Genomic DNA, 72,089 nt, shown 5'->3' on the forward strand with positions numbered 1-72,089 from the left:
TCTATACTTAGTTTTCCTACGTGTATAGACTAGCTGAAGTCTTCCTGAAACCAAACCCCGAGAAATTTTTGTGTCCGAACTTGTCTTATAAAGGTGTTCTCAAATTTCACGATAAGGTTTCGGTATAGAGGTTTGTTGGCAGGACGAAATATGACATATGTTGTTTTTGAGGCGTTTAATCTTAACTTGTTTCTTCTTAACGAGTCTGAAAGTTGAATAAAGCAGTAATTTACAGAAGGTTCTAGTGTCAGTAGGTTCTGCGAAAAGAAGAGGACATTGGAATCATCAGCATACGTTATAGTTTGAGCAGTACTATCTATTTCGACAATGTCACTGATATTGCCACACTACTAACTCCTCTAGGGGCGCCATACAGCGGCTAAACTGCATTTCCTGGCAGTTGGCAAGCCTTGAGCCATCTCGGGGCTAGATGTTTTGTAGTCTTCTTGTCTCGTGCTGCCTGATGCCTTGAGCGTCCCAACACCGTCTTGCTCATATAAGTAACGGAAGTAAACCAGCCCTGCTTACGTCAACCGTTTCTCGGTGAAATATTTGGTGGAAGTGCTAGGTAACGGCCCATATACGCTGACCTCGAGGACACCTTTGACGTCAGTTCTGAACGCGTGGCTACAACACCAGTCCACAAGGCGGGCCGCCGCCTGCGAGGCCTACAACCCGAGTACGGCCAACTCACAACATTGCAAGGGCCATGACGTCCACTACGGCCAGCCAGGCAAGTCAGCATTCCGGGAATGCCCCGCCGTTCGTCCTCGACACATCTCGGTCGTCCCCATCGTTCCACGGTGAGAGGTTTGAGGACGTCGAAGACTGGTCGGCAAGCTTTGACCGTGTGGCAGGTTTCAACGAGTGGGGCGGTGAGCGCAAATCACGGGATGTCTACTTTGCACTAAAGGACTCGGCCAAGACGTGGTATGAGAACCATGAAGCTTCCTTCACTAATTGGGAGGTTATTCCCCGAGAGCTCTTAGCCACGTTCAACACTAGCGAAAGAAAGGAGAAGGCTGAAATCGCCTTGCTGTCGATGTCGCAGCAGCCGAACGAGAGCGTCGCCATGTTCATCGAGGACATGGCGCGACTTTTCAATCGCGCCGTCCCTGGTATGCCCGAGGCCAAGAAGGTACGCCACTTAATGCACGGCGTAAAAGAGCAATTGTTTGCCGGACTGGTACGTGACCCGCCAAGAACTGTGGCCGAATTTGCCAAGGAGGCAACAAGCATGCAGCGTTCTCTGCAGGAACGTGGCGCGCACTACGGTCGTCAGGCGAGTGTAGCAGCCGCTCATCACTGTACGCCTAATTCGCTATCCACTGAGGAGCTTCGAGAGCTTGTGAAGAGCCTGGTACGCGAAGAACTCGAGAAACTTCGCTTCGAAGCTCCACGGGCCAGCGTAGCAGCCGTACCGGATGTGGTCTGGGATGAAGTCCGGCGAGTTGTTCAGGCGCCACAAGCTCCGCAGCCGGTGCCCTACGTAATGACATACAGTGAAGCACTACAAAGCCGTCCTGGCCCGGGCCAGCGGTGCAAGCCTTTTCCCCCGTCACTCCTGTGCCCTCACTACGGTATCTAATTGCACCTGTACCCGCCGTACCGCAGGAGCCCCGGTCCACCACGAGAAAAGCGCATCTTTGGTGTACGGCAACTAATAGGCCACTCTGCTACCACTACGGGGAACCCGGCCACATCCTCCGTCACTGCTTCTACCGCAGAATGGGCTTGCGGGGGTTTCCCCCTGACGCACCACGACCGCGCTACGGAGAACAGCTTCGGGATATCGACCAATATCTGTCCGATAATGTGCAGCCATCGACTTCGCTGCGGCACCAGTACCGCACCTCACGACCTCAAAGACGGCACGCTGTGGCCGACTGGTTTCTGCCGAAATCGACGATTCTCTGATACGATCCAACCGACGACCTCACTCGACGCCCTCAACGACAACGACATGCTGTGACCGACTGGTATCTACCAAAATCCTAGTAACCGCTGATAACCGCGATTTGACCGCACTTGTGGATACCGGCGCTGATTTTTCTGTAATGAGCAGTCGGTTAGCTACGGCCCTGAAAAAGGTTTTGACCCCTTGGTCTGGACCCCAGATCCGCACCACCGGCGGCCATGTGGTCACGCCGATTGGCGTCTGCGCGTCACGAATACAGATCCGCGGTGCTACTTTCCCTGGTTGCTTTGCTGTGCTTCCCGAGTGCTCCAAAGACTTGATACTCGGTTTGGATTTCCTTAGGGAGTACGGTGCCGTCATCAACCTTAAGAAGCTGGTCGTGTCATTTTCCAGTCAACCCCCTGTTGACGGTGATCCCGAGCCACGCAAGACTAAGTTACGCGTCTTTGACGACCACGTATTAATCCCGTCGAGAGCTAGCATGTTTGTTACCGTAAATTGCGATAACAGCACCGGAATTCGTGGAATCGCTGAAACCAACAGGTCGCTGCTCCTTGGTCGGCAAGTCTGTGTTGCTCGAGGAATTGTTGAACTGAACAATGACCGAACCGAACTCTTGGTGGCCAATTTTGGCTTTGAGCCTCAGTGTTTGCCTGGCAGAACAGCTATTGCGTATTTCGAGGAACACAGCGAATTCGCGGGACAGCACGCTTTGTCCGGAGCTCCGGCATCAGTGGAGGAACCGACCACTTCAATAAAAACTGACGTGAACCCAAACCTCCCATCTAATCCGAAACGCTGCCTGGAAAGTGTTATCCCGTCTTTCTGCGACTGCTTTGCCTCGACCTCCAAGGTTATGCAGACACCGCTCACCAAGCACCGAGTTATAGTTGCGCCAACCAGCGGCCGTTATGTCAGCCACCTTACCGGATCTCTTCGAAGAAGCGTGGGCAGTAACCAATTTCGCCCGTACCTATGTGGCCGCCCTTTCAGGGTCGTCAGTGACCACCTCTCGATATGTTGGCTGGCGAACCTCAAAGATTCCTCGGGGTGGTTTGCTCGCTGGAGCCTTCGACATCAGGAATTCAATGTCACATCTTCTATAAGTCTGGTAGGAAGCACAGTGATGCCGACTGTTTGCCTCGTGCTCCTATCGAGGACGACCGAGCTGACCCCGACGACGATTCTGTTTCTCTTGGCGCCATCTCCTTGTCCATCCTCACTCAACACCAAAGAGACGGCAGTGACCTGCGCCCCCCATTGAGTATCTAGAAGGAAGCGCTCAGTCTCCCCCGCGAATCTTTTCGCGCGGGCTATCGTCATTCTGTTTACGTGACGGCGTCCTGCATAAGAAAAACTACAGTCCAACAGAAGCTGCCTATCCACCAGTCGTGCCTACGGCCCTTCGCAACGAAGTCCTGCAGGCGAGCTAAGATGACCCATCCTCTGGTCACCTGGGTTTTTGTCTAACTTTGGCTCGAATACGGCAAAAATACTACTGGCCCAGGGTTGCTGCAGTTGTGATGCGTTACGTAAGAACTTTCCGCGAGTGCCAGCGTCGCAAGACGCCGCCGACTTAGACAGCCGGCCTATTCCAGCCTATTGATCCACCTAAGGTCCTCCTCCACCAATTCGGCATGGACATACCCCATTTCCGGAGTCCTCGCTGGGTAACCGCTACATCGTGGTCGCCACCGACTACCTCAGCCGATACTGTAAGACTAAACCTCTTCCCCGTGGTACTGCTGACGAAATTGCGAACTTTTTCATTCAAAACATTGTGCTTCGTCACGATGCACCCACCGTCGTTTTAACTGACAGGGGAACAGGGTTCCCCTCGGATGCTACGCAGGAGGTTATGCGCCTCAGCGGCACCAGTCACGGAAAAACAACCGCTTATTACCCTCAAACGAACAGCCTCACCGAATGGCTCAACAAGACGATGGCAGACATGATTTCCGTGTATGTCGACGCGGTCCACCGGAACTGGGACGCTATACTCCGTTACGTCACCTTTGCTTATATTACTGCGGTCCAGGAAACGACACGCTTCACTTCATTTCGTTTAGTACATGGTCGCGAAGCCACAACCATGCTGGATGCAGTGCTGCTTCCAGCTAGCGCTACCCCCTTTGTTATGGGTGCTGCCCAATTTATTCGTTACGCTGAGGCCGCCCGCCAACTCGCTCGATAGCGCATCTGGCCCCAGCAAGTTCACGACGCTCGGCGCTATAACCTCCGCCACCGAAATGTGCGTTACCTGCCCGGTGAACAAGTCTGAGTGTGGAGCCCAATCCGCATGCGAGAACGCTCTGAGAAGCTTCTACGCAGATACGTTGGCCCCCTACGAGGTGCTCCGCCAGCTCAGTCAAGTTACCTACGAAGTTGTCCCCCAGGGAACAGTTCGCTTTTCTAGACGGCCGACCTCCGAAGTTGTCCACGTTGCCCAAATGAAGCCGTACCACGCCCGCTAGCCCTCGAGCGTGTCTGCACCACACGCCAGACACGTATTACCCTTGTGGTCCTGCCTCCCATTGCTACCACACCGAGTCGGTGTCTTTCAGAGAGGGGGAGCAATGCCACACTACTAACTCCTCTAGTGACGCCATACAACGGCTAAACAGCATTTCCTGGCAGTTGGCAAGCCTTGAGACATCTCGGGGCTAGATGCTTTGACGTCTTCATCTCTCGTACTGCCTGTTGCCTTGCGCGTCCCAACAACGCCTCGCGCGTATGAGAAACGCAAGTAAATCAGCGCCGCTTACGTCGACCGTTTCTCGGTAACAATATAGACAAGAAATAGCAATGGGCCTAATATAGATCCCTGTATTACTCTTTGTTTTAGCTTCGCTAGTGTTTATACCGCATCAGTAATTTTCATTAACTGATTATGATCATTGCGATACCTATTTAGAAGATCTGGTATAATACCTCGGACTCCGTATCTTGATAATTTGTTGAGTAAGAATTCGAACTGTTCGAAATCAAAAGATTTCTGAATGTTTAAGAACAAACGTAGAGTATATTTTCTACATTCCACGTTTTCAGTTAGCCTGTCTTTGATGTGTACTAGAGCGTGTTCAGTCGACCGATGCTTGCCATACTGACATTGGGTTATCACCTGATGCTTTTTAAAAAAATGAAACTAGTCTCTCATGAATGATGCGTTCAAATATTTTAAATATTGGACGAAATACTGAAAGAGGTCAGTAGTTAGATAAATATTTGTATCACCTCTAGATCCGCTTCGCTAGCCACTGCGCGAGAGCGCTATTTAATAGACGCAGCAGACCACGCCCCATGTTAAACTGAACACACTATCGCGCTTCTTCTTCTCCTCAAGTAATATGGCATTCAACATCGTCGTCTTCATCAACCAATACTGCTCTCGAATTGATGTACACACTCGCGCTCTGCATTGAACATCGTCGTCTTCAACAGCTAATACTAGCGTCGAACTAATATCGCCAGACGTGCCGGTGACCGAGAAAAGCAAAAGCATGAGCCAGTCAGGCTAACCACATGCTGTCGAACATCCACTTTGTTTAACTACGGTAAAACCCTACCATTTTTTTCAATTCCAGTAACAAGAGTGTCTAAGTTTTTTATTGTTGTAAGAGGCACTGAAGACATCACCTCTAAGTTAGGGATACATGTCAGCCACGGCTGAGTGCATCGTACGCGTTCGCCGGCAGGGACACCGTCCAGTCAGTCAGTCAGTCAGTCAGTCAGTCAGTCAGTCAGTCAGTCAGTCAGTCAGTCAGTCAGTCAGTCAGTCAGTCAGTCAGTCAGTCACAGTCAGTCAGTCAGTCAGTCAGTCAGTCAGTCAGTCAGTCAGTCAGTCAGTCAGTCAGTCAGTCAGTCAGTCAGTCAGTCAGTCAGTCAGTCAGTCAGTCAGTCAGTCAGTCAGTCAGTCAGTCAGTCAGTCAGTTTTATTTGCAGGAAAATCACATCATCCAGCGGGTGGCAGAGACTAAAGGCATGGTTGCCTGACGAGGCCTCTGCCCCTGTAAAAAAAGGAGCAGCCTACAGCAGTACAGCAGAGAGCTGGTACCAAAAAAAGAGAAGCTTCGTTACAGATAGTACACGCATACATCATATACAACATGGTTGTACTTAAACACTATGGACAGTTTTTTTAAAAATCACATTGAAGATTCGCTCAAATATCACAAAAATACGTAAAAAGAAGTCAACATTGAAAAGAAAATTTACATTTATCATTGTTACTTAACAATCTCAACGGAAAACAAAATTGCCCCCAGTTCACGTTTGAACGTTTTACAGGGTAGGTAGAAATCTAAAATAGAAGAAGAGTTATTTAAAATGTCTATTGCCTGGTATTCCAGATCTTGTTTTTCAAAATTTGTTCTGACTTCTGCGTTTGGGGTTACGAATATCATATTGAGCAAAACAGGTGTGTAAATACTGTGGAGTTTCTTTTTATATATTCGCTGTGCCAGTCTCCATAAAAAGACTTTACTTGCTGATAAAACATCAAATCTCGGAAAGAGTGGTTGCGTCGACAACAATCTAATAGGGCCGTCGTGGCTCACAGAAATTCGGAGGACACGTTTTTGCAGCAGTTTTAGCCTGTCGTTGTTCCCCAGACCAGAATGCCATACAAAAGTTTAGGACAGAACAGGGAGTAATATAATGATTGCTTTAGCCAAAGAGGTAGACGAGAAGCTATTTCTCTAATACTTGCAACAGACTTCGCGAGTTCGGAGATCAGCTGATTAACATGAGGGGCCCGAGACAACTATTCACTAAACTATACCCCAAGGAACTTTGATATAGGTCCCGTAGAGAGCAGAAAACACTCAGGCGTCATTTGTCTAGGTGAAATTGCTCAAAGACAGCAGACCGCCAAGATGAGTGCGCTTAATCGAGGCACCTTAACGGCTTGCTCCGACTTGCTTCAGCTTGCGCAGTACTACTTATCTCTCACAATTCAGTGGTCACTCGATGAGGCCCCGGTCGCAAGCCGACTGTGACTGCCTACTTTGTCTCGAAAGCACACACATAAGAAACAGAGTGACAGCCGACCTAGTTCACCGCCGACGTCAAAGCTAACACGGCTTATCAAGCTGCACTCGGGCTTCAGCACTAGAAATATAAAGGAAGGTATGTATGTATCATCGCGAAAAAGATGCGCTCATTGTAGATCCAGTGTACACACCGGATGTCATGCCCGAACACGCTTTGCGACTCATCCCTAGCAGATTACTCTCCATCCTTGACAATAATCCAGCTCCCAAAACACGAACCCCGAACAGCACGCGAGTACCGGGGTTCAAACCCGACCGTGGCGGCCGCGTTTGCAGGCGAGGGGGATGCTCTACGCATCCGCCTCATGTGGCTATGGGCAAGGACACATACCATACGAGTGTCCATTATCCCCTTTCGTTCCCTCACCGCTTGGCAAAACGCTCTGGTGGACGTTCGGCCGAGCGGACAGTTGAAGTAGGTGGACTAGGCCCGAAGGAAGGCGGCAGCGAGAGGCCTCTTGGAATGAACAGCCAGTTCCACTTTGTAGTAATAAAGTTTATTCCTCCTTCTTCTTCCCCTTACACTTCCTGCCTCGCCTTTTAAGGTTTTCATTTTGGTATCAGTGACGTTTGCCGCTGAGAAAAGAAATCAAGAAGGGGCAGAAGATGAAGCAGTACACGAGGGTACGATTGCTATTCCCGCCTATACAGGGATGACTTGCTTGGTTTCTACGGCAGGAACCGCTGTCGCAGCAGAAAATGCCAAAAATTAATTTGGGGCATGAATACTGCAGCAACTGGCGGATTCTTGTTTCTCGAATAACTGACTTCGTTGGTCGAGACACGTGCCAAATAAATGCAAATGAAAAGGCACTCACTGCTGTAGAAGAGATTTGTTCTGAAAACTTACTTTTACTACCAAATAAACGTCTGATATGACCCCATCACCTACACGTAAAAACGCTATTACTAGCCCTAGTAATGCCTTAGCCTACCACCCCACCCATATTGCCTTCTGGAGGCGTGGCTACCACCGCCAGCCGATGGCGCCGAAAGAGGCAAGACCGACCTTTGTTAAACGCGCAATGACCGTCTTAAGGTCCACTCAGAGCACCTACGAAGATAGGGGCTAACAGCCGCAGAGACCATCGCACAATAGGCGGAAACGATGGCTTATTTAGCAAATCCGTTGTGTTTGTGGGCATGATTTATTCAACCGCTCATGGAAGCGGTGTCTAACACTCAGTCAAATGCGGTGCAATAATTTATAGGTCATCTGCGTGCCACAGGCGAAATGCATGTAAAATAATTCGCATAAAACAAGCATCGAGACAAGTCTGCGGTTTTTAAAACTATAAACATTTCGGCTTTTGGGGAGCCAGGATGAGCCTATATTACTTCATCACAAAAAATTACGCTGCACGATCTGTTCCTGGGTCTCCAGCATTTCTCACATCGTCGCCTATCAAAGTTTCATTTATGGCTGTTGAACATTGAAGAAGTGGTTCATTTTTCGCCACTGCAGTGGCCACATTCTGAAATGAAGGCAAGCTCAAGTGAATCCAAAAATTCGTTGGAGGCACTTAGATATCTCTTAAGCGCGGGAAAGTGAAAGCCGTTTGCAATTTTTGCCCAAATTATAGATCGTTCAGTGATCTTAAAGTCACGTGACATCACATAGTCATGTGATGTAGGATTTAACAGACGGACGGTAACAGCGAGTATGAGCCCTTAAAGGCTGTCGCCTTAAAAGAATTCACTCGGTGACGCATACAGAGGCATGTTTGGGACTCTGACCGGGCAACCCTTCTATTCCAGAACACCGTGTACATGCAAACATGGCATTTCCTTTCACGGCGCTTTTCTGCGTGCACCGAGGCACGATGCAATGGTTCAGTATATAATAACACCACATCTACTCCTTGCAAGAGTGGCAGATCGGGCTAGTTGGTAATTCATTATGCGATACAGCGCGAACAGAGACAAGTACGAAGAAAGACAGCTCTGTGGTGTCGTGTCTTTCTTCGTCCTTGTTTCTGTTCGCGCTGTGTCACATAATATACTCCTTTCTCCTCTTTTCTTGCGCTGCAAGTTTGTATCTAGGAATTCATTTCTGCCTGTCTTGTATGGCCTCGTTTTGGCATAAATTTCATATGTGAATGTAAAGTAAGTAGACAATACAGTCAGGAGCTGACTAAATACCACAAATATTGAGCAGCCTTGATTAGTTTTCGGCTGCACAAATTGGTGACACGCACAGAGCTTGCCCTGTACACGTGTGTCCGTCTGTAATGAAGAAACTTCCTTAAGTGCATGTACACGAACAGGAATGAGGCGCACCACCAAAACATAAGCTTTGGTTAAAAATTTAGCCTTGCAGCAACAGTTGACAAAGGGCAAAAATGGCATTCGCACATGCGCGGTCGTTGGGCGTAATAAGGTCGTTTGTCGCGAAGGCGCCGAGGTGCGTTTCTTTTTTATGTAAGAGAAATAATAGGGAGTAGATGACATTGAGAATACTCACCAGATCATTATCTGAAATGAAACCCTTGTTTACCCAGGTTTTCAAAAACCAGTTGCTAGTCAGGTGCAGGTTTTTCTTGTAGTTCTTTGAACCATCTGTAAAGAAACAAAAGGTCTGCCGTTAAAACAACTCCTTCGGAGATTTTTCGTGTTAAAAATTTTTCTTTGGGAACATTGCCAATTTTTATGTATTGACGCAGTCCAAAGAAGACTTTATTGTTTGTTAAATAGCTAATACTGTTAATCTAAGCACGGCTGTGCAGGGTGAGCAAAACGGAGTGAAGTATTTTTGGGCAATTTGTTTGGTTAAGAATTACAGCTGATATGCGGTTGTTAAAATACTGTCTTCTACTGCTTAATGTCTGAATTTATTTTTCTAAACGTCACCTGGTCAAAACGTACGGCGTATTACTCGGCTCTCAGGATGCTATGCTTCTCAAATATATTTTCCTTTCAAGAATGTCCACCAAGGAGGCCATGTGCGCAAAGGCGTCATCAGCTCAGCTTAGGCACACAATGCTCACCGTCTCGAGACTGCCGCTGTAAAATTACAGGGATTTATGCAGAAGCAATTTGCCTCATTAAAAAGCATACTTAGGGCACACACTGTCTGACAGCAGAAACTTACCTGTAAGCAGGCTGAGAATGACACCGATAAGAATTGTGACGTTTGTACACAAAAAGTTGCTCCAGTAGGAAGAAATGAGAAATATGGGTTGCTTGCTGCGCCTAGAGAAAGGAGGATGTTTTGCTCTACATCATCAGCACTTTATATTGCGGCAGCACTATTATAAAAAGTTATTACACAATCTATCGTGGGAATAACAAAAGCGGACGATAACGCCTAAATTTGTAACACTTTCCCTATGCCGTGCATACTGACTTTCTATCACCGAAATGTCGCTGCTTAGTGCAAGCAACGTAATGAAATTGTAGTTGGCTGCTATATACATGCAGACTTAAAACAAATCAGAGCTTTGTTAAGTGTATATCGCAAAAACTGCAATGATGTGTCTCGTTGTAAGACACACCCAATATTTTACAGGGTTTATGAAATGTGCAGCAGAACACAACAATGACGCTTGCTGCTATCTGGCGTTGATAGTGCAGTGATTTAGCGCATGGTTAAAACCGCTTTCTGCTCAAGCTTCGTTTACTAGAGATCTTAAACTTCCCTTTTAAAGGTGCCTTCAGGTTCACACACAAGAACTTCCCACCATCACGCAGTCATGTGCTTACTGTGAATAGTGTTTCTACCATTCTTTGAGGTATTCACAGCGACGATATGCCGAATGTAACTTTCCTTGAGCAGAATCATCAGTCTGTTTCATAAAATGCCGTACACCTTAAAGTTTTACAATGCTTTCTTCCCGCTTTCTCAAACGGCGAATCACTCGCGAGAAATTCTAATTCAAAACTGCGCCCTTTGGCACTATGTAAAGTGGGATGATGAGTAACACACCTTTCACCTTTAACAGAAACATCTAGGAATTATACGGTCGAGGCAACGTTGTTTCTGTCATTGAAACGCAGTATCCTGCACTCCATTATCGGAAAGCTTAACTTATTTGCCTAAACGTCACCCACCACAAATTACAAGTCTATGATCAACAAGCTGAGAAAATTTCCGCCACATGAAATAATTGATGTCGTTTGCGTGGTAAATCCAACCTGCACATTGCGACACATTACGCATTAGAGACTTGCCAATTAATTTCTATTACATTAGGTTGTATAGTGTGCACCAAACATTCAATACGGAGCATTGTCTGTAGATCATTCCTCAAAGATTGTCCTAGTACGATAGAGAAAACTAATAGGGTACAGAAAATGTGCAGGAGAATAGTTTTCAATTAAGGTGTTACTTAAGTGAGCGCCGTGAGAGAAATCGTTACTCCGGAGCTAAACTTCGATATAATAGCAGGTTTAGTAAATCACAAGCCATAAAGTTGAAAACTTCTGGAATAAAATTCGAATACAGATGATAAATGTACGCCTGCAGGGATTTTCTGAAATACCTGTAGCTGAAGGAAGAACGTTAATTGAAACAGTTTTAGATCACAGAAAAATAAAAGGCGCATGTATTTCTTCCTTGCAGTATTCAATAGAAACTGCACTGTTGGAGAGTTTTCTTTGCTTGGAAAAAAATTCGATTTCCGCTTCCGCAAACATCATGTTGCAGCAGTTAACATTTTTCCGTTTTCAGAACGTCATACTTACGAATGTGCAAGCGACATGGAAAAGGTCTCGGGCGTTTTAACAAACACAGTCTCATTCAGATCGCAACCGTCCGTAGCAGCTGGCATTCGAGGAGGTGAAACCCCATACGTCATGTCGAGCCCGGTATATGAAGCTTGCCAGACGCATCCCAACAGGGCTGCCATTACCGCCGCCTAGGGTGAAAAAGGTACATGCAAAATATGTGCGAATGAAGACGATATATATATATATATATATATATATATATATATATATATATATATATATATATATATATATATATATATATATATATATATATTCGGAGGTCGTGGGATCAGCTCTCGTCGGCGCCATGTTGTTTTTTCTCCGGCTTTTCTAACCAATTGTCTTTAAGCAATAAACTATTCACTGATATTCTCCATTCATCAAAGCCACGATTAATGAAAAAAATTGTCGTGTGCTCCTTGGCTTCTCTGGCGGCTTGCTTCTGTCTTGTGTATAAAGAGCCCCTATATCGCTTCCTTTTTCTGCTTTTGTTTAGAAAATCTAAATAAGAAACCAGTGTTATTTTCTGAGTGGGAGAAATGGGAGACATGACATATGGCATAGTGTGAATACTCAAGAGATTCGCTTCGAATCTTTCACGTTGCATTAATGCTAGAAGACCATACGAGCAGCGTTAAACTTGAGCCAACCGATTTTATCCACTGCATTAGGCAGCCGAAACCAAAAATCAGCTATAGAATGATTGACCCTTATAGATGTAGCACTAGCTGCCGAAGTAGCTTTAGCATGCAGTGAAAATAAAACACAGAAAACCGGCCCAATAGCCTGCAACTACCTCTGCTGAAGAAGTACTGCTAAGAAATGTTTAATATGAGTTATTAATACCGTTATTGTAAGCTCTGCATTCCTATGCAATGTGTGTAGTTAAGCCTTGACGAGCTCTTGTAAAACATTGATACGTTTCACGCTTGTTCAATGCAGTTTCATTCTTGCATTAATTCTTTCTTCCTCACAGGAAGATTCTGTCAATGCTTCAAAAGAATATATGTTTTGTGTTTTACCGGCTTCAACTTTTCTAAGGCAAAGATAAATCTTTTAGTTAATCATGGCCGTCATATTTGGCTGCTATCATAGGAAAAACTTCTCTCGAGCGACAGTCTTTATCGCAATGCTCTTGGAACGGCTTTTCAAGCACATAATGTGTTCGAAAAACCAAACTATCAATAAACCATGAAGGCTTCCGAAACATAAAATTAACACCACTGCTCTCTTTTTTTTTTGCCTGTTTTCCTCTATGTAATGATTGGGAACAAGAACATGTTTATTTCTGGTGAAATATGAACATTTATACTTGTGTGTATGTGCGTGTGTGTGTGTCTATGTGTGCGTGCAAAAGTCGAACAAATGCGTTATTTTTTACTCCAACCTGAACTTCAGTATGCATGTTTATGCACATATACACAGAACCGTAGACGGAGTTCGAACTGGTACATACTACTTCTCCCCTATCCTCTCTTCCTGTCCCCTCACCTCTTTCATTTCATTACTCCATTGTGCCTGCTATCCTTTATTTCCGCTGCCCCATCTCAGGTGCTTGAGTATCGATCGTAGATGCCAGAGCTAGCAAAAATCTTTTCCTTCTTTTTTACTATTATTTTAATAAAACCACTACCACCAGCAGTTCGAACAGAAAACCAATGCATTTTCCACGCACAAATTTAAAATTCTGATTCGCGATAATATCTATATTATTAAGTAAGAACATGCCACTGATTTTTTTAATCCGCAAAAAACAATGTAAACTGCGTGCGTCACAATAAATTAAGAAATCTAGTATCTTTTAGTTTTTAAGTTCTTACCCAACAATACTAAAAAAATAATCGCCTTGAATGACTGGAAGAAATAAGACAGCAAATTGATGCGGCAGGCTAAACAACTGGCGGCGCAAGTGCACATAGATGAAAATATACAGACGTAGAGGGACCACGGGTAATGATTATACTCGAGCGCGAAGTGACAGCGATTGTGATGAGCTAGTTTTTAAATCCGGGAATAGCTTCTAATAGTTAGCTGAAAGTCGTTGATGAAGGGAGTCGCCCTCGCGTGATCACATATAATGGTGTGCTCAATCTATCAATCGAGCTGACCGTCAGTGCTTATGTGGGCAACACTGAGATTAGTTACGACGCAAGTTGTTCCCAAAGACACTTAGAAAGGCCATTTTCAGTTTAAAGAATGGTATGGTTGTTCATCAGATAAAGCTGCACTTCTTTTTCAAGTACTCGGGCCTTCTGGTCAACCGCAATTCAAAATAATCTTCACGTTGCCTTTACTGAAATGTTGACATTAGCTTTCATACATCCAAAACGTAAATACGAAGAATGCCCTTCATCGAAAGGGATGCCCGGAATTTAAACATTGATTGGAAAAGATGATGATCATTTCTTATGGAAGTGAGAACTAAGTTGTATTCAACGAGAACTGTAATCCCGCGTTCGGTGTGTCTATGTGAATGCTGTAAACTTGATATAAGTTGTCTTACAATATTGAACTTGAGAATAAATAAATATTTTTAAGACAGTAGAGTTGTTATTTAGATTAAGGTGTTGCCGAGGATGTTTCAGGAGTAAATGTAAAGGCCCATATTAGTTTCTTCTTGAAGCTCAGTCATTATATGATGCCTAAAAGAACCTATAGAGCAGCTTGCTAGGTCACAGAGGCTCGTGAGTCTTACCTTAGTGTTCACACACGGGAATACAAGACCCAACACGGAGAGACTTACGAAAGGTGACGTAATACAATTCTGCAGCACCATGACGACCTGAAAATGCGACCATAAAGTAAACAGCATTTTAGTTGTCTCTTGAAGTACCATCCGGTCATAGAGTGTCACCCTATGGGTTATTTTTACGATTGGTATAGCGGTATAGAGTGCATGGTGTAATAGTGATACAGGAGGCACAGACAGATGACGCGTTGTATCGAAAGGATTTGTCAAATCATGCATTCGATGTGTCGAATGATACACATGATTCTTCATAACGGATGTGTAGCTCGGCACGCATTACTATTGCTAGTTCTCATGCTGTGCATGTTTACTGCAGCAGTAAAAAAGTGGGGTGCCGATTTCAGAAAATGGGAATAGTTCGGTCACACAATGACATAGCTAGCAATAATAGCTATAAGTGCAATTTGACTGAAATAGTTAGCTCTTGTTTTATTGTTTTTCATTGAGATGTTTGTGTTGCGCGAGGCTCAACTGCTTCTATTTTGAGACAATTCGTTGAACAGTCAGAACATATGAAGAACTAAATGCAACACAGACAAAAACAATAGATGCAACAGAGCTTAGTAGACGTTAATGATAAACTCCTGAGAGTACAGTCTTTTTTTTTTAATGTTTTAGGTTCCCTATAAACAAACCAGCCATTCGCGGTAATACAGGACGTACTAGGCCCGCCAGTAGGGGCGAAGGTGGCGCTGGTGAACACTCACAAAATTTGGTCACAAGACACATAAACACCCCTGAAACCAGAATATTGGACAGCCGTCGCCGTAGCTCACTTGGTAGAGCACCGCATGAGAAATTTGGAGGCCGTGGCTTCGGATCCTTGCGGCGGCATACAATTGTTTTACTTCTGGTTTGTAACTATTTATGTTTAAATAGTTACCTATTACTCTTTCATTGACGAACACCACAAACTAAAATACATCCTCTATGCACCTTTGTTTCGGTTACTGTTGGCTTCTGTCGTGCGGTACACCAGAGAAGCATTCATTAGAACCAAAAGAAACTAGGCTCTCAGATAAAACAAGGAGTCTTTCGCATAAACTTGAATTGAATTATCGACACACTTACATTAGTCTAAACTTAAGCACACATCATAATGGTTAATGGTGGTCTTGCTGCTATTACTGAAGATGCTGCTGTGAACTGGGACTATTTCTGATAGAGCGCTTTATAGGAAGTGCTTGGGATTCCAAAGATTCATTCAAAAATTTTACAGCAAGTAGCTTCCAGGCATACCTGTAGTCCTTTTCAGGCGTGCAGTTTTTAGCAGAGCCGAGTGAAACAGGCGAGAGGTATGAAGTTAGGTGGCTTTACAAATAAGCCTGTAGAGTAAATAGTTTTTCTATATTTGTAAATTTTCAAACTTGCCTGTGGCCATTGACAGCGCTTTGTTTATTACTTGGCTATTGCAAGTCATGTACTCAAACGCCTCCGCTACTACATTTCATACCGCAGCACTAGCAGCTAACCCCTTCCTAGGAAGCTAATTAGCCTATGCGATAGTCTGTGGTCCTGTAGTCCCGGGATCGATTTCTATCCCTAAATATACTTAAAGCATTGCTGGTGTCGATCACATTACCACTTTAGGACGTGCACCTCTGGCGATTCGGAATGACAGTATTAAGGCGAAAGCACTTCTTGGCTCATGAGTCAATGAGAGACGGGGACGAAAGTTGTCTCAGTCATAACTTGTATGGTATTTAAAATAAAATGAAGAAGCTAAATAATCAACAGTTGATAAGTGAATTATATATAATAAAAGTAGTGATTGTAAGAAGAGAGAAAAAGTAGTGATAGCAATAATGATAGCTAGGGATAGTGACCATTCGTGCTTGAGATAAATAGTGGTAGTTATGGTAGCGATAGTGATGGCAGTGACAGTGATAATGAAAGCTACTGATAGTGATAGTGCTAGAGATAGTCATAGTAATGATAGTGATAGCTTATGATGTTGATGACAATGATAGATATGATGATGATGATATGATTTTATTGTTCTTTTGCTTATTAATGATGTTCTTTGTACATGTTTTTAGACTGACCGCCCCTTTATACCCTTGAAGGGGGGCCTATATTAGTATGCTCAATAAATAAATAGCAATAAAGATAACAAAAAATAAAAAAGAGAAAAATAAAAATGAATAAAATAAACTACCAAAAAGGGAGGGAGAAAAATAAAAAGAGAAAGGCTTTTCCAATCCGCTCTTAAGCGCACTAAAGTCCAATCCTGTCAATGTTTTTCGCTGTAACAACGCCGCAGTTTATGCAGTTAGCTCAGGAAGGGAATCATAACCCTGGTTTTAATAGAGTTTCGCACCTAACCGCACTTCTTTTTAGGCAGTAATGCGTTTTCGGGCCAAGATGTTCAATCCACTAAAATATATCAGCTATCTTAGTCACTTCTGTGAGCCACAAAGTAATCTAATCATATGAAGGCAAAAGAGCTAATTGTCGTTACAACTGTAGTCCAGTGCTTACATTAATGAGAGCATAAATTCACCAAAGTAGTATAGTTTTCGGAAGCTGTAAGTATTATCAAAGACGGAACCAGTGGCGATACGTTTTTCAAGCGGTAAGCGTAACCACTGTCTAGCAAGCAGAGTACAGGGCACTAACAATGGCTGGTTTACCGCACAACAGCTTCTGCTCTAGAGGCAGTTGTTCTGTGTGGTATAAGTTCGCGCCTGTTAAACTTCGGCATGCTTAGAATTTTGCATTCTATATCTCGCGTTTAAGCACTTCTTACTATAGACATTAAGCACTGGCACGTTTTAGGAGACTGAATATCAAAACAAATTTTTGCAGGCAACTTACCCTGCCAGCGGACCCCATGTATGGAACAACGATTGCGTAGAGACTCATGATTGTGCCAGAGACCATTGCTGTAGATTTAGAAAATCAATGTTCATTGAGCGGGTACTTCTATCGGGCCGTAGTTTAAATATCATCATTTTCACATGTAATGGCACTGCTGGAGTGTATTCCTGATTTAATGGTAATGTTACATTTCGTTGTATCGAACGCAGCCAACTAAAGATGGAAAATACATGAAATCTAATCAAAAGAATAATACGTTCAGCTGCATAGAAACGCGTCAGACTCTAAATTTTGCGCATTTCTTGCCGCTTGCACTTAAAGTTAGCAACAAAAGCCAATGAATACAATACATGAATATCGGTGAGGCGTAGCTTACCTAAACCTTTTGGGAGCAAAATGGAACCGTTCTGGGATGGTTTCCCGAAATGGGCTACAAATTCGACATATGTCACCGCAGCCAGTGAGTTGATAATGGACGATATAGTGCTGAAAATATAAAAGCGTCGTTTTGTAGATATTGCATAATGTCTATTGTCTGACATACATGTAACCTAAGCCCAATTCTGCAGCATAAACACAAAAAAATTGGTGAAAATTGTTTTTTTTTGGAGAGGAAATGGCGCAATATGTCTCACATACCGGTGGACACTTGAACGGCGCTGTATGGAAAGGGATAAAGGAGGGAATAAAAAAAATAAAGGAAGAAAGAGGTGCTGTATTGGAGGGCTCCGGAACAATTTCGACCACGTGGGGATCTTTCACGTGCACTAACATCGCACAGCCCGCGGGCGCCTTAGCGTTTCGATGGAGGCGAAACGCGGCCGCCGGGGTCGGGTTACAACCCGGGAATTCTGGATCAGTAACCGAGCGGCCTAACCACTGAGCCACCACTGCGGGGAGCAGAAACTGGCCTGAAACTAATATCACGTCGCATTGGCTGGAAACTGGATGTCCAAATGAATGTCGCAAATGATCGATTAAAACGCTATATGTAATGTCCAGCTCAGTGCAAGACCAGGAGTACGCAATACTTTTTTGTTGCCAGAAAAGTATTGCAGGCCTGAGCATGACCTGAAATTGAAAGTCGATGTGGGACAAAGCTCTGAGCATAAGCCTCGACGACAGCAATCCGCGCCTTGCAGTAATATGCACTTGACTTACATTCATCAAGTGGAACGGCAAGATATTTAGGCGGCACACATTATCATTCCGCACAACGGAGCGGGGTTGAGCTCCATGCACCGAACTACAGGCCATTACTTTCGGAGCGATTCACCTGAGCGCCAGAGACGATGGGAAGTTGATCTCTTGTCGATAAAACTTTGTCGATGCTGTGCTAGTCAATGCAGAAAAAGCAAGATCATCAGCATGTGTAAGCACTTTGACTTAATTACCCAAAAGAGAGAAGCCATGGATATTACTGTTGAACAAAACACTCTAACAAAGCGGCTCCAGATAAAGGACAAAAATCACGAGGGACATCGGGCCACCTTATCTCACAGAAGAGAGGGTTGGCACCGGGTGTGACAAATGACCATTAACAACTAAGCGAGTCAAGTAATTGCTGCAGCAAATTTGCACCCCTTTCAGTGTAGTATACTCACCTTTTGCTCGCTCTATAAAAAAAAACACGAATGAATGGCAAACATGTGCAAAAGTTTTCGCCAAAACCGATCTGAAGCAAAGCGAGCTACTAGAGGAATACGCCTAAGCGCTGACAACATTGCTGAAGAAACGCAGCACTGGAGCATAGGCCATCAGCGGACATTGAATAAATTAACATTAGCCTGCCCACTAGCGGCCTGCCCACCAGCAGCGGCGCTAGCGTGCCGGCTTTGTTTATTTTTTTTTCTGGTTGGCTGAAGTACCTATGCCACCACTGACACAGCAGGGTATCCCACGCCGCCTTGACCCTTTATATTGCTTGATAACGTTGCATTGCGTCGTTATTTACCTGCGTTTCTCTAGTTTTCGCCAATCGGCGCGTGTTGCGCGTTCATTAATGCTGTGGGCTGCGGCAAACGTGCTCCAAAATTGTGAAGGATCACGGAATAAATCTAAAATAGTTGATTTTCCCCCGCTCAGTCCCGCTGTGGAGGCCGAATGCCCGTAAAATATTTTATATTTTTTTCACGTGTATTTACTGAATGTCGTGTCCAAACGGCGCCTTAATAGGATATCTTAAAAAGCAGACAGTAAAGCAATCACTGAAAGATATATGAGACATGAGGATAGCGCGACGGCTGCTGACAGTGACAATGACGGGACAGTGACAGTGACAAGCTACATTACAAACCAGCGCACTTAGGAAAGTCGATCACAAGGCCGGGCCATCGCTTAGACTCAAACGAAGCATCCGGTGGATACCTGGATCACTGGAGTGCCGTATCGGTATCCTAGTAGCCATAGTGTCCGTCTCTCATTCAGGGGGTGCACGATTAGATCGCCTGTGCTTCCGGGTACCCACAGGTTTTTTAAAGGGTGCAAGGCTTCCCCAAGCTCGCCGTTCATCTCTTCTCTGGAGAAATGCTTCGAAGAAGGGGCTGTTAGGCCATCCGAAACTCAGAGCAGAACCCTAATAAGATTACCTACATCCATTAAATGGGGTCACCACCATGAATACATTGTGCATAATTAATTTTAATAGGCATGCTCGTATTACTACCATTGATGTTCGTTAAATATTTTTTTACTTAGTAGGGAGAAGAAAAGTAGATGAACCACAGCGCAGAACAAGATGAAAATTTTTCTTCTTTGCGACTTGATATCGTAAGGAAAGTACACCCTGTCGGTAGACATATCATTTTATCCGGAGGCGCTGCGGACTCAGGACGGGGTTTAGTTCACGGGTGCTCATAGCAGGTGGTTGGCCAGGTTGGCCAAGTCTTATTTAGATAAGAGTATGCGCTGTCGGATCTTGTCGCCGGGATCAGAACGCACCTAAGAACTGCCCTTTTTTATTTTATCAGGTGCATATAACAGTGGCACTAAGATTCGAACCGTGATCCCCTTTCACAATATGCAGATGCTGTACCTCTATGTTATGGCTGCATCACCGGATTATCCTGGGGAGGAAAACCAAGACAAAAATCTGAAGGTTACAACAGCGGTAGAACAACGCGCTACCACGACTCCCCTGGTGCAACTCGTTTCTCGGGACGAAGCGCCTCAGTCAAGTTACAGGGAGGAGCACGAAGTCCATATAGAAGCAGCAATCCGCAAACCTTCGCTTAACGCGGCACAACGCTGCATGCGTCGTGATAACTTTGGCAGATGCACTAGAATGCACAAACGGTTTAGGCGGCTCTCGCATCACGACGGAACTTCGGCATGCTCAAAGAAACAACGTCCAGCTTAACGCTATATCAAAGGCGGTGCGGTTGGTGTCGCTGTCACTCATGGCAGGTAACACAGAGCTAGCGTCGCTGCCGAGCCGGGAAGGACCCCTCTCCCCTGGCACGGTCTATGAATGCCTCCCATCTACCGTGTCTGAGTGCTCGATCAGACATGTACACACGTGGCCACAGCTCCCGCGCCTCACTCCGTTCGGTGGGCTCATTCCTGCGCAGTTATCTAGCCACCCGTGCGGCCACTTGCCTTCTAAACGAGCTGCCGGCGACGAAATTGCCGTAGACGCGCATGGAGTGGTATAGCAGCTGAGACCATTCGCATGGACTCGAACGATTCCGTAGCCGAGGGCGCATACCGTGCAGCTCTGTCCGCATGACCGCAAATGCTCGCGAGCCCGAGAAAATAAATAATCTTGATATGCTTACCTGGTAGTAGCTCCAACAACACCAGCCAGAAATATGCCGCAAAATCCAACAAAGGTAGACAAATGAGTGTTCACATAGTATGGTATGATCTGAAAATAAATTGTGCGATGCCAGAGTAGCTATGGTGGGTTTTTTGGAAAGAAAATTCGTGGTGTATTCTTGAGAGACTTAGTTTTAAGAATGCATACTCATTAGCTTAAAATTAATTCATAAACTAATAAAATGCCTATGGGAGCAGATGATGGTTTCGTTTATGGGGGTTTAACGTCCCAAAGCGACTCAGGCTATGAGGGACGCCGTAGTGAAGGGCTCCGGAAATTTCGACCACCTGGGGTTCTTTAACGTGCACTGACATCGCACAGCACACGGGCCTCTAGAATTTCGCCTCCACCGGAATTCGACCGCCGCGGCCGGGATCGAACCAGCGTCTTTTGGTCCGGCAGCCGAGCGCCATAGCCACTGAGGCACCGCGGCGACTGGGGGAGCAGAGGATGATGAGAATTGACAGTTAAGCAACAGTAGCGTAAGCAAAGAATGGTTCATTACAGTATTACTATTCGCCGCAGAAGATCAAAGTATGTGTATTTCAGCACGTTACAAATACCGCAGGATGCATTCTTCACATATAAGTGATAACAAAACCGGCCAGAAACTTTTATATTTCGTTTACTGCAGATTTAGAACCACTGAAATTGGGCAAGCTGTAGACATCATATTTCAAAACAGAGGCAATACTCTCATAACCTACCACGGACATTCAGCATTTCAGTACAGTGCAAGGCATTTATCCTGGACCGAAGCTAGAGCACTGAAACATGAAAAATACAATTCTTAGACTTTTTCTTTAATAAAATCGGTGGTCATGCGAACTCATGTAAAGTAGTGAAGTCGAAATTTGCAATCGGTCGCAGTTTAAAGATCCTATGAAAAAGAATAAAATAAGCAGGAAAGCTATGGTACTTCGATTCGTGCGTTGATTTTGTGTTTAAGTTAACCCGTCTTCTATATTTGACAAAAATCTTTTCTAAGCATAACGCAAATGAAAAAAGTATGAATTGTTGTTAAGAAGCTTTGTTCTTTTTTTGGAAAAACAGTTAAACAGTCGAAATATATATATATATATATATATATATATATATATATATATATATATATATATAAATATATATATATAAATATATAAATATATATATATATATATATATATATATATATATATATATATATATATATATATATATATATATATATATATATATATATATATATATATATCTCCCAGCACCCCTCTATCACGCTACGATCATCGAAAGCGCTGCGGTTCGGCACAACGGGGGTTCGTCAACAGTGACATTCAGGCCGCGTGAGTACGCCGACTCTCTCTCGCTCATCCTACCAAAAGCCTTCCCCAAATAACTCTAAATTTTTAAAATTAAGAAAAATTGTGGATAAACGAATTAGGCATGAACTACATATTCATAGCCTAAAGGCCTATCTTGAATCAAAAATCGTACCAAAAGGTTTACAAGTGTCGCTAACACCATCAATGGGTGACCTGTGTGAAGAGGAGAAGGCTAATTGGAATCGTATACTACAACCTGCCTCTTTAAATTTGCTTGTAGTTACCATTGGCCACTTTGAGAAAGCGTCGGTGGCTCTGAGAATGGAAGAGAGTCGTGCTCATCAACAAATTACCCTTACCGCGTTGGAGGCCACAGAGCTTATGTTCTTTGAGGAAAAGACAGCGACTGAGGTACGCGAGACCAAACGCAAATAATTCATTCGAGACGGAATTCCACAACACGCGTGGTCAAATTCAATAACAAACGAAAGAGAATCAAGAACGGAGGCAGCTACAAATATTTATCCCACTATTATAATAAACTCCAACAACAAATCCAGTAGAACGACACAAACATCAACAGTTTAAGAAACACGCGTAGAACGATCTGAAATGACAGCATCTACTAATAATAATCGTGTGGTTCCAAGCGCGGACTTTGCTTTCCAGCACAATATTATTAATCTATCGACCAGAGCTTTAACGACAGGGGAAAGATCCATCCTTTCTCGAGGCCTTACATTCTGCCCTACCACCGGTAAATACAGCGAATTATCGGTGTTAAAAGATTTGGACAACTTTGCACGAATGTTGCGACTCCGGGAATACTTCTTCGATCGGGCGCGGGTTACCACGGATAGCAGAGAACTCGTCGTTACTAACCACCACTGGACTCCTAGTATAGGAAGGGACAAACACTTGGACATGTACATTAACGCCGTCCAGAAAGACATTATTTACGCCTACAAGAACCACACTCCAGGGAGGCAGAACTTGTCTAAAAACGAACGGGATGCATTGAAGGCTCTGAGCAGAAGGACAGAGATAACCATAAAGCCAGCGTATAAGGGAGGTGGTATAGTTGTCATGGACAGCGAAAAATACATTGAAGAAGGCTTGAGACAACTCTCTAACATTAGTTTCTATCAACGTCTTGAAGCAGACCCAACTGCGCAATGCCAACATTTTGTAGCGGAGACCCTGGGTCAACTTGCGAAGAATGGGGACATATCCCTACGGTTATCTAAAGCCCTCACCGCACCACACCCGTCGCCGGGCCGATTCTACATGTTACCGAAAATCCACAAAAAGAATAATCCTGGCCGCCCTATAGTATCCGGCATCGGCACGATTACAGAACCAATTTCCAGTTATATTTACACTCTAATTATACATATTCCAACAACACACGCATCATACATACGCGACACAAACCATTTCCTTCGCGCAATAGCAGGTCTCAAACTCCCGGAAGGAGCCTTTCTGGTAACACTAGATGTAGTCTCTCTCTACACAAATATTCCTCATTCCGATGACATTAAATCTCTGATCGAAGCGTATGAACAAAACAGAAAGAAGGAAACCCCTACCCCACGTGTTTTAGAAACACTGGCAAAAATCGCACTCGAATATAACAACTTCGAATTTAACAACGAACACAATTCGCAAATTAACGGCACAGCCATGGGTACAAGGATGGCACCCACCTACGCCAATATCTTCATGCATAGTATTGAATCCAAATTTCTGAAAGATTGCCCCATACAAACGCTACTTGGATGACATCTTTTTAATATGGACTGACACAGAGCAAGAACTCATACGTTTTATTGAAAACTTCAACCTCGTCAACCCCAACATATCCTTCACTTACACGTACTCCAACACCACAATTTACTTTCTATATGCTGAGCTTTCGGTAAACAAAGGCTCACTTACCACTGGTGTATATAGAAAACCGACGGACCGCCAACAATACCTACACTTCCAAAGCTTCCATCCTCGTCACTCTAAGACAAGCATCCCATACTCTCAGGCACATCGATTTAAAAGAATATGTTCCCAAGACGAGGACTTCGTAAAAAATTCCAAACGCATGCGAGAAGTCCTCATTAAGCAACGATATCCCCCCGCCATTGTCGACTATGCCATTTAAAAGGCATCTAAACTCTAACGAGAGCAAATACTGGAGGGATGTCGCTACAACGAGGAAACAGACCACCGGGCAAATCTCGTACTTACCTTCACCAGTAACCCGCCTAACGTAAACAAAATCCTCAGAAAACATTTCAACATACTCGAACAAAGCGAGCGCCTCACCAAAATTTTCACTGCTCCCCCTCACGTGGTCTACAGACGACCAAAAAACATTAAAAATATTCTAGTACACTCAAAAACAAATAACCAGCCGGTTTTGGGGTGCGGCCCTGTGTAAAAAATAGATGCCAGGTCTTGAAACACATACAAACATCAAGCTGTGCAGTAAGCACAGCTTCAGGCTTCAAATGGGAAATTAATGGCAACTTTGATTGTGATTCCTGCAACGTAATATACCTCCTAGAATGCAGTGTGAGCAGTATGCAGTACATTGGACAGACCGTCAACCCTCTACGATTTCGCTTTAATAACCACCGCGCGCATATTTTATCCCTACCCAACCTTCCCTTGTCAAAACACATTAATGAGCGAAACCACCCATTTGATGCTATTAAGTTAACAGTCCTACAGGGTGGGTTCCACAACACCCGGGAAAGAGAACAACGCGAGTCGCACTTCATTTACAAATTTGAAACAATTCCTCACGGCATTAATGAAAGTCCAGGTGTATTGTCCTCCATCCGCCCCTTGCAGGGCCGTTGCTGACATTACGAGAGCAGCCAGCTTGACATACCTCGGTCGTTTCTTGCCATCGACATCTTTTTCAAGCTCACACAAATTTCTTCATTCCCTACCACATCCCGCCCCTATCTTCCCAGTTCGATTACCTTGCCGACGGGGTGCAATTGAAGAGCCCTTGCCTAAGTGCTCACGCCATTCCCATTTACCTCCTACACCACACTTGCCCGAACTCGGATGTTTTTCCACTTTTTTTTTCTTTTGTGGGTGTTTTCAGGCACAGTGCACGTGTGTGTAGTTAAGCTCACGGCGCCGCTGATTCTACCTTGACTCGGGCTGTCGAAATGGTTCCAGATGACGAAGTCTCCTGTCCTGTCTGCATTTTATTCTGTTTATTTGTTTACTTTTTCTGGCCAGGTCACGCGAGTGCAAGCATCTCTAATTTATATATGTTGGACAATTCCGCCACCGTCGGTTTCTGTACACCTTACTCGCTTAAATGTTCCCGCCATTGTCATTTAGCCGCCACACGACACTGGCATGAGCTCGGATGTTTTACTGTTGTGTGTCTGGGTGTTTTCATGCACAGTGCACGTGTGTCTAGTTAAGCTCACGGCGCCGCTGATTCGGCCTTGGCTCTGGCTGCCGGAGTGGTTCCAGATGACGGAAGCTCCGGCCCTGTCTGCATTTTATTCTGTTCATTTGTTTACTCTTTATGGTCGGGGCACGCGAGTGCACGCGTCTTTAACTTTTGTGTGTAGGGCGATCCCGCCACCGTCTGCTCCTGTGCACCTTACACGCCGCCGCTCTGTTGCCTTGATGGGTAGCCATTATCCCCTCTCGCTCCGTGTTTTCCTTTTCTTTTCTCCTCGTCCGGGGTCGGCTCCCCGCGGCTGCGGGGTCGGCGGCGGGAGCAACACGTTTTTCTTTTTTATTTGTTTCCCTTTTTTTCTCTTTCTATATGTATCTTTTCTAGTATTCTTTGCCTCTGTTTGTTTCCTTTGTTCATGTGTCGTTCATGTGTGCCAGTGCCAACTCCTTAAGAAGAGGAAGAAGACCCCTGTAACCTCAGTCTTGAGAAAGGACAGGCTCTGTCCGAAACGTCGACTCAAAATAAATCTATGGCTAAATGAAGCGTTTTCAACTTTGAATTTTTGCCTCCAGCAACCAAATATGTTTATCTTTATATATATATACATATATATATATATATATATATATATATATATATATATATATATATATATATATATATATATATATATATATATACGTTTAGAGACCAAAGTAGAAGCGGTTTGCTATGCCGTTCACATTCCTACATTAAGCGAGAGTGTTATATAATCAGTATAGCACAGCAACACGACACAGCGGTTACGTACGTTCAGGATTTTCATACCTGGTCAGTCCTGCTGATGGCACCTGCTAAAAAGGGGTCACAGTCTCGGTACCAGTATGCCATTATTAGGCCCAATCCCGCAGCCATGAGAAAGTAGGCAATGATAAGCAGCGTGCCCCACCAGGCAGTTCTGCATAGATTCATAACGGAGTAACAACGGTTTTCAGTATGAGTGCAATTATCTATTTCTTCATTGTGCTACACAGCATATCATAGACTCCGGAACATAACAAACGGCGTTAGCTGCATACCAATGCTCAATGTTGTAAATGCTCAAGAAACAACTTTTGCGTGACGTTATTAGGGACAAAAACATTTTTTGCTCGAAATAGGAGGTTTTTCACTTCTGCAGAAATGCTGTTTGATTATTTCTGCTGCGAAAAAACTATGGAGCCAACGAGCTGTCCCCATACTACTTTTTGTTTACAATCATGGCCAAGACACTTTTCAAGTTGTCTTCTAAGCATGAGTAAGCGGTCAAATTTTTTACAGATTAGCTTGTTCTGTTGGTGAATCAGGTACAGTAACCCTGACAAGTTTTTTTTTTCTCCCATAAGGCAATTCCAGTAGATAATACAAACTCCAGCAGTGTATACGAAATTGATGGCAGTACAGTGAATCAAAATTCGTAAAAGATCTCATGACTCATCTATGTACACGAATCTTGTTTTAAACGATTGTGTGGAACCATAAAAGTGACTCAACCTTTTCTTCATTTGTAACGTCAAAGCCAGCAGTGTCTCGAAAAATAAAATACGTTGCTACATGCCCAACGAAATTTTCACAGATCAGAGATGAGGGGCTCGTTTGACAAACATATTTCGGAAGCCAACAGTCACCGAAATCAAGGTGCATAAGGGAATGTTTCTTTTTTTTTTTAATATCTAGTGCCAATCAATTACTTTTTTAAAAGAAAATTACTTACAAAGCAGCAGAAAAAACAACCATGCCGCCGGTGGGATCCGAACCCACGACCTCCAAATATCGCGTCCGCTGCTCTTACCAACTGAGCTACGGCGACGGCTGTCCAATCTGCTGCTTTCGTGGGTATTTATGTTTTGCGTGTAAGCGAACCTTGAGAGTATTCACCAGCGCCACCCTCTTCCATAGCGGTGGACGCAGCACGTCCTGTAATACCGCAAGTGTGACGTAGAACGTCATCTAACGGCAAGGGCTGAAACTGTGCGAGAGCCCTCTTATGCTACCTATGGCATCAAGACTGCCAGAACCGAGACCCCCGTTAAGCTATTAGCAGACAAGGCAGATGAAGTGAGGGGCTCGTTTGACAAACATATTTAGGAAGCCAACAGTCACCGAAATCAAGGTGCATAAGGGAATGTTCCTTTTTTTATTATCTAGTGCCAATAAATTGGTTTTTTAAAGAAAATTACCTATAAAGCAGCTTTATAAGTAATTTTCCTTAAATAAAAACTAATTGATTGACACTAGATATTAGAAAAAAGAAGCATTCCCCTATGCAACTTGATTTCGGTGACTGTTGGCATCCTAAATATGTTGTCAAAAGAGCCCCTCACTTCGTTTGCCTTGTCTGCTAATAGCTTAACGGGGGTCTCGGTTCTGGCAGTCTTGATGCCATAGGTAGCATAAGAGGGCTCTCGCACAGTTTCCGCCCTCGCCGTTAGATGACGTTCTACGTCACACTTGCGGTATTACAGGACGTGCTACGTCCACCGCTATGGAAGAGGGTGGCGCTGGTGAACACTCTCAAGGTTCGCTTACACGCAAATCATAAATACACACGAAAGAAGCAGATTGGACAGAAATATATATATATATATATATATATATATATATATATATATATATATATATATATATATATATATATATATATATATATATATATATTCCCCTATGCACCTTGATTTCGGTTGATTTTTATATATATATATATATATATATATATATATATATATATATATATATATATATATATATATATATATATAATTGAAAGTTGAAAACGCTTCATTTAACCATATATTTATTTTGAGTCGACGTTTCGGACAGAGCCTGTCCTTTCTCAAGACTGAGGTTACAGGGGTCGGCTCCCCGCGGCTGCGGGGTGGGCGGCTGGGGACAACACATTTTTCTTTTTTATTTGTTCCCCTTTTTTCTCTTTCTATCTGTATCTTTTCTAGTATTCTTTGCCTCAGTTTGTTTGTTTTGTTCATGTGTCGTACATGTGTGCCAGTGCCATCTCCTTAAGAAGAGGAAGAAGACCCCTTTAACCTCAGTCTTGGGAAAGGACAGGCTCTGTCCGAAACGTCGACTCAAAATAAATCTATGGCTAAATGAAGCGTTTTCAACTTTCATCAATTTTTGCCTCTAGCAACCAAATACGTTTCTCGTTCTATACTATATATATATATATATATATATATATATATATATATATATATATATATATATATATATATATATATAAGTCAGAATGTCGACTGCATAAGATAATGCTAACAGCAAATGCAGCAGAAGTCGCTGTTCAGGAACATTATTCATGGCAACATTGCTTTTTGGTGAGTACGTTGCATCTTCTATAAAAGACTCAGCGTAGAAATATCAACAGTGGTCAGAGTGAACCTGCACGTATCACCAATGTGGCATGTTATTTCTGCACAGAGTGCTCTGTGATGTTTTCTGATATAGAACAACGAAGGGGTGCGGTTGTCTGTAGAGTACTGGTTGTTAATCTCAGAATGATCTCTACGCACGATTATACGGTCATATGTTCATGCGAGAGGGTGAGAGCACCGCTGTCTGAACTAAGAAGCGCGTATTACAGCGGAACGAGGTTTGTTTTTGCATGAAGCTGTAAACCTTTTTAATGTGATAGAAGCCTAACGGATGTCCTGATTTACGAAAGACTTCAAGGCTAGAATATCATAAATGTCACACCATCGACGAGAATGGGGCTTGTACCACACTCACATACTGAAACTCGTTACGCTTTGTTGCAGTACGCTGCATTCAGGCTTGCATACAACGCAATAGCTCCTTCAAAGGCTTTTGAGCCCTTCATTTCAGATGCAGCTTTTAAACTACTGACGATCAAAGTCAAACGTTGTCGGTTGTCAGTTTCTTTGTTCTCCTGCGAGATTTTTCTGAAGCGCCAAGGAGACTAACCAGAAGAAAAGAAAGAAAGCGAGTTAAAGATTTCTTCTTCCCATTTAAATGCTAAAAGTGCACTCTGGTAATGCCATCTAGCTCGGACACAAATTACAATGTAAAGATCCGCATCTTCGTTCTGAATGTAAGGGTGCGCGGCATAATATATTTTCCGGCTACATTAGCAGGTTTCGCGGCATCCAGCTTTCGGTATAAGATACCCATTCACATTAAACGCGTCACTTAAATAGCAAGTCTTGACAGGCATTGCAAGCGCACAGATATCCAATTTCCACTGCGGCACTTATGCAAGTTACACGCCCCTGTGCCTCACAGTTTGTTATGGTCATCAATGTTTATGACGCAGGGACAGCTTTGGCCAAACAGCGAAATGGCACAAGGTTTCTTATTGTCTATTCGAGCTGATGTCAATAACCCATCTTCCAAGCATTTCACCGTCGATCAGCATATGAATTCTTCAACGGTATGTGCCCACAGGCACCGGCGATCTTCTGCATACCTACTGCATGCGAGATGGGTGCTCAAACCACTGGGCCACTGCTGCGGTGATTGGCAGTTTTTGTTAGCAAACAGCTGAACAAATACGGCTTATGTGCATGACATCTTAGACTCCCTCCTGCCAGGCAAATGGGGCAAAAACGGTGATACTGATCAACAAGTGGAGGCGGCGGCGTTCAAAAAATTATGATGCATGTTTTTGCAACTGAAACCTTGCACGAAACTACGAAGCTGCAAAACCTCCAGGAGCTGTTCTAGTAATTCAGTATCATCAAGGACAGTTCGAGTACTGGCAAAGCCAAAGTGCTCCTGAAAACACCAACATCAAGGCCGAGATAGGTTACGCCCACAAAGAAAGGTTGCGCAAACAGCTGTCGTACGCCCATACCCGGAGCACCACTATGCAGAACCAATCTAACAAGTTTATCTCCAGAAGAAGGCACATGTGAAAAGCATATTAGGCTGCTTCCTGCTTGACAAAGTCGAAGAATTCCACCTTTTAGCGTCTGACAGAGACCTGGAGGCCATGTAGCGCTGCACCATGACCTGGTCAAGACCCGCGCGGTAGATCCAAGACCAGTACAACCCGATGAGACATGACCATACGTTTTCGTCTTGAGTGAAGTCTAGTTTGTACCTGGAAAAAGGCGCATGCATGTCAAGAGCTCATCTCTCGAGTGTACGAAAATATTTTCACGTCGTATGAGAGAATTAACCGAATTTTTGAACCACACTCTATTGGCGCGGCTTCAACACATCGGTCATTGCAGAATATGAAGAACTTTGTTATTCTATGGGTTAATACGACAGCGTTTTTGTTCATAAAAGCATTATCTTCTCAAAAACAGTTATCAAAAAAGAAAATTTGAAGAATACGCAGAGCCCTCACTTCTCCAGATTCCGCACACTTCTCTCAACCTTACTTTATTGAGAGAGAATAACCGTCACGTAATGAAATCTTGCTGGCATCTTTATGGGAACACGCGGATGAAGGCGCTTTTTGTTTTTTTTCAAGATCTTGTGCAAAAATGATAACTTGCCTCTGAAGCCTTGCAACATAAAATTTTCCAACATATTGGGTGAAGGGATAACTCAGGGGCCCTCAGAAAGCAGGAGACAATGCGACCACTCTTTGCGGTGTTATTCAAAAACAGGAAGCAGATTCTCGTGTACTACGACAGGCTGTAAAGCAGCTTTACGCAGTTCCCAACGCTCATAGCCGGGCAATCTAGCGCACACTTACCAACGTTCGAGTGGCGAGAGCTCTAGTCTTTCACTGTGCTTCTGATATGTCTTATTTACTTTATATTAGGCACGTTTGATTTTCAAGCGATGTTTATTGCCTCAGGGCTTAAAGGTTATTAAATGAGAGATGCGGAAGCTGCCTAAATAAAGAAAAAAGGTGGGCTGATCTAATGAAATCAAGTAGTGAACGATGATATGGACCCTGTGTCCATTATAGGATGAGTGCAAGGCATTTTTCAGTTGCCTTTTCATACAGAACCCATTATACTCTAGAACGATTGGAAAGAAAATAATGAAAAGTTATTACTCCACGTCTCGCGAGAATACTAAACAGCTGGTACAAAATGCTTATTCTTGGCTTATTCATTCGTGGCTTATGTTCAAAGTGTTCATATGAATGTGGCGCCCCTTTTAGAGACACTGCGGCAAAGAGGTCTGCAAAGAGCTCCTGATAGCTCTCACTATAAGCGTGAGCTCTCGGAAGCCATCAGAAGTAGTGGCTTTAACGCTTGGCTGCTGCGGCCGACGTCACGAAAACGAATCCTGGCCGCAGCGTTCGTATTTCGGTGCAGAAGAAATATAAAAATATCGTTGTACTGTTATGCGATTATAGTGCCGGCTAAAGAACCCTGATTGGTATAAATTAATGTGGAGAGCTCTACAACGCCGTCTCTCATATATCATGTGGAGTTGTGATGTTAAACGATTATGCCTTACTATAACATACCATACCATACCGTACCGTACCATCTCGAACCGCACAGTGCCGTACGATAGCATCCGACTGGAAAACATTGAAAATTCGATGCAGTGGTGCTAGTCCTCAATAATCCGGAATCACGTTTTTTTACAGGAAGTAAGAGAAATAATATGTGTTGCTACTTTTTTCTGAAGCAAGTCAATTAACCGCCAATTACAAAATACTCGCTCTTGCATCGGACCGCATCTTCATCTGTTTGACCGCACCCACGCTTGAACATGGTGATGTTGAGGTATGACAGTCGGTGAACTTGGTGAACACTGTTTCTTTGCTTTTTGCATCACATCATTGCAAATTGCGTGGGACGTAGGCGAGACTACTTTGTCGGTTAAATAAAGGTTGCAGCAAGAAGTACAATAAATGTTCATTTTTCCCGAAAGCACTTAGAAATAAATGCAACCGTTTTTTTTTCAGATACTGATTTGGTGTACTACAGTGGCCACCTGGACTAGTTGATTCATCTGCATCGTTTAAGCTGGGGTACTGGACTAACAGGCACGGACAACCACAAAAAATGGAAGTTATTGTCGTCCGTGTTTGTTCGCATAGTACCCCAGTTTTAAGAATTCGGTGTGGTGCAAACGATCAGGCACAGAAATTATGGGTGAGGGTGTATAACGCCACATAGTTGGAAACACACTGCAGTCCTAACTGGCGTTAGTGCGTGATTTATAAACAACAGCTTTTGGCGAATGGGACAAGGTGCGTGGCTTTTCACATAACAAATGGCATTGAAATCGATACGTAAAGAATTACATAGATCAGCAACAGTGATGTTTTTGTTTGTGATGTCAGACTAATTCGTTTATTCACCTGCGCGTTTGGATTGCTGCTGCTGATTGCGTTTAGGCACTTCTGCTTTGTACCTCTGCACCCCCCCCCCCCCCCATGGTGTGCCATTTTTAAGAAAATAGGCCTGTTGGTAATACTGGCCACGTAGTGTCCCGTCGTTTCTAGTGTTTTCTTTTTTTTAATGCGGAAGCATTACTAGTCCCATAGCGAGAAAAGCCAGGTAGCTGTGTGTGTGTGTGTGTGTGCGTGTGTGCACGCGCAGATGTTAAAAAAAGTCCAAAGATGGGAAGAAAAATAGGGTGACGTCGTCAGACAGCCATATGACGTACACAGCAAGTCTAGCACCGACACTTCAGAAAATGTTTCCCGCCTTACTCATCTATATATACTCGCCTCTGGCCACCATCCATGTGGCGCCAGTTTTCCCGATTCGTACTGAAATTGTGACGTAACCGTTTGTCGCACACCGTTGCGAGTGGTGTCGTGCGATTTCTCGTTGCATACAGCTTACATGTGCAAGTTGGATGCTTGCTTGCGACGCGGACTCGAACGGACGACATATGCACGTTCGACTGCATGCCATGCAAGATTTTGGCATCAAAATTGTGATGCAACCACTCATCGTACAGAGCTCCGGTTGTCATACGCGTGTGTGTCTGCATGGACGGCTGTCAGTGAACCCAGGGAGAGTAACGCTTTGGCATTACCCTCATAAATTTTTTTATAGCTGGCTGTGGTTTTTGTACTCCTGATTAACGTTCGTGTGGAAAGCACTACTTTCCTCCGGGCCACTGAATGTCAGAGATTTTTCTTGATACCAAGACCGAGTCTACAACCGAGTATTACAAACAGGTCCGTTGGAATGGTGAAATTTTCCGTACTCGAAGGCATACGGCTTGAAGTCTTCGAGCGTGAAAGGCCTGAGTTGCCGTGTTCGGGCGTCCCAGAGCACCTTGATGACGATGGTGGCCGGTGCGGCCACAATGACGACAGCTTGCACACAGTCGGTCCACACAACGCCTCGTAATCCACCCTGCGCACGTCAGGCATTGTGAGAACTTCTGTCGTATATAAGAGTGTCTCACAGAGATAATAGGGGTAATACTTCAATGTCCTCACATATATAGGACAGCATAAAAAAAATCTGTTCTTGTTGTAGCAAACACAGAAATTTCTCGAAGGCAGTACGGTGCGCAACGATTTTCATTCTGGGATTATACTGTTACTTAGCGGGAATAAATCTCGTTACTTTAGCACTAAATATCATTTAAAAAACAAGCAAAAAGAATCGTGCAGAAATCAGTGTCATATTTTATAAAGATACTCTGCATTTGGGAAGAAAAATAAATGAAAGGTTTGCGGACGTGACTTATCTCTCTTAGTTCTGTTCCTTCTCTTGAGAAAACAGTGGAATTCAGATTTAATGGTGAAATAAGGTCCTCATAATATGATACAAGTTCAATTTTAAGGTTCTTTTTTGCAGCCGCCGAAACGCTGCATTATGATTTACTTAATCTTCACGTCGGTATCATTTTCACGACTGATAGATATAAGTCGGGATTGTTCGCGTGGGACCGATTGTTCGCTGCGAAGTCACAATGACAGAGGTTCATAAAGATAATAAAATCGCGTTATGGAGAAGCATAGCATTCAGAACATAAAATAATAGTTTAGTTCGAGGTCATACGTCTACAAGCCGGTAAGAGAGCATGAGTAAACGACTAAGTGGGATGAGAAGCCCAGCATCACAGCGCTTGTATATGCCCACTTAAAGAGAGCAAGGTTCTCCTTCATGGTGTGGAAACCAAAATAATGCAGTTGATTAAAGACATTGACGTGTGCGAATGCGCCATGCTTGGTAGCCAAGGCGCCTCTGCCTCGGTCAAAGTACAAGCATTGGCATATTAGGTGAAATAGAACTGGTTTACAGTTAAGGATGCAGCACGGTCCCCATTAAAGTATTCTGCAGTCATGTCGGAAAGGCGATGACAAACGTGGGGTGGGGTGCAAGCCATTTTCGGAGAATGTTTCCGGCTGTAGATAAACATCACTAACACAAAGCTTGTTAACGAAACCTTGTCCCGCCCGAGATAGTTGAGGGTGCCTGAGAAGTGGTGTCGAGAATACAGCAACGACTGACAGTCCTGAAGTGATTAATTTGAAAATACAAGAAGACAAAGTTCTTCTGATGCAAAGGAGTTTCAGGAAGCATATATGGATGTCCTTCTAAACAGTGTCCAGCGCAGGAGTGGAAGTAAGTAGACGCTCCCTGCCCGCTTAGTGAGCGGACTGATTTCCTGTGCCGGCATCCATGTAGCCTGAAGTGCTTCGGACACAACTGTTACAGCCACTCTTTTAAAACACGAACACGACTAAAATGCGATCCAGCTTCGTCTCCGCTATGTTGGCAGAGGTAAGTCTTTTTAGTTCGATGGGCGCCATGAAAATATGTCATAATAATTGTCTGTAGTGATGCGGTGCATAACGGATGAATTTGTCGATTGCAGGCGTTTCAGGACATTGTGGAGACCCATAAACTCGCCGCCGGTCGAAGTATCCCATTGGGCGTAAAGAGTACGAGAATTTTTGAAGAACTGGTATTCTGGGGAAACCTATGCTGTCGATAGCACGTCGTCTTTTAGAGACGCTTCGAAATACATGTCCATTTCATTGTAAGTTCTTTCAGAAGCTGTTCTTTGCACTGCAAGGCGCCGTTGTATGGGGCGATCCGGTGCAATTGGCCGCGAACGGTACAAGCCAATTTCCGTGTGTTGCCATTGGGGTAGGAGCGTTCCTGCGACATAGGTGACATGACGCGCCTCGTAATTATATGTCTACTTGTGCTTCCATACTTCGGACTAATATGCCCCTACGAGTGTGGGTACCGTATGAGCAAGACATTCTTTAAAGTAACTGATTCCAAATCACTCCTGAAATATTAATTGCAAAGTTATAGCAATTAAACCTGTAGTACCTTATAAATGTCAGCATACCCAGCGTTCCTGGACATTCAGCGTCATCTCTTGGCCGCCAGCAGCGAGTAGCGCGCAACTCTGTCGGGCATTTTAAACTACTAATTTTGAGAGAACTGGAGTACCGCGATATTTTGGGCGCATATGGTGGTCACGGCCGACTCTCTTTCCTCGTTGAAAAGTCAGGTATATGAAATGCTCCTTGAACTTGCATGTATTAGGTCGACTTCCTCTGAAATGTGCCGAAGATTGGTAACTCTCGTGGTGATCGCGTCTGTTCAGCGCCACAAGCCACGTGGCAGCAACCGGTGGAAATAGCAGCGCTCATCCTGATTTTCTGGGCTTGCGTTAGTGCTATTTACGAGGCATGATTGTTACAACATCGCCTTTAATTAAATATCAACTCGGGAAAAAAAATTGGCAAGATTTTCGTGAGCAGACAGATCCCGGAAAATACGCGCCCAGTCAAGCACGTTAAGCTCCACTTTGCAATTTCTTCTTGCATAGCCTCGGTTAGCGCAAGGAATCTCTTGACAAACCAAAGAATATTTTTGTATCATCATCATCATGACCATCATCCTGACAACGACCATTGCAGGGCAAAGGCCTCTCCCATGTCGCTCCAATTAACCCTTTCCTTTGCCAGCTATGGCCACCGTATCCCTACAAACTTCTTTATCTTATCCGCCTACCTAACCTTCTGTCGCCCCCCGCCACGCTTGCCTTGTCTTGGAATTCACTCCGTTATCCTTAAGGACCAGCGGCTCTCTTGCGTTCGCATTACATGGCCTCACCGTTCACTGTTAAAGTCATCCTGCATTTCTCGATCGACCCCTGCCTTGTGGTAGCCTATATCACCATGGCTCTCTGACCACAGCGTGGTTTTTGGCCAACGAGCCAAGTAATGCTCTCGCGTTAAAAAATATGCAGCAGTCATTACATAACATGCTGAGGCAATCTTGAGTCTTAATGGCCCCGTCCTACTATGTTATAGTGCGAAGTTGTTTGTTTTCTACATGACTCGTCAGGTAAGGAAACAAAACAAAATGCTGAAACGCTACCGCAGCAAGTACAGATTGCAGAGAACGGCGTTAATGTGCCGGAGGAATTCATCATATGCAGCGCTTTAGATATAAAAGTCCTGTCTTTCTCATAAGCATGTGTGCGGTATGCGCGAAGGAAAAAAATTTCGCTGCTCATAGCGCAGTTGGCAAGTGCACTTGGTGGCACAATTTTTACGAAGAAACGCAGAAGGTTCGGCCTACCGCATAAAACTATATTGTGGAGAAACATGAGCATGTGGAGAACTTGGAGGCACTGTTGGTTTCAAAAAGCAATATTTTTCTGCTTAGAAGACCACGCTTCTAGCTAGGCAAAAATAGAAATTTTTAAATAAAGCATTTTAAAAAGATAATTCTCTAAGATGTAATAAAAAATTGGGAAAGTCGTCGGGTTAGTCCGGTTACTCTTCTCCACAAACGGCTAAGATGAGTACTATAGCAGCTCATTGTTGTTTCTACGGGGCATTAATTTGGTGTTAGGGCACTCATATTAGGCTTGATACCTCCTGTGAGTGCCTATCGCTTGCTTCATGTGCACAGGGTAGCATGCTTATCTCGAGCGCTCGAGCTGTGTATTACAGACCGAACCGAGTGAACTTTTAACTCCCCCGCCTTGGTACAGGCAACATTGTGCCCTGTATAGTCTGTATGTCTATCCGGCGGTTCTACAGTGCAAATACTGTATCGGAAACTTTTTCCCTACTTTAATGTTTAATTCATTTCCGCTACAGAGCACACTGACGTTATCTAGGCCACCGCGTTCACCTCTACACCGATTCGTGAGAGACCTGCTATTCTATAAACGCCGTCACGCCACTCGGCCTTAGCGAAAGCAACAGATGCAAAAAAATACAATGTTTTCTTTATACTCACAGCATTGTAACATGTGGCGCCTGGCCTGTAGGACGGTCATGCGTGGTTGCTGTGATGGGTTTTTTTTTTTCATGTGTTAACAAATGGGCTCCGCAGGAGTGTTCTTCGTTAGAAAAAAAAAATTCCTGAGATATTTTTGCATAAGCGATAAAAAAAAATGACGGTTTCCAAACAATCACCTCTTCTTATTGCGTTTACCTTTGGAACTGTCGCGTTTGCAAAAGATGGGTAAATTAATGCATTTGCTGTGTCGGTTTCGGAACACTCTGAAACCAGGATGCTCTATTATTTATTCGAATATCGTGCCTATTCCTCACCAAGATTGCAGAAAGGATACAAAGTTCGGCAGGTGCCGTATCGTTGTTTTTTACCGTCATCATATATATGCTACTAATCCCTAACGGTGTGCCAAATCTAATTAATTTATTTCTTTCACAATATTACAGGCAGCGCCAATCCCCAAGCAGAAGAGGTTACAGGAGGAGCGTCTTTGCAGAGCGCTCAAACACTGCAGTATCAGCGCATTCAACCACAGATTGACAAGGGTGGAAAACTGGGCGAATCGGTATCTATCCATGAAAAAAGGAGCGCGAAAACGAGACGACGGACGAAGACAGAACACACAGCACGAGCGCTAACTTCCGACTAAAAGAAAAACACAAGGCTAAGGTCCCGGTCAAACCGGTCTTGTGTTTTTCCTTTAGCCGGAAGTAAGCGCTCTTGCTGTGTGTTCTATCCTCTTCAGCCGTATTGTTTTCGCGCTCCTTTTCTCATGCAACAACAGATAACGGCAGACCATTCTAATGCACAGTGGTATGTGGAAATAAGGATTTTTGAAAGAGTTTGGTCTATGATAGAAATGAGCATATGTTTCCATAATGGTGGAGGCGTGAAAATAATTTCTAAATAACTCAGAAGTCATGTATCTTTTCTATTTCGTGCAATTAAGATATACATGTACTTGTACAGGCGTCCATACACCTGTCTAGAACGCTGGAATGGCACACCAAGCAGTGCACTTGCGTCGTTTACCAGTGGAATATGTCTCGAAGCAACACCTTATTGCGCTTGCACGTTCTTTTGGATCGTGTTTAATTTCTCACGTCTTTAAAAGTCATATCGCGGCACTCTAGGCTGCGGAGATTGTCATAAATGCAAAACATAGAGCTCCCTTCAAGTGCTCACGACAGGTGTCTGGATGACTGTACATCACGAAGTTCCCTGCAGCGGTAGCGAACAGTAACCATTATTTTTTTTTTCAGCGAGCCACACAATTGCCCTCAAATTCTTGTTTCGACCTGAAATCTCCAGGGTGACCGAGAAAAGCTTTGGAGTCGGCATCCGGTACAGCTTAACAGATGTCAGAGCATTCTCCTACCCGGCTTCAACACAAGCATAAAGAGAGCAATGATGACTGCAACGTTACCGCTATTATGAACTAAATATGAGCCTTCGAGTAATGCAAACTCATTATATTTTGCCATACCATGTCCTGCTTCCCACATCCTGCGGAAATACTTTAACTGGCCTGTGCCGTTCACCAACAGACTGTAGACAGAGAAACAACGAATAGCAGGTTTTTGCTACGCGTAGAAAACTTTTGTTCGGTCCGTAGTACCCACTTTACGGCGCTTGAACATTACTCTATGAATGAAAGACACCCGTTTTTTGACCCTCAACGTGAAATGCAGTGAAACGTTTTGCTTAAACATTTCACAGAGTGTGCGAATTTAATAATTAGCAAACGTTTTGCAGATACTACAATCAACTAAAAAGCATTTGCGGTAGAATCTTATCTCAACACAATAGTCACAATAAGTTGTAGGTAGTTTCGTACCACTTATTGTCAAGTTCACTTGCAACAGAGCAATTTTACGGTGATCCCAACTAAGCGGAAAGTATTGCGAGAGGTTATTTATGAGACCTATATATTACATTCGCCAAGCGTGTTTTTAGTTCTAGAACAATTTTTCGCGCATGATTTTTACCCATTTTTAAACATTGAAGAAATCTTTAAAATCAGACATACCCCAAAAGAACTTTAATAGGAAATAATTATGCCATTCAAGATTAGTATAGTAATCTGTATTCCTGTATATTCCACATCAGCTCATGCAACACGTCGGACTGAATGAAAACGGCTCCTAAAGAAACAGTATAGACGCTTAAGCCCCGCTTTAAGAGTGAAACGCGACAGCGTCCTCTTTTCATGCCATCTACATCACGGTATTACCCCGCACTGTTCCTGGGGGCCCTCATGCACAATGGAAAGTTTCGACACCGCTTCCCCAAGGACGAACGGTGAGGTCTCACGCACTCACAGCGCTCCTGGTGGTCTCCGCGAGAAATGGAAGGAAGTGCAGGGTTATTCACCCTAACTACCGGACAGGGCAGCGCCAGCAGCGACAGGCTTAGACTGTGACTCCGGCGGATTTTCTGCCTCGCGAGCACCTTAACGCTTTCGCGTTAATAGAAAAAATCCTCTGGCGCGGTGTAATTAATTTCTTTTTCTTTTCGAAGGCAATGGAATCAGCTACCAAGTTATAGAACTAATAAATGCCAAATAATTACGGCACTAGAACATTATACACTTAACCGTGCTTTCCCTGATCGAAGGAAATAAAAAGGACGTTGTGGGGGAATTCAAAGGATGCATTGCATAATTGGTAGTTATTAAAATAGAAAAACGAGTCTATATCTTTGCTGTCGTGTAAAGCCGTTTTAAATTTGCAGCCTTAAGACAGCTACAAATGGAGCATTATATGCAAGGTCCATCCGCCCACCAATCCTTCATTACACAAAGAGATAGTGTCTGAAATGCCGGCACCTCAAAGCAACAGCGTGGAGACATTCTCTCAGTGACCGTCTTGCTGCTCATTTTCTTTTCCTTATGGCGAACAAGCTTGGCCCTTTGGACCCATCATCATTTTCCTCTTGGCGCTTCTTTCCTCATACGTCTATCCACATACTGTTTCATGCTCGTTTGTTCTTTGTCTTGTCGCTTGGCAAGATGACAGTCAACGAAACTTATCGAAGCCACATCTTACAAGGCACTTCCCTGGGGGAAGCACCAATGGGTTGGCTTTTTCAGTCCTAGGCATTATCAAAACTGATCAGTTCTATTGTCTCAGCGCAGACGTGCACATGGCTTAGCGCGGGCGTTACCGGAGTATCAAATACAGTTAAAGGGCTCATATAGGTATCTATGAGATCACTGCGTCAATTAGAGGCATTGGAATTTTTGTAACGACTTGAACTCTGCTAATGTGCGAAGTAGTCGCCTGTCTTCAAGATGTAAAACAATTTACCTCCTGTTTCTAGGAGACCCACGTGGTAGTTCGTAAAAAAACCATTAACTCAATTACATAACTAAGGAAACCGCTGGCCAGCCACATATTGTGTTCTTTATTTTCTTTCTTCGCTTGGATGCGTGCATGCTTGCAAGAATAATTTTATTCCTTTTTCGCTCCAATAGCGCCAAGCTATATGCTTTCTGCACATTGGATATCCCTCCTTGTGTGGCCATCTGTTATATAAAAACAAAGTTTTCTTACGAGCCTAAATTACGCTGAACATTTCGCATTTGTTTTAAGAGTATGAGAGCAATGAAGCCTTCAGTACTTTTTTCTTTACCATCCGCAGAGTAGCCAATGGAAAGTAGGGTCAATGTTTAAACATTGCCGCCCAAAGGGAAGAAAATAGGACGCAACCTCAGAGTCCGGAGTCTTTGGGGTGATCTCGAAAGCATATTTTCGTTTTCTTTGGTTATCAGATCTATGTGATATTTCAGCACTGCCATGCCCGTTTTCAGTTTTTTAAAAAGCCTAACGTTCGGTCAAGACAACAGCTTAGGGGTGTAAATGTAAAGATGTGTTTTCAAGCGAAATATCGCACTGCCATAACTGTATGTGCGTCATTATCCCGTTTACTGATTAGAGTAAAAAAGCAGTGCTGTAGGGTCGGGGGGAAGCTTTTATACTTTGCTCTAGTAAATAATCTGCACCTGCCCATAACAGGGAGTTCTAAGTTCGGCTTAGCCTCTAAACGTGTCCCCACAAATAAATCAATGAATGTTTTTTTTTTCGTACACGCATTGCAGCAGTAGCATCTCCACGGACTCAACATGTGGTACTATACTGGTTACACTTATCAGATGGCGGCTGCGGTTTGGAGTCTAGTTTCTCCTGTCTGGTATACGTAAGCGCTGCTAGATAAAGATGCAAGTAAACATGTTAAGTTTCTCGAACCGGAGTTAGTTGCTTTCGTTGGTGCATTTTTAATTCAGCCCTCGTCATTTAAGTCAGTGCGTAGCAATCATTTACATATGGGCAGACTGTGTTAACGTAAATTCCGGCATGCCGCATTATTATTGTGGTTGATTATGCTGCTAGTTCTGATGGGCGATGAGGCGGAATATATTGTATAAGAGCCTGTAACGCAAGACGTAAAAACACGTTTTGGCTTTGATCGTCTGGCTGGCATTTAGCCGACCTAACATGGCACATTGTTGACTAATAGCTGACTCCCCTGAAATAGATGCGTGGGCTATTTAAAGTATGGCCTGAGCAAAGTATGTACTGAGGCGCACTAATATGAGAAGGAGGTTGGGGTACATCTGTCCGTACCACTTTTAGGCCACGGGACCAAAGCAAGCCCGCCCCTCCCACCCAGACACTCGGTCGCACGTAGGCCGGGTTTAAGCGGCATTTTAGCTCTTTAATTTTTTTTTTTTTGCGCAAAATATATCAACCAGCACCGAATATAACACGATAATACGTGAATTTGAAAAACCTTTTCTTACCAAGGAAGTGTACACAGTTCCCGTAAAGCCAATCACCAGGCTGCACCAAGTTACAGGAATGTGAAATCCTGGTAAGGAAAATAACGAGCGCAGTTTAATTAGCACAGTCGTACAGGTGTGCCCTCCTGCCATACATAAGACTTAGTGCATGAAAATTACATCTGTAGAGAGTAAGCATCGCATATGTATGCACATGTTAGTACGTGTATTACACGCTAATATAATTGTATGCATAGTGTATGTTTGAGTGCGTCAAATGTGGCTGCGCAGGATTGAGAATCCAAAAGAGAAGATAACCACGATATAACCCTTTCTTTGCGAAAGGACAAATTGCCAAGTAGTTATTTTTTGAGCCCAGGTGATACTGAGAACATCCCTATACCGTCAGATCTTGCAACCAATTCAAAACTATTCTGGAAGCCATGAGAATGGCGTGTTGTGACCGTTTTCATCAGTGTCTTACTTTAGCCGAGCATGCATCAGTAAAGACTCACAGCCCTCCCCGTTTTAGTGTGTGCACACATCTGGTACCAGTAACAAGAAAAAATGCGAGTTAGCGGCAGAGGCGGGCATTTGACCTCAAATACGCCGAATTAATGTCAGCCTGAAATAAAATTGCGTGACTTTACTCGACCTCATCATTCGAGGTTCAAGTCTACGCAGGCTGAGGTCTCAAATTTTCCAGGGGTCAGTACTGATATCACATAACCTTACCTCAGCCGTACATTGCTATGTTTACGCCACGGGCTCAATCTTAAAAGAAAAACATGAAAAAGTGGCCAACTCACTTATAAACAAAAACTTTATTTAAAATCCTTCAGTAGAAAATCTTGAAAGATAAAGATTTTTCTCTGATCCCGTCCCCTCCGCTCGTTTAACTTCTAGTTTATGCTGTAGAAGGTCTGTGTTAGCCTGCTGTCGACACTTTTGTAGATCATAGTGTTGTCCAGTACAAGGATGCCTAGGCTAAGCTTGTGAAAAATGCTTAAACTGATATCATCACATTGATTTTTCTATAGGCTAGCGGCTTAATTTTTGATATGCTGCGTTTATTTTTAGTTTACATCTTGTGCCACGTACTCGACCAGTATGTGCCTCTTTGAATGAACTTAAAACGACTAACCGCTCTTTGGTGCCTACCTCGGCTAGTCAGGGCTAGTCCAGACACAAACGACATGTTGCTTCGGTCCGGCAAGAGAGCAAGTGTATATGCCATGCGACTTCGGAGAGTTTCTGTCCTCACCGTATACTTCGAGACAGTATAAGCGAATGGCTGTTATCTCTACACGCTGTCTGACAACAGAAACACGGTCATCTTTTCAGACAAAAACAAAAAAAGATCGTCAACAAAAAGTTTTCACCAAAAAACAGCTCTCGATATCAGTAAGGATCTGTTATGTCATCTGGCCACGGACTGATGAGTGATTATCTGTCAAACAGGTACTGATATCACTGATAGTTTATTGTCACATTGTTGCAGCATCGTGCTGAGCCATGTGTAAAGCAAAGTGCATTTACACAATTGAAACATAAAAATATATTTCCAGAAGGAATACTTCATCATTGGCCAATGTGCTGAATGACGAGCCCATTTCATGGCATAAAATTCCTCAAATTCCTAAAAAACAGACCGCTTAAATAGGCGTTCTCTTACGCGAGGTTTTGTAGACCGGCACTTCATCCAATCTTAGACGAGATTATAAAAGTCAGTGGCCTATTTAAAATCTGTTTCCGCAAAATAGAGCTATACCCTCACTGCAACGCCGGTGACCACGGCGTCGTATACCTGCTAGCACCGAGTGAATTCCAAGCCTTCCTTGTCTTTAGGGTGACGGTTCGACTGCATAAAAAAAATGCCCCGAAAACCTACGCTGCCGATATTACGAACGCTTTCTGAGAGTATTCACTCTATCGCATTCTGCCTCTGGGGTATCTGGGATAGCTTACGGGTTCCGCTACCGAATTTCCCGAGTATACAACCCCCCTCCCCCCAACCAGCTGCGTCCGTATGTTGGTTGCACTCTGAGGAAACAACGCGATCCTCGGGAAAACGCCTGAAGAAAGCTTAGCAACTTTATGGGGATGTGGCCGATCATCTACTAAGCACCTCTCCAGCCTAGTTGATCCGTTTAGAAAAAAATACAGAAAAAAAGACTGATAAAAAGCTTACAAACAAAAAAGCAGAGCCAAAAGTTGGGCAAGTTGCTATTGGTTCATATAATGGAAGCAGGGCGCAAAAAAGGGACAAGAGAAGGGACGTCGTGTGTTCCTTCAAGTATCGCCTCCATTTCCCTGCGCTGTCCTTACAAAGAAAACTGGCTACCAAAAATAAAAGAAGACCGCTATACGCGCCGTTAAGTGCCGGTTGCCGCGGGAGCAGCATGGCTTCTAAGAAGAGTAGCCGGGAGGCTCTTGCGGCAGAATAAGGCGTAAGGGACATTACGGTGGCTTTGCCGAAAGCAAGGAGCCGGACCACGGCACCCTGCATTCCAGAGGGGGTAATTGAACACCAGTTGTCATTAGTCAATTTGGTCGTGTGTTCTCGCTGCGATTCAGACGAGGCACTCACCAGTGTAAGGGGCAGAGACTTCCAGGAGCCACTGCTTCAAAACCCGACTTCGCTGAATGACGACCTCATTCAGCACCAAAATCACGCATTCGGTTCATGTCCGATTTGCTGACCTAACTCATCAAGTTTTTAGCTGGCACCAGCCTTCAAGTTTGGAGCTGGCGCCAGACTTCACACGGTGAAGTAGTGATCACTTTGAGGTTCAGACCGACTTCGTGCTTTAGAATAGTGCCGTAAGTGACAAGGTTAAATCTCTGAACTTTTAGTGTGCTATACTGACAAACTGTTCCTACCCACGAATTGTGATAGCATTCGCGATGAGAACGTAGCGCGATATGGGTGTTCTCACAAGCACATTCTGCAGTACACTTCCGGTACCAGTGTACTATTTGGTTGCACGAGAGAGACTAGCAGTGTGTTCATACTCGTACCTGTTGAAACTGCGAGTGAAGCAGTGTATATGCAGAGCGCCCCCACAGTTTGCTGGAAATAAGAAAACAATTTATTGCGGTCATGCACTTCTCTTAGATCATGAACATTTCATACAAAACTAATTTAAGGTATAACACATGTATATCGTCGATAAGGCATAAGAACGATAGCTCCACCTGCTAAAATACATATGGGTGCTTCAACATCTAGCATGTGACAGCCAATCCTTTGCTACCTGATACCGCATTTCACAATCGCGTTCCAAAATTTCAGGCATAAAGATTTACTGATGCTTAATCATTGCGAAGAAATCGCCTTTTGGTTGGCACATGGAAACATGATAGAAAGCCGTATTCAATATGATGGAGGAAATTTGCTGCATCGCACAGATCTACAATAAATTGTTTTTGAATTATTAAAAGCACTGGGTATCTCATGTGAGCGCGCTTGACGATTGACTCTCTAATATTCTTTCTTCGCAATGTTCCTAGAATTCAAACTTATTTGTTCATGTGATTATTATTTATACTATAGACGCAACCATTCAGGGATATGAATCTGACGGTGTACATAAATAAGTTGTAGTTAAGAAATATCGTGAGAATAAAGCTTAGAAGTAGCTGTGAAAATTTTTTGGAATGTCCGCAATAATTGCCGTTATCGACAGCGCCAAAAAACTTCCAGTAGGTTTCATTCTGAGTAGGTCCTCGTAAAAATGTGCAGTTACGTGTGCTCAGTGGTGTTCAAGTGAATAAGGCTGTAATGCGCAACGAACAGCTAAATAAGAGAATTGTTTGCACTTGATAAATCCTAGAAGATTTAAATACAGTGGCTTATTGATATTATCTGCTTGCGGCAAAAATGAAAACATCGGAATTATTCACCACGACATTATCTCCAAGATGTACACCCGGAAAAAAGATCGAAACAACGCTTTCGGTTTCGTAAGCATTTCTAATATTCTTAGCCAACTCCTAGGCTGTAGAAAGACAACAACTTCGAGTCCAGCACAACAGAGTCAAGAAAAGCAGCTCTACAGCGCCTACTGCCTTTTGAAACTTTGAACTGAAAACTAAAACTGGACTGTACTGCGAGCCCTCGATAGAATGCTTAGCTGCCCGCCTTGTCCGTATGATGAAAACTGGCACGTTTAGAACAGTGATAATTGCTATGGCTTGAGTCCCGTGCTTATGTGCAATAACTTACGGTTATTGCATTAACCATAAAATTCCTTTAGCTACCCTTCTCGCCAGATGCAGGCAAGCAATGTCCGCTAACTACAGCAAACTTATAGGCGAACATCATCAAACTTGCCGTAACCATTCCGAAAGCTTCCGCTCGAATGGACGCGCGCCGAAGGAGCCCATGTGCCCTGAACTACAGCACCGTCGTTCAGGTTGTCGAGGGTTCTGAAATAACGGGGACATTCTTCTAGTGGAGAGTGGCAGCACACAGGTCTTAATGTCCAATGGCGATTCCCTTGTGCGGAAGACGGGGCACCGGGACGGCGCCAGTTCGGCGAGAGAGTGACATGACGGTTAATATATCAAGGTTTTGTGTTTGTGAGCCATGCGGTATGACTTAAGCAAGGCACCGACTTAGGCGGCCATAAAAGAGTTATTAGACTCGTCAAAGAGCCCGTGTTGTACATCCGTCGTTTTGTGTGTTCCATTGCGCACTACCACACGCCTCTAAGACCACTACCAATGCCAATCAACGCGTCAAATCAGCGGAGGAAAGTGTGTTTTAATGCGAAAGCATTACTTGGCTATATCGGCGAAAAGGTGCCCGCAAAACGTGTCCGCAAACTGTGGAAGCAAGATGTAAAATATGGCGAGAGCTGCAACTTCGAGATCTGAGAGCTACTGCTCTCTTTCCTTTCGTCAAAAACGTTTCTATTTTTCGAAACACATGCATGCTTTCGCGGGGTTGAGGTATCCACAGAGATGTCGCAATCCGAGAGCTACTCAGCCCTTTCCGTTCGTCAGAAATGTTTCCTTTCCTCAATACACATGATTTCACGGGGTTGAGGTGTCCGCTGAGATGTCGAGATCTGAAAGCTGCTGCACCCTTTCCTTTCGTCAAAACGTTTCCTTGTCTCAAAGCACATGCTTTCGGATTCCTCTACGTAAGCAGACTTAAGTGCCCAGAATTGTTTTTAGAAACCAACGTTTTACATAGAGAGTCTCCCTTGAAAATTCTTAGCCTTTCCAGTGATGGATATCATGCTTGCATCTACTCTCAATGAAGAAAAGGCTACAATTTTTGGAGCGGGAGGCTGTAACTGGAAGTCATCTGAGGTTACATTTGAGGTAGGGATTCCTACTTCTATCATTTTAATAAACGGTAACGTATCCAAAATTTTCCACCTGTCAGATTATCCAAGGCAAGAATAAAAAAAATTTCGCGCAAAGGTTCTGCATGTAAACCCCCGAATTAGCACTTAATACTAAGCTCGCTGTCCCAGCGAACTAACAGTGACCAATCGGCAATCGCTAATTAAGGCATTCAGGAGATGGTGAGAAAATCGTTAGTTATGGAGAAATTAGTAACCCTCGGCCTGTACTGGTGACAAACAGCACGCTTTCCCACATCTAGATCAAAAGCTGGGTTCTTTGTGAAATGAGAATATGCGCTAGCTCTTGGCGCTGTGAGGTTGATAGACCCGTAACTTCTGAGGGCCGACTGGTTTGCTCCGCGGTCCATTGTCTGCGGCGTCGCCACCACGGAACCAGAAGGGTGAAAAGCTACCCGTGACATATAATGCAAAAAGACTAGTATTCTTTGTCACCTCCCCCATGGAGGGTCACCGGCTCCGTCAGTTATTTGCTAGAGCCAAGAAAAACGCCCCGGGAAAGTCGAGACATGCGCCCTACACCTGTAAAGGGCATTGCAGAAGAACTGATATTTCATCACTGACGTTTCATCACTAAGGCTACTTTTCCCAAAATTGTGGACAAAAGTATTTTTGAACAGAAAAAAGTTCTAAAGATCAATATATCCGCAGATCTCCATTCGACAGGCCTGAATTGCTTGGCTATTAACGTTCTTGCGATCGCTAAAAGCGTTCCTCATTGGTTTTCTTAGGCAGTCCTAACATCTTTATGCGAGCGATGGAAACACTATAAAAGGAATATTTTGCTCCATATAAAAAGAGTGGACCAAAACCTTTTAATAATCTATACCAGTAGCTTACAATTTTCTCATATTCAAAGTTTTCTCAAGGAATGTTCGACACGTTCAATAAAAATTCAGCGCCTGTTAGCTAGCAATGATAAAAATTTGAAATTGCCGTATAATATGCACTGGGCGCTCCAAAAAGCAAACTGTGCAAACTTCAATATTTTTTCTTTTTGCTGCTCAGCATCTCTCAGGCTGCGCCATAACCCCGTTGTTTGGCAAACAGTAAGACAGACTACATTTCGGTCTTGATGCCTTAATTTTCAATTCAGGGGCGGGAAACAAATATTCCGTTCTTTTAAATAAGTTTCTGAGATTGGTGCCCCTTTTGCTGCTGAACAAATTTTGACAAAGATATAGAAAGAAAAAATTGCTGCTTATGAGTACTTAAATCTGCATGGAATGGCATCCTCAGTGTTTCATCGATGAGGAATTTACAGTGGAAAGGGCAGATCAGGACTACGAAAGTGATCGTTGAGTTAAGGCGTCTGCTTTTCGGCAGTCGTTGTTTAAGAGCAACTTCTAGCGCTCGGTATGCTTTGATCCGTTTGATCTTACTGACGGCACATGTCACTTTACACTTACTGTATTAGTCCTCAAAAAGTTGCTCATCTTGTATCAGTAACGACCGCATTCAAAATACAAAGCAGTGCCAACTGGTTCAGAGCACCTCTCTGCCATTCAAAACATGGAACCATGGTGCTGCGCTCGGCCTTTCAAACAAAGGTTTAAAGTCTACCAGCAACAACTCGAAGGGAGGTTCCAGTCGGCTTTTGTACCAAGCCGTTGATATTTATGTTTGCCAGCTGCCTTATCAGCATGTTATTCGAGTCGACGCTTGTTGCAAATGGTACGTGGTCTAGAGATTTGGTGCAGTGTAGAACGCGCTACCTTCGGTTGCACGATCCACGTCGCCGTCCTAGTGGAACGTTAAGGTGGGGGGGGGGGGGGGGGGGGGGGGGGAGGACTGGGATATTGCAATAAAATAATTTATGTAATTTTTTTGCAGCAGGAAAAGGCAACTATGCACAATTTATTGATTTTGTTTTTTACTGTTTGTACTCTATGTGAGACTATATGTGGCGCTGAATGCGTCTCTATTGTCTTCTTTCATTCAACACTTTTGCTTCGCCTCGCTGGCACATTCTAATAACGTCCAATCTGTGCCAAAGTAATGCGCGTGAACTTGGAAGGGTGCGCTCTTAGATGAGGTGGAGTGGGCTGTCGGCACCGCTTTTTTACCACTTGAAATCTCTGAGGTAAAGCTGAAATTTTGAACTTTTCTTTCAGTCATAAAATATGTTCTTTAAGTCCCATAAGATCAACCCCTATTTTTTCTTCAGTATCGGGTTCATTTAAGGCTAACACGAGCAACCTTGTCTCTATAGTCGAAGATCTGGTTGAAAGAAGTTTGAAATAGTGGAGGCAGTGTAAATTTTTTTTCTGGCTAACCGTTCCTTCTAAAACTCTATTCTTGCTCGTCAGCGTCTACCTTTATGACAAAAGCAAAGAAAGAGATGTGACGAGAATTAATATATATGGACTGATTCCGTCTAACCCTATCTCTTACAAATGAACAGATTGGTATGGCACTGCGATAAATATTTGATTTCGGTTTTCGAGCTATAGAAGAAATGCGCGTTGGTTAAATCTTTTATAATCAATTCTTTTTGTGTTACAATGTGCAAAACCTAAAGCCTCCAAATTGCTCTACGTAATGGTCCAGAACAACTCTTGTCATACCGTGTTTACTCGCAAAATGAAAGCACTATACTAACCCATAAATGTCAGAACAGTATGAAGGCGCGTTCATTATGCGTTGAAAAATATTCAGAAAAATTGAAGCACAAGAACAGGACAGAAAGTTGGCTGCTGGGATAAGTAACTAATCCGGTACAACTCACCTTCCAAATGAAACAAAACGCTATTTTCAGAACAGTTTGTGTGCTGAGAGCGCAGGACAACTTTCACTCATGACGCCCGTAAGGCCTATAATTCCGCCCAAGGAAAGCATAACAAGAGTCACTTTAACAAACTAGCAGTATAAAATGGTAAGCCCAACAGCAACAAGTTCCTACAAGGATTAATATGGCAGATTCTGTAAAGAGAGTTTTTGTGGCGGATGATTGTTTCTAATGGTTCCAGAATCCTCGTGGAAGCTTCTGAATGGCTGCTCGTAATGTAGGTTACGCAAAAACGCTTATTCTGCCTGTAAATATTGTACATGTCTTTTGTTTTCTGTATAATATCATCTAAGCACTGCTGAAGAATTCAACAGTTTTTTTTTTTTTACGCGGTCACGAAGTGCGTTCTTCAAGGCAAAACTTCCCCGCTGTTCATTTAAAATTCAACTTAGATATCGCTGAAAAGTTTGACATGTTCACTTATATTAAGCCTTTGTAAAACAGTACAACTTTTTAACCTCAAGAAAATTTGTTCTTTAGAATGAATTCTCTGTTGACACTCTGAAAGGTTCTGGTAAGGCTATTGAATAGACCCTTTCCATGGGTTGCCTTAAATGCAGGCGGAGTCAGGGTGGTGGCCTCTGTGTGTTTTTCGACATTAGCAGCATACCGAACACGCATTTATATAACTGAAGGCGCATGCATGGTACGTAAAGGTGTGCATTTCTTACCATAGCAAACAGACACACCAAGTTATAGCATATACCTTCATTGGTGTAGAAAATGCTCTTTATGAAAAATTCTCGCTTCTGTCACGAACCTTTACAGGCATAAAAACGTGGACATTGTATTTTCGGTCTAGCTTTTATATCAACCTGGCGATAATTATTTCGTACAATAATATTATTTTGGGCAAGTCTATTATTGATATCAGAAATGGAAACAGAACTCTGAAACGAAGATGCTGTTGAAAGATGAGCCACTGCATACTGCACTTTTAGCAAATGCAGTTTGTATATTTCAATTATCTCGCATTGTAATAAACAAATCTAAATTTTTATTTTAGGCCCAATCATATTTGACAAATTTATCAAAATTTGACAAAAATATCGATATTTTTGCTAATCACGGCTATAAGTTTTCAGATGCAAGAAAAAGCGTCACATATTTGCGGCCATGAACCATTGATTAAAGCAAACGATATCACATGAAAACTATCGCATTCGCTGGCAGGAAAAATTCCAGGTATTTAAGGCAAGGCTGCCACTAATTTGATAAATTGCTTTATTTTTTTCAGAGAAATAGTTTCTTTTGCAGCATAGTATTAATGGTGTTGGCGGACTTCAGAGAACAGTTGAGTCCTGTTAAGCAGAGAAATAAATACCTATGTTTAAAAAGTAAGCTTTTTCACTATTAAAGAGAGGGACCCGGTTCCAATGAAACTTTTGTTACTGGCCGTTAATAGCAGCACTCACAGTTTTTAGAATCTCGAAAACTCGACTACCCTCACCGCTACGTCTCAACAAATTTGCGCAGTTTCATGCGTCGTTCCAAAACTGCGCGCCTGTGAGCAATGCAAAGTGCGTAGTTATCAAATCGCGTCGCTCAAGGGCACACGTATTACGTGAGAATTTCTTCCCCGCCCAAGCTACGATGCTTCCTGCTCCTCGCCACTGCGGAACTCCCGCGCAGATTACGGCACGAATCACGTGTCACGCAGTCAAAAGTTAACTATCGGAATTTAGTTAATCATTTTGCTAGTTAACATGATTCGTCTGTTTTGTGTCGGGCGTCAGCAAAGGTATTACGACGCCGCACAAAGCTTCGCTATACCTCATGAAATGCCTGGCACAAGTCTCAGCAGGTAAAAAAGTTCTGGCTTTATCGATATTCACGAAAATGATGTTTGCTCACCGCGAACAGGAAGAAAAGCACGCAAGTTGCAACAGCGATGCTGCTCCCAAACCGCATTCGATGGTACTGTTGAGAATGAGATAACCCATGTTAGTTTCATGCGCACATGACCCATTCATGAAAATCTATCCCTGTTTCGTGCCTCAAAGTGACCAAACTGTGATCAGCAACAAGAAGCAGTGGTGCTTCATGTAACAGCTTAGGTATGCTATCAATACACGGCACGTTGCTTAAGAAATAATTACTTTTAAAAAGTTTGCATAAATATTGGGAACCAATTACCAACGAAGCTGTGAATTGCAGCGCGAGCTTGTATCTTAAACAAGTCTCCCTATGTTTTTACTGATGAGTTTGTAGAGTTATTACTGATATCTGCGGCATTTCTGAGAGTCTGCCACCAACCAAACAGAGCCGAGCGGGTTCATGAGGAGCTCACTACAGGATGATTGAGAACGCCCGAGTTACAGCATGGTGGTTAGCGTGCCTTTTTCTTTCAAGGGCATCGGATTCGAGGCTGCGAGAGGCCGAACGCAAGTTTCCTTTCGCGATGGACAGTTTCTCTCCTCGTCACGGGAGTGCAAGTATGGAAGATGTCGCTGTCGCTCTTATAATTTAGTTCTCAAAATAACATTTAAATTCCGCAGAAAAAAAATTAACAGGAAAAGTAACTTGTTATCAGAATCCGTGCGACCGATTTACTTTTTTCATGGCTGAATAAATGCCTAATAAGCGATTAATCGAACCCGGTCAATTAGGTCAATTTAGATAAAATGTGACAACTGGTGTAAATCTGTTTCGTTATCCTTGTTTACCCATGTATAGAAAACAAATTGCCCCAGCACATATATTCTATTGGATAGTTCTTATCTCAAATCAATCACTTATATACAAGGTCAGAACGTTTACTTTCACAATGTCATTTGCGTTCACGAGAAAGAAAGAGTTTTCGGGTGAAAGTTCATCGAGAGTGTATAGCGTACTTCTTTCATTTCGCCAACTATCATTTGTCTGCTTTTCATTTGCGCGCATTCGGATACAGACACTTTATAGTTGTACATTCGAATCAAGTGTTAAGTACAATGGGCAAGCGTGTTATCGCGAACTTTAGCACATGTAGAGAAAAATGAAGTCGACGAACGATAATATTAACAACTTTTATCTGTGTATCAAAGTATTAGTGCTAACATGCTTGTTTCATTACTAAAGCAACTCGTCAGCAAGAAGTTTTATTAAGTTCATTCCAATTTAACCCTCATGCCAAGGTTCTGCTGAAGCACATTTTCAAGAACTACATCGGTGGAAATCTTTTCGTCAACTGTGAGAATAATAACATTTTAGTTGTGCTTACCTCAAAAACTGATGTAATCTTCAGTCTGTAAAACACCGGCACAATGATTTCTGTGATGATTGGAGTAGTGAGGAGTATAGGTATGATGCTCCACATCATGTGTACACCGTAGGCGTAGTAGTGCGCTGTGAAGCCTACGATGCCCAGCGCCGACATCATGGAGGCGAGCACCGACACGGCCAGAGGGAACACGGCGAGTGAGCGCCGGCCGAGGAACACTTCGTCTGTGTGTCTTTCGTCGCGACTCCGTTTCCGAAAGGAGAAATATAGGCCAACGACGATGTTCCCTCCAACTAAAATTGCGAATATCACGTACTCGAAGGGATGGAGTCCGGCCATGGCTCTGCAAACTTGGGAAAGCTGCTGTAAAAGAAAGTACTCAGATTTTAACTAGTCAGATAAGAAACTCCTCCTAGGCCTTTGTTCCGCTGACAAACTATGCCTTCGGCCATTCCCGCCTTCTGCAAAGAAGCGACAGGCGCCTGAACCTTAATTTTTTCTTAATTCACATAAAAGAAGTACATATATAAAATAGCGCCTTTTAGCAAATGTTATCGCTCCGTTCGTGTTGATAGTGTGACTTGTCTGGGTGCTGTTTTATAGTACTGTCGTGAACCTGTTTGCCCACAATAACAATTTTCTCACATCTTGATTTCGTTCATAACAGTTAATATTGCATGCTATATAATAGGAAACACGATTAAAAACAAACTCACAACAAAATATCCGCAGTAGAGCACACACGTATGTCTAGAAAAGACTTCTCAACCAGGCAGCGTAGCATACGGCGTCACGTTTCCAGCAGTTATGCTCCAGACGTAAATGTTGGCGACCTATATCGGAGGAGAGCACGCGGGTAGTGACAGTGAACGCGAACAACAAAAACAGCACACAGCGACAGAGAAAATTAAAGCGAGATACGTTGTGCTTGCCACATGTGCCCTTCTAGCCAGGTTAGACGCATGTGATTGTTCTTCCTTTTGTGTGTTTCTCGAATAAACGCGCAGTTGCGAGTAAGCGCTTGTGTGGTTTGGTCTCTCTTGTCTGTTGTCCTAAGTGCGCTTTATAATTTTTGAAAATGAAAAACCAACTAGCTCAGATGTCAATTCTGCTTCATGTGCTTACTGCGCTTGTGCTGAGCCCATGTGTGATTCAATTTTAAAGCCCCAGTAAGATACTGCAAACTGCGATAATGACAATGACAAAAGAGAAAGAAAGGTTGTAGCCATGATTTTGCACTTCGCTGATAAAAAAGACACGTCGATTATGTTTTTCACTACTGTTTTTTTTTTCAAAATATTTGCCAGAATTGTAGCCTGACCAACGGACAAAGTATTTATTGATGAAAGGTAAAACCGGTGAAAATTGTTGCTTCGAGTTCTTTTATGTCTACTTTTTAAAGAACGTTCTGTTATGTCTACCAGCGCGCGCAGCCTAATAGTTGTTATTGTTGTCGTCGTCATAAATGATGAGTGACTTCAATCTTGGCTGGTAAACGCTATTCGAGCTTTCGTTAAGATTCGCCATGACATGGGGCGATTCTATGCTGCTGCAATGTAAATTCGATTATGTGAATGAAGTAAAAGATTATGGTTAAGTTAGAGTTTCATAGTAGTGCTGTGGAAAAGCTCATTCGTTATGACCGCGGTGACGACAATGTGCAGTTTTTGGTATCACCGTCTCCGAGTGACAATATATTTCAGCGCGCACAAGTGCACCCACAAATGAGTCAGTTTCAATTCAACAACAGCGTTCCATTGTTTAGTGACATGGGTGCTTATACCTCTCATTACCGCGAAAGCACAATATTTGGGAGTAAAAAATTCGCAATAGTTGTAAAAACTGAACGTTCCAAATATCTGCTTAAAATAAGAAGCAGAATCATTGAAGAAATAGAGGCCTTTATGTACATATTTTATTCTATCTGCGGATAAAAGTTCCAAGTTGCCAAAATTCGTATATGAAACGAAGTAAACTTGAAAAATGAATAAGGAAGCGATGAGTGCAGCAAAGTAATTGAGCTTATTTTTGCGTTTGAAGTGCCAAAGAACTCGACTTAATAAGAAATATTACGGGAATAAAACTAATAAAAATTTCTTGCTGAACGATTACGCCATCGAAAATAACTTTTCATTCCCAATTTGCTTCTTGTCTGAAGCAATGAAATTAACTTTTGTACCACCGAGTATACGCAAAACAAGCAGAAGCAAAAGATTACAGTCACTGGCCAAGTCAAAGTAAAAACAAATTGACGTTTCGGAACCCGTACGGGTTCCTTGTTCACAATGAAGCTAAAATGGCAGTGGTCGAAACTTAAATACCCAGAATATGACGTAATGACTGTATGTACATGGATGGCATCGTCCCTTCCTTCCGGTTCATAGTATCAGGTGTCGTCTGGATGAATGATGACTCAAGCAAAAGCCGTGCCGTCAGGTTCCGCTCTTTGGAAAGAATTGCGGCGGTGTCCCAGGCGATATCATGCGTTTTTTCGTGCGTGTGCTCGGCAATCGCATTGGAAGCCACTTTGTGGTTATCAGCATCGCGCTGATGCTCTTTCAATCTTCTGGGGAATTTTCCCGTTTCGCCTATGTAAACGTGGTTACAATCCCCGCACGGGATTTGGTAGACAACGCCGGGAAAGCTGTTACCTGGCAGGGGGTCCTTGACATTCACCAGCATACTTCGAAGTTTGCTGGAAGGCACGTGTCCGATGCGCAAGTTATATTTGACGAAAGTACGGGATAAATATACGCAATACAATTTTCATGAATCACATGAGTAAATTCTCACCCCTAAGGGCTTTTGTCACACCGCGTTGTTTCCTAACTTTTGGCAGCTACTGTCAAGTAAATATTTTTACATCAAGTTCACTTGCCGGTCTCGCATAAAGTAAAATGAATGTAAGGAACTCGATAGGGCGGAAACACAAAACAAAGTGAACAAGAAAGGGGGAGCCTCAGGATGTTTATCTATGCCCTTTGAGGATCCCGCTCCTTGTTCACCATGTTTTATGTCGTCAAGAAACTCATCTTCCAGCCCTGTGCTTAAACAGGGCGGAAAGCGAACTAAGAAACAGTTTATTCCCATTCCGTTTTGACGTTACAATAGAAGATATACAAAGACACAGCGTAACTCATGTTCTAAAGGAACTCAGAGAACAAATGTAAGTTGGCCTGTATCGGTATGTTACCTATGCAGGATTTACCGATTTTGCCAATTTAGGCTTTTACCTAATACGAAGCTTTCACAAGCGAGCAGGGCCCATAAAAACAAAATAAAGGTGTCAGCATCAGCGGCCGATTTCGCAATTAAACTAAGGTGCATCCGAAAAGATTTTCGGGCGCGGACCCACGATATGCTACAGAGCCGATTATTTCAAAACGGTCAATAAAGAGTCCACTTTTGTATGGAGGCCACAAGTTTTTTCTGCCGCAGAAAAGTCAGCACTGTCAGAAAGACCTGTATAATAAATTATGTGTACGATCCAAAATAGAATGAAGTTGTCCGAACTCTGCTTATAATGGAATCCTCTACGCATGAGCTGGATCATATATGTCGGATACCTGGAGGTGGTGTGGTGTTATTCGAATCGGGAACCCAACGTTTGTGCACTTGATTTTTCAGTGCTTCTGTCCGCCTGTATTGGTTCTTTCGACGACGGCACCGCTAACATCGCAAGAAAGCTGACCTATGTATCGCCGTGAAGAAGTAGCGGTTATCTCGTCCACTCCGCAGCTTGGGACGACAGCCGTTATAAATTTTGAATACGCGCCCTGCATTAGCTTCAGTGCGGCGGTGCTGTTGGAACCTGGAAGCAAACTTTTGTACACTTAAATTGCATTTGAGTAGTTTTTGAATCCATTTCCTTCATCGTTGCGTCGATGCTGAATACGGAAGGGAAACTATTCCTTTCTGAACGATAGTGAGTTGCCTGAGGTGGCAGTGATGGCAAAAGATTGTAGAGATTACAATCAAATTGGATGCATTTCGGAGAGAAACGCTAGTTGAGATGCGGCTCCTGAACGAGGATATGAGGCCTGCTCGGATGCATGCTCTAGCGTCGTAGAATTAAAACAAAGATATGAAAAAGCTCGAATAGGAAACTAGAAAGCTCTTGAGAAAAACCAGGAGTTTGAACAGAAAAAAAAAACAACGTCTGCGGCAATAGCGGTAGGAAACTGAGCAGTATAATAGGCTTAACAATCTGTAAATCAAGGGGTTGCCTGGGAATCGTGACGAGGTGTCAGTCGTGAAGAAAATTCGTATCGCACAGTACACTGTATTCAGTAGTGTTCACCATGACAATTACAACAAGTGCTAAGTGCAGAATACACTCAGAACAATGAAATGTTATAGGTCTCCTAATTACTATTACCCGATGACATTGCGATAGCACTGGGTCTTCAGAATTTCACTGCTCCTGATCTACCGCCATTTCGCGGTGATTGATCCATGTTCGTCTGATGGCGCTTCCACGCGCACGGATGGAAGATGATGAAGACGACGCTTTCAAACTACAGCGTGAGAGACTGGCAGTTTAACACGCGTTCACACGGCTACGTGACCAAGACGACAGCATTGCAAGCACAGCTCTAGAGCTTGGCAGTTCGTACAGGCAGGATGTTAAGATTTCTCCAGCCTTATTGTTCTTCTGAGGGGACTTAAAGCCGCAGTTACACTCCCTCTTGGTGATGTATTCAGGCTTACCTCGCATCTAGTGATCTGTTGCTCCGTGTCTTTGCGATGTGTTTTGTGCGTTTCCTAAAAGCTTTGTAAATAATTTAATGGAAAAAGAATATATTTTCAATGTTATAAATGTCATGCTTAAAAAAAGCTGTGCCATGGCGTAGTGGTACGAAACAGCGGCCAGCGGAACTGGTTTTTTAACGCCGCCGAGGGTTCGCCCGCTACCCCAGCTATAAAGTTTTTTTTATTTATTTAGTGCTTTCCCCCAGTGCTATGCTGGCTTTCCACTGCAGTGAGTTTCTTATGCTGTCGCTTAAAATAAAACATTATTCAGGCCTCTTGAAAACCAAACGCGTCGCTAAAATGCAGTATTTGGGCTGAATACTGGTAATCACTAACTCCCCGAGTCAGGATTGAACGATTCCTGTGGTTGCCATTTTAGTGCCCTCGCGCTTCTACTCTGCAGAAAAGTTGTCTGTCTGTCCGAAGCTTGCTTGTGGCACGTGGATCATCTTTGTGACGTGACGTCATCACAAGCTGCCCACCAGATTGTGAGCAAACTGCCCACTGTGACCGTGAAATGAATAATTAGTCACGAGAGATTCCTCAGGAACAACACACACTGATGGCAGCATCTGCTATCGCAGGGCAGTGGTGCGTAACTTAACCGTGGCACATCTGCGCCAGGGCCGGAATCGGGGCTCTCAGGTATGTGAATGTATAAAATAACCAGTTCTACCGCGGTAAAGTCTAAGATTACGCATTAAACGCAAACTTGCATCATACGATATATTAACTAAAGTAAGCCAGTTCAGGCAAAAGCAAAATCATTGAAAGTCAAGATAAACCGTGCAATGAGATGGCTAATGGTGCTAGCACGCGATAATTCATGGTTAACTTCAAGCCAAACCACCAGTGATTTTTTTTTTGCTTGCACGTCTACGCATTACCCAAACGTTGACTGTCAATTCCCTATTATGCCTGCAAGAAATTTGGCTCACAAAATAAGGGGCGCCATTACGTGGTCACACGTCCCACCAGAGAAAGAAATCAAACCAAGAGATGTTGCTGTTGTTTGGGCAGCAGTACAACTTTTTTTCCTTTTTAACGCATGGTACAATGTAAGGCGGAGCAAGCCATAATTCAGACCAATCTGGTTAGGCTGCTTCATAATTTATATGGTAAGACTGCAGTGGTTGGAAAATTGCCCACCACATTGCGGCACCGCTTTCCTATAGTGCAATTCCAGCGTTAATAGAAAATATTAAGATACGACAGTGCTGAACTACTCACAGTCTGAATGAAAAAATTCCACAACCATTCTGCCTAAGGTCTTTTATTTGACAGCGGAATTTCGTAAAAGCATTTGTTTGCGCTGCATCCAGTTCTTAGAAACCTCACTGAGCTTAAATATTGGACTTCGTTCCGGGAAAGAAGGCTTAGAACTTGAGAACTGAACAGCTTTACTGGGTATTTCTCCGTGTTTTACTCTACTCTCTAATCATCCGACAGACTCAGGGCTGGTAATGAAAATGTTGGCTGCACTATCACAATTATGGCTGGACCAGCGGCCACCGGAATAGCCCGACCTGTGCCCCCTTGTTAGCGCACTATACACGGTGTTTCACCTAAGACTTTACGCAACTTTTAAAAGTAGGCTTTTTGAGTTAGACAAGCGCTTTTTTCGGCATAGCATTGTCAGTAGTATAGTAAATCGCGGTGACGGAGAACGTCTGCGGCGCCCGCGTTTCGCTTTTGCCTAGTGTACCCCACACTGCAGAAACTCCGACTGCCCCAGGAATCTTCGCCCTAAGAAGTAGCGCTATAAAACAGGAAATTATAGCGGGCTGCACAGAGAAAAAAACGTTAGCCCGGAGTACTGTTCGGGCCATCATCTTCGCCCTCAGACAGTGCGTCTTGCCCTCCCTCACCCTCACCTCATCCTCTCTTGCCTCCCGCGTCCTAACCTCACAATTTCTTTCCTCCCTCACCCTCGGCCTCACGAATATTCATGCGCGCATCCTCCCTTACCCTAACCTCACCGAGTGAAATCCTCCTGAGGTGAGGATGAGGACGCCCTCATTAGGATAGGCATCTCTGATGAAGATTAATGATGCTTATTCACAGCACCTGCCAAGATGACTTTATACTTGTCCAGAGTTGTCATTCCGGTGATACAAATGACTTCTTGGAATACTTTGATAATGTGTTTGCATAATTGTCCGTTCCTGGTCGGAGTATAATAATTGTTCGCGATATTAATGTTCACCGGCAAATGAGTAGTACTCCAGAGGATTATTTTTTTTATATGATGCCTTGTTGTTATCAAAATCGCATAGACAATGTTAACACGCACCACTGCAACATCTGAAGCTCTTATTGATATCTGTTTTACCAATCTTGTTTCCAGCCGAATCGCCTGTGGTATGCTGATTGCTGATATTAGCGATCACTTAGGTAACCTTTTTTGATTTTTAGAAGATTGTTCCGCTAGGAAATGTGATGAATCACAATTTAAAAACATGAGCCAACGCTGAGGCAGGGATCGAATATCGAGCGTTAAGACACCTAGTATAGACCGCCGGTTTAAATACTCGCCACGAACTAGGCTCTAAATTAACAAGTAAGTTTATGGAGCACGACACGCTGAAACGTATGCAACGTCCAGAACATTCTGAGGCAAACGGCCGGCCTACAATTTTTTTACGAATGTCGATACTAAGTGGCCCGACTTTGACACCTGCCGGAAACGAATATATATATCGGACTGACTGTTTATTTTTGAGCTGTGGTGCTGGGGCATCACGCTGCCACCTGTTATTTTATTTCATTATGTCACCACCTCTGTTACCATGGCAACCACTGAGCTACGATTTATATTATAACGAATAGCGTTAAGACCCGAAACGCTAGAAGTAGAGCTGAAAACTCTAAAAAAATTATGATCGTACCTTAAAGTATTCTTACAATTAGTTTATGAGGATGGCTGATTTGACGATATTAGAAAGCAAGATTCAGATATTTGTTTGATTTATCGAAAAATTAAACAACTGTATTCAGAAATGTTTCTATTGCCCTCTTGCAAAAAAAAAACACAGAACGGTTCGGAAGCCAAGAAATGATGCCCTGGAGAATAAAAATAAAAGAAATAAATTGTTTAGGAGCGCATGAAATTTAAAGATGGGAAAAATTTAAGGAGTTGCAAATATTTGGCGATAAATTTAATGCAGAATACAATAAAGGTAAAAATGAGCATTACAGCTGTAAATTTCTCTGCGCCGATCAACCTCATATATTTTAGAAGATATAAAAGGAAGTGAATAATGTGATACCTTGCTTTACTTGTCTGTCTTAATTGAATATTCGGAGTCACACTGTCTGGTACTGACCTGCACGAAAGATTAAATGGCATAGGTTTTGCCTACTGGATATACGATATCATGGATAAATCAGTTTTTAATATAATTAGATATAATTTAAGCTAGTACATAAGGCACATTCTTCCTAAATCCCAGTGATGAGTGTGAGATTACCCACATTATTAACTCTAAAAAACTACAGTGATCCAGGGCCCCATGATATTAAGCCACGGACATAAATTAATTGCCTCCATTATAGCCCCATTATAGCCACCCCGATTTCACTCGTATACAGTTGTATACTACCCGGCGGATTATTTCCAGGTGGGCGAAAATCGCACGGGTAACAGTATTGTATAAACGTCACTCAAAAGTCTAATTTAATAACTACCACCCCATATTGCGTTTTCGACTAACATCAAACGCAAGCTTCAAACAATTTCTTCTACTTTTATATTAGAAAAGCATCCGATTTTCTTACTCATAGCACACCGCCTAAAAAGGAAAATAGATAGGGAATTCACCGACGTGCCAATAATTTAATACTAAGCTACCGATCTGACCAAAAGCATTCCCTTAAACTGGTGATGTACGGTCCCAGATAAAAACCATAAGAAAGAAAGTACTGGAAGGGTTAATTTTATGCCTGTTTCTTTCTTGGTTTTATTCTACTGATATTGTAAATATTCCGTTACTCCAAGAAATATTGTTGTATGCTAATGATACCAATACATTTTTTCTCTAGATCAAAACTGAAAGAACTAGACGCCGCTACAAGTATTTGCCCTATTGGCATTGTCGTTCTGCTAAATATAACGAAAACAAAATATGTCATCTTTAGAGCAAGGAGACACCTGTTAGCGGGGAGGTCCGCAACGCAAGCAAAAGCAAACAAAACTGTAAAATTCCTTGGTGTGCACTTTGAAGAGTTTCTGAGCTGGATCGAACGCTTCAATCATATAAAATATAAGTTCTCAAAATTAGATGGCACATTGTGGAAGATGGAAAATTCGATTCCGAGTATTACAAATTTTAAAATGTTATGCGATGATTCAATCGCATTTCAATTACTGTCTTTTGATATGGGAAAACAACCCATATTAGGGCACGAGATTTCTTTTTAAAAACACCAACTTTTCAACATTGACCAGCTCTGTTTGCAAAAATTTGCCCTCTGCATTCACACTGAAAGTAAGCAATATACCCAAATTTTTGTTATTGCAAACCTCGTGAAGAATGTGAGCTGTTGCTCCAGGCAAAATTAATACACATTTCCACGCATTCGGACAAACTACTGACTACAAATTTCAAAATACCTTTTTCCTAACATTAGAAATGAGAACACAGTTTTAGCTCAGATAATAAATTTCCCTTCTATTAAAACTTTTCAAATGATGTTGTTTGAAAGTTTGTTTATGTAAATGCGCTTTAGTGTATTACTTGACGCTTTCTTCTGGTATACTTTTAAAGGTGGTAACTTTTTTGATTCATACGGTTTGTTTTCTGTAATTTCTCCTTCTACCTCGAAATGAATTATTCGGGCTTTACATGTTATGCTTGCCTTAATTTTCTTCTAATTTTAAGGATTGAAAGTGTTCTGATGAGTGATACAAGTTTTTTTTTGTAGTAGTAATTTGTTTTCACTTAAAAGAATCTTATTTTGTTTAAGCTGTAGTAACGAGTGTGTTGTACATGTCCTAGCAATTTCGTTGAATTCGTTTGTTCTTTTAAAGTGCTTGTAAATGTCCTTTTTTTCAACCACTGATTTCGTTTACGTTACAATCTTTTAATTCGAAACGCATCGCAGTAAGGAGACCCTGTCAGGAGGTCAGGGAACCTGTCAGACACGGGCTTGTGCCTTTTGTCCCCGTCCCTTTTTTTTCTGTCCTGAGAAAACTGGAACTTCACTGCACTATATTTCAATCAACTCGGATACTTCCACAAATTATTTAATTACCTTAATTTCTTAAATCATAGAGAAAGCCTCAAAAGAGCCAAGAAAATAGAAAGTAGCAGCAATTAAATGTGCCTAGAGGAAACCAACACGATTATGGTGTTAGCACTTTCGGTCGTAAATTACGTGTACGCGTATTGACGTCAGGAAAACCTTCGACAAGGATATTAAAAATTGCAGTGCTGCTAAATATTACAACTTTCAGGTTCAAGGTATGTCAAGAGAACCAAAGCCACAAGAATTGAAGAGGGGAAAAAAGCAGGTGCGAGATAAACTAACTTCATATCTCCTTGAGGATGGACAAGAATTGGTTCTTGGTATTCGTTGAGATATGATATTAGGCTTTGGGTTCTCCAAGCGCACCTTTGACCTCAGGTGTACCGCGACCATTAAATGATTGGCGCATAATTCGAATTCTTAAACAGAGAGTATTGTACTAGTGACGTGATAACATATAGATCGGCTAGCTTGCTTCTCGCTAGCCTTGATCTGGATTCTCAGATATCTGCTAACAAAGTCAGGCACGTTTGATTTAAGCGGACTAAGCATGTGTTTACTTATCAAAAATGGAATTTTTTGTAATTGTTGATATTCATGTAATAAATTCTGCTCAGAACCAGTCCTTAGTTTGTCTTCATAGTTTAGCGAAGTTGTAAAGCAGTCATTTCAATCGTGATGTCATAAGAAAAGCATTCAGTAGCAAGGTTCTGAATTGCGAAATGTTAGTTATAACACCTCAAGAAGGTACAAGAGCTAAATTCAATTTTGAAGAATTAAAATAAGAAATTTAGAAAACCTAAAATTAGAAGAAATAATTAATATGAAAAAATTAGGCTTAACTTTTTTATGGGAGACCACTAGTATCCTCAATCTAAGTAACTCAACGCCTGAACAGCAGCGTGTTCTCGACTATGTAGACAGCCAAATCAAACCCCCCACTTCAAATTATATTACGAAAATCACGGCTACAAAAATTAGTCTGGGAAGATAACAGTTATCAATAAGTAGCAAGGTGCTGGAAGAAGTAAAGGAGCGTGCTGTGAACTGCTTTCTCATCAGCGCTCTCGAAAATCTCCCCTGCTTTCTTACGAATGCCTGAACGTCGCAACGCGGTCAACAAATACAGTGGAGCCCACTGATAACAAACCTCACGGTCACGCGAATTGTGTTTCTTGTACCCAAAGTTAGCAGTAACTGGACCTTCCGTATTACGGCAAAAATACCAACTCAAACTAAGCAGGTGTGCTTTCTTTTAATGTTGTTTCATGCGCGCTTGCTACTCTGTCACAACGCCTGCTTCTCCACTAGAGACCATTGAAGTTGCTTTTTCTTACTTTTCAACACAGTGACTTATTCCTCCCCAATATTCTTGCTGCCAATGATCTGCTTTTAGAGACTGAATAAAACTAACCGGCGCTGAACTAAGTCAGCCTGCTGGTTATCGCGTTCTTCAGATTCAAGAGGTTGGCAAGTGTCCGAACTTCGCGTACAGTGCCGTCGTTAGTTCATGGCTTCGCGATGTCGGCGCTACCCTCCGCACCAATGAAGTTATCCCAGCCAGCGACATCAGCTCCGACCAGTTGTCCATCAATGATGCGTTGCAAAATTTCTACCTTCATCTCGCCATGTGAATATTAGACGGTCATCTGTCGTTTTTAGGCGCAGATCGTTTCTCGCTCGGGGTAGCACCGCACATGGTAGAGGCTGATTGTTTACGCGACTCATGCGGGGCCAGCACGACATAGCACATTTTATCCGAAGTTCTAGCATTACTGTCGTCATTGATCACTGACCGAGCGCAATAGTTTTCACCTCAACGCTCCTCCTAACTAGCACCAACCACGTTTCTGGTTCTATTTTAGACGGTTTGCCGAAATGGCAGACACGCATGGAAAGATTTAGCTGCGCGGGCCTTCTGGCACATTCCGCGGCTCGCTTGGCCGGCGGTTGTCAATAGTTTCAATGCCGCCGTTCTTATTACTTTTTTGGATCGCCACACTCTTTCCTGGGCTTTGTCCACGCCTGCTGGAAGCGCGAGTTTATCGGCTGCGGGGGCGAGTTCACGGCCCTTCCTCATTCGCTACAGTCGAGTAGTCGGAGCACTATTGTTCGTTGTATCTTAAATGTGGTGCCGTTGGCTCAACGTATGTATTTACACTAGAACCATTAATCTCGTTCGTAATAAGCAAGCGTTCTGTATAACTGCGGCCGTCCTAAGTGTGCTCGGCTGTAAGGTTCATCTGCTGTAACTGCCCGCCTTTTTTGCTGCGGTGCCAGGGGTAATCGACAGCACGTTTGTCTGAACGGCGATGACGGTTTCGCATAAAGACAAATTGCATGGTAACGCTTGGACCTTTAGGGGGAATGACGATCGATATGAGCCGACGCAGGAACGCTGCACGCTCACACTGAGATGCCCAGGGTAGACAAGACGAGCACAACGCCTTTGCATTTTTGCTCCTAGCTGTGAGCAGCCATTTTGTCTAGCAGCAGAAATCAGTTCCATACTGAAGGCACTTTCCTCTTGGGCTTTGCTTGAACGTTAGAAGGGGGGATTGATTTCGCTCACGCTCCTGTCAATAGTTGTATTCATAATGTACGAAAGCGGCTGCTTGATGAAGAAGTACTGTACTCGCACCAACCTACGGTCACTGGCCACTACTTTCCATGGCACAGCGACGGCAATGAGAAGAGGTAAAATTACTTCGCATAACTTGGCTCGTCAGTTAAAGCAGTTGCTTCACTGACGATGTCAAACCAACAGCCTGCCACGCTTGGGCAGTGAACTATTGCCTTTGTTGATCTCTGGACGCGTCATATCGCGGAAGCCAGCTTAATTGAACTGTGAAAAATATTCGAAGCGGGTTGAGAAGCTACTACGACTTGATGCATAATGTGTTTCCAGAAAGTCGCTGCGGCCAAAAAAACAGTAGAGGCTTTCAATATTGACACACCACGCATACCTGGGAATCTAGGAGCTTTGAGACAATGCTATATTGTGTTCATAAGACCCTCATTCAAATTTTATGTACTGAAATCAGATAACTTAATTTCAGCATCGACAGCGGAATTGGAATAGTTGTGATGATACAACGTTCCAACAAAAAAGTCTGTGACGGCTTGGTAAAGGGCAGCACCATCTGCATAAAGCGAAACAGCAGGGGACACAAAAAAGCAACATGAAGAAAAGCATTATAAGCATAGCTACAGCATTATATGATGATGATGTTTATGGATTTTTATGGCGCAAGGGCGTCTATGGCCAAAGAGCGCCATGGCACAAGGTATTTTTCGATTACTCAAGGTGGGGTCAAAGACCCATTTTCCAAGCATTTCACCTTTTACTAGCCGAGCACCAGGCCAGGGGAATGCTTGTACCTATTGTATCACCGGGGGGTACCCGGCGGCACTGGGGATCGAGTCCCGCACCTTCCGCATGCGAGGCGGATGCTCAATCACTCGGCCACCGCTGCGTTCTACAGCATTATATAAAGACCACGTACATTATTTATTTATTATTATTTCAGCAATACTGTTAGCCTTCTTCAGGCTCATGCAAGAGTGGATCAAGTCTCGCGTACATATAAATAGAACAGTGAGAAGCAAAAACACAAACAAAAAACACAAACCCAAAGTGGGACTGGCCGTAACAATCACTCTCAAGTAGCCGCATTATGTTGGGTGTAAAAACGCTCAACTTTTTCACAAAAGACATATATAATTGCAGTGTGAACAATATCACCCGGTACTGCATTCCACATTTCTATTGCCTTCTGAAAAAAATGGGAATCTGAACGTGTTACAATGCGCCCAGTATGACCTAATGCGTTTAGTATGGTTACCTTGGATGGAGTGACGGTGTGGTTTTTTATTCATCCTCCTTAACTATATTTATTACGTTCTAATAACGGTTGAAAAGGAATTTCATTGCAGTCATTTTACGAAGGCATTACAAGGTCAGAATTTTTGCACTGATGCGCATGGCGGTTACGCTTTCTTGAAGGAAGTACTTCGAATATGCAAACCGTAGTGCTTTGGAGTGAACTTTTCTATCAGGTACGCTTGTGGAGGGTCCTAGATTATGTTCGCATATTCAAGAATAGGTCGAAATAATGAGTTTTAGGCAGTTTTACGTGCGATGGAGCCATTGATAGTCGGCGACGAAGAGAACCGAGTTGTTTAAACGCACTCCTGCATATGTTGTCGATGTCTGTGTTCATTTGGAGGTCTTTGGTTATTGTGATCCCCAGGTACTTTGTCTACGCATCGTATTGTCTACCCGTGGCTGACAGGTGTAAAATGCGGGCACAAAATCAAATATCGTAGGCGTAACTTAAGTAACGACACGAAAATTGTAGTATTTATTACTTTGACGCGTTAACGGGGGTGTTAGGATTTAGTTGGAGGCAGCATGTACTTCAAGATTTGCCGACCATAGTTATTGTATTGAATCCTCTAAATCTCACTACTTGGTGCGCTATATGCAATTGCATATGGAGCCAGGGTTCGAAGATTTCTAGGAAAGGGTAATCATTTCCATCATTCCTCATTGTATGAGCAATGTGCTCAAAGAATCAGCAAAACCACTCGCTTCCAAAGAGTACTTACGCTCGAAAAAGCAGAGTTATTCCGTCCACAGGAAATGCAGAGCTCAATGCGGCCAAGACAGGAAACAGACACCGTGCATGCCGATTTTCGCAATTAAACCGCCATAACACTGTTCCCATAATGGGACCGAGTACGTGGACAGGAAACGATCCGAACACTGTGGAAATTGAGATCAAACCACTTCCTCTTCATTGCTTCGTCGTCGGTGTTGCAGATGTCGATCACGAGAGCACTAGGCTCGAATGAGCTGAAATAGAAAGACCGACCACCTGCATGTCCTAGCGCGCACTGATAGCAAGGGCGAAGAGAGCGTGTCAAAGCAACGCTTTTAAAGCTAAAGCTTTACTAGCCGCGAACTTGCGATTGCGCCGTGGCGGTGCCCCGAGGAGGCACATGACGTTACAACGCGCTCCTCGCCGCCGATATTTCTCTCTCTCTCGCTCCCTAGTCACTACTCCGCATGCGCCACTAGTCACACCAAGCCACAGGTGTTCCACCGCTGCGCCTGTCTTTCCTCAATATCCAACTTTCAATTTTTAGTTTCCACTTTCTTCTTTCCCTCCCTCCTTTATCCTTTCCTTTACGGCGCGGTTCAGGTGTCCACCGAGATATGTGAGATGGGTACTATGCCATTTCCTTCTCTCAAAAACAAAACAAAACAAGTGAGCCGACAGCATTCATAGGGTTCATTGGCGTTGACAACTTTGCAAAGACCCTTCATTTTCACGAAAGGAAAGGCGCACAACCGGCTCCGTAGGCCAGTGAAGACGTCAATCTCGCTTTCATGTATGTGGCGTTAGTGTCCAACTGCAAAAGTCTGCTTTGATTGCGCTCCGCACAATGGATAGGCAGCGCGTCCTCCCTGCCATCCTGGAAGGTGGCATGCAGTTAATGGTTGATCGCGAGAAATTGATCACCAAATGAACGCTACGGCCTAGCTATTGCTGCAGTGCCGCATGTCAGCCACAACGCTGTCATCGCAAATGCATTCAGGCTACATCTCTCTCTCACCACCGCCAAATGTATCAAAGCACGACTGAAGCGTATGCATATCGAGGGAGCCAGTTATGCGCCCTTCCTTTCCTCAAAGCCATCGCCGTCTAGAACGTTGTCAACGCCAATGAACACAGTAAACGCCGACATCTTTCGCTTTGTATATCCTGTATTAGCTGAGGTAATCCACAATAACTTTATTTAGCTACACCATGCCTCAGAGTTTTTCCCTTCCATGTCGACGCTCTTAGCGTTTTTTGTTTGCCTTCTGGACGAAAATATGGTATTTTCCAGACGCTCTGTCTCAGCCGAAATCCTTTGTCTTTGACGAAAATAATGTAGGCAGTTTAATCACTAGTCTGCTGCGAATCATCCCTTAGGGGCTCCACTGTTCCACAGAAGCAAGCAACCCAGGGGTAGAATCGTTCCTACAAAGATGGCAACAGCCGCCGGAAGAAAAAAACAATCATACCTATGGCGGTAATCACACCCCTGCCTAGGCGGTTAAGAGGCAGGTACGCTGTCAACTAGACAGTCTGTCGTTTTTGTTTCACTGTCTTTATTTCAGATAACTAATTAAACTGGCCGAACCAAACAAGTCAACCGGTTTACAGGCAACTGGTATCTGTATAAATGGTTCGTTTTTTTTTACTTTCTATAGTACACTTAGAGGTTCAGGTACATAAGACTTTGTTTTAAAGCCATCTATGAGCTATGAGAATCACTGAACTACTCCCTAATATATCTTACTTGAACATCAGCATAGTCAAAAGTCATCGGCGTTTAACATGCTGTCTAAAACAAAAAGCATTAGGATACCATGTCAAACGCCATCATGATTTTCAACTGCCAAAAACCGAATTTTGTAGAGACCTAAAGGGAAATCTTTCTGCAATATTTTCTGTAAAACATCCAAGAAAACTCCATACATTTTCAGGAGTCTCCGTCTTTCTGAATAAAAGGCATTTGACACACCTTGGTACAAAATTATACGTTTAGAACATTCATATCTTTTCATGCAGAATGCCCGCATGAAGTTTACAGAAGAACGTTTTCACAGCAGATTTTACAGGTATTCGTTTAGGTGTACATTTCGATACCTTTTCCCTTGGTTGTAAAGAGCATGATGATCGGTACATAGCAAGAGGCAAGGTTACTTCCAGAAAATTTTTGTAGAGCCATTTCCTGGTGACACTGGTTAAGTATTTAATTAAGAATCAGGTAACAAAAACCGTTTCTTGTTCAATTTGATAAACATAACCTTGTGCCCCACCGGTGATGTGACCAAGAGTTGATACAAAAAACATCGGCAAGGCCCTTGCTAGGCCTAGCTGACAAAGGGTAAGTAGAAATGGATCATGCACATCTCCTAAGCCGATGAAATGGTTGACAACCAACTTCAGGCAAGAATAAATGCGACAGGTAAAGGCCAGCAGAACGTACGCGGCGGAAAAGCTTCGTGCGATTTGTTTTCTCGTAAGATGAAGCCCCTATAAACACTGCAAATACCCTGGTCAACTTTTGTATATTCAACTTTGAACAGTGAACTACCTCCAGCACGTGGCAAATATTGCTGACAAAAAAATTATGCGGCTGCGCTCGCGACATTTGTTTTGCCGCCAATTTTCCTCCCTTTTATATAGAGCGAAAGCTCCACTTCACGACTAAAGCTGCAAAAGCCTCCTTCGTCTGTAGTCGCTAGACAACCACTACAACTTATTCAGCATTCCTAACACGTGGTTTATAATCGTATCATGTAGCATTGAATGGGTTAGTGTAGCCGAGGCACGATTTATAGCACGTGTTGCTATGATTCGTGCAATGAGTGACTATTTTGTTGTCATGCGCTTTTGGTCGGAGGCTTTGATTAGCTTTGAAGCACAAACGACGCGCTAACCGCTATCAAGACCGCTTTTTGGAACTCTTGTTTCGTGTTCTTGTGTACTGCAAGACACGTATTTCGTGATTTCTTTTCAATCTCCTAAGAAAATTTAATGTGACATTGTTTAGTGGGCTGCAAAAAAGCTTTTGTTCTATTTATTTTTGCTCACCGCTGCTGCAGAATGGTGTAACGTTTTATTTGGTGCTGCAAAAAGCGCATCAATTGCTTTCTTTAAATTTTTGGCCCTTCTCTTGTATTTTGCTCTTTCTATTTGTTACCTCTATTCTAGTTTTTCTGGACATTACGATGATAATTAAAGATGATGATGATAACAGCATTCGTGGAGCAAAAGCTCCGATCCAGCATTGAGTGAAATAAAGCATGGTGCTTCTTAGTCAACACTGCTGTGATCCTGGCAACGTACTGAAACTCCATGGCACCCACCGCCGTGCCGGCGGGGTTTTGTTTCCTCGCTACCGCCGCTGGTATATAGTCGAATCTTTGC

General features: G+C 43.3%; 1 protein-coding gene across 1 annotated transcript; it reads right to left on the reverse strand.

Moving 5' to 3' along the window:
- Positions 1-7,130: 7,130 nt before the first annotated feature.
- Positions 7,131-54,951, reverse strand: LOC144118949 (sodium-coupled monocarboxylate transporter 1-like). Its single transcript, XM_077651708.1, has 16 exons — positions 54,816-54,951; positions 54,100-54,462; positions 52,752-52,817; positions 45,753-45,804; positions 42,753-42,820; positions 33,927-34,078; positions 30,745-30,885; positions 26,601-26,730; positions 21,025-21,113; positions 17,625-17,734; positions 17,246-17,313; positions 14,375-14,461; positions 11,653-11,825; positions 10,061-10,161; positions 9,434-9,528; positions 7,131-8,444 (listed from the first exon to the last, which is right to left on the reverse strand). Exons 2-16 carry the CDS (start codon positions 54,436-54,438, stop codon positions 8,322-8,324), a joined length of 1,794 nt encoding a protein of 597 aa, XP_077507834.1. The 5' UTR covers positions 54,439-54,462; positions 54,816-54,951; the 3' UTR covers positions 7,131-8,321.
- Between the last annotated feature and the right edge of the window lie 17,138 nt (positions 54,952-72,089).

The sequence above is a fragment of the Amblyomma americanum genome, chromosome 2 (assembly GCF_052857255.1).
Source record: "Amblyomma americanum isolate KBUSLIRL-KWMA chromosome 2, ASM5285725v1, whole genome shotgun sequence".
NCBI lineage: Eukaryota > Metazoa > Arthropoda > Arachnida > Ixodida > Ixodidae > Amblyomma > Amblyomma americanum.

Coding starts and splice junctions, on each gene's coding strand:
- LOC144118949 (XM_077651708.1), bottom strand. CDS start 54,438: ATGGCCGGACTCCATCCCTTCGAGTACGTGATATTCGCAATTTTAGTT. Junction 45,805..52,751: donor TGCTTTTCTTCCTGTTCGCG/GTGAGCAAACAT, acceptor TCTTATTTCCAG/CAAACTGTGGGGGCGCTCTG. Junction 9,529..10,060: donor CATTCTCAGCCTGCTTACAG/GTAAGTTTCTGC, acceptor GTTTCTTTACAG/ATGGTTCAAAGAACTACAAG.